The sequence below is a fragment of the Trichomycterus rosablanca genome, chromosome 15 (genome assembly GCF_030014385.1).
Source record: "Trichomycterus rosablanca isolate fTriRos1 chromosome 15, fTriRos1.hap1, whole genome shotgun sequence".
In the NCBI taxonomy this organism is placed as follows: domain Eukaryota; kingdom Metazoa; phylum Chordata; class Actinopteri; order Siluriformes; family Trichomycteridae; genus Trichomycterus; species Trichomycterus rosablanca.
Genome location: NC_086002.1, coordinates 34,167,911 through 34,239,503, shown reverse-complemented (window position 1 = coordinate 34,239,503; position 71,593 = coordinate 34,167,911). Strand labels below are relative to the sequence as shown.

Below are 71,593 nucleotides of genomic sequence, written 5' to 3'. Positions count from 1 at the left end.
GTATACCCAGGTATAGTAAAGTATACCCAGGTATAGTAAAGTATACCCAGGTATAGTAAAGTATACCAAGGTATAGTAAAGTATACCCAGGTATAGTAAAGTATACCCAGGTATAGTAAAGTATACCAAGGTATAGTAAAGTATACCCAGGTATAGTAAAGTCTACCCAGGTATAGTAAAGTCTACTCAGGTATAGTAAAGTATACCCAGGTATAGTAAAGTATACCCAGGTATAGTAAAGTCTACCCAGGTATAGTAAAGTATACCCAGGTATAGTAAAGTATACCAAGGTATAGTAAAGTATACCCAGGTATAGTAAAGTATACCAAGGTATAGTAAAGTATACCCAGGTATAGTAAAGTATACCCAGGTATAGTAAAGTATACCCAGGTATAGTAAAGTCTACCCAGGTATAGTAAAGTCTACCCAGGTATAGTAAAGTATACCCAGGTATAGTAAAGTATACCCAGGTATAGTAAAGTATACCAAGGTATAGTAAAGTATACCCAGGTATAGTAAATTATACCCAGGTATAGTAAAGTATACCCAGGTATAGTAAAGTCTACCCAGGTATAGTAAAGTCTACCCAGGTATAGTAAAGTATACCAAGGTATAGTAAAGTATACCCAGGTATAGTAAAGTATACCCAGGTATAGTAAAGTATACCCAGGTATAGTAAAGTATACCAAGGTATAGTAAAGTATACCCAGGTATAGTAAAGTATACCCAGGTATAGTAAAGTATACCAAGGTATAGTAAAGTATACCCAGGTATAGTAAAGTATACCAAGGTATAGTAAAGTCTACCCAGGTATAGTAAAGTCTACCCAGGTATAGTAAAGTCTACCCAGGTATAGTAAAGTATACCCAGGTATAGTAAAGTCTACCCAGGTATAGTAAAGTATACCCAGGTATAGTAAAGTATACCCAGGTATAGTAAAGTCTACCCAGGTATAGTAAAGTCTACCCAGGTATAGTAAAGTATACCCAGGTATAGTAAAGTATACCCAGGTATAGTAAAGTATACCCAGGTATAGTAAAGTCTACCCAGGTATAGTAAAGTATACCCAGGTATAGTAAAGTATACCCAGGTATAGTAAAGTCTACCCAGGTATAGTAAAGTCTACCCAGGTATAGTAAAGTATACCCAGGTATAGTAAAGTATACCCAGGTATAGTAAAGTATACCAAGGTATAGTAAAGTATACCCAGGTCCAGTAAAGTATACCAAGGTATAGTAAAGTCTACCCAGGTATAGTAAAGTCTACCCAGGTATAGTAAAGTCTACCCAGGTATAGTAAAGTATACCCAGGTATAGTAAAGTCTACCCAGGTATAGTAAAGTCTACCCAGGTATAGTAAAGTCTACAAAGGTCCAGTAAAGTCTACCAAGGTATAGTAAAGTCTACCAAGGTCCAGTAAGGTCTACCAAGGTCCAGTAAAGTCTACCAAGGTATAGTAAAGTCTACCAAGGTCCAGTAAAGTCTACCAAGGTCCAGTAAAGTCTACCAAGGTCCAGTAAAGTCTACCAAGGTATAGTAAAGTCTACCAAGGTATAGTAAAGTCTACCAAGGTATAGTAAAGTCTACCAAGGTCTAGTAAAGACTCCCAAGGTATAGTAAAGTCTACCAAGTTTTAGTAAAGTCTACCAAGGTCTAGTAAAGTCTACCAATGTCCAGTAAAGTCTTCCAAGGTCCAGCAAAGTCTACCAAGGTATAGTAAAGTCTACCAAGGTCCAGTAAAGTCTACCAAGGTCCAGTAAAGTCTACCAAGGTCCAGTAAAGTCTACCAAGGTCCAGTAAAGTCTACCAAGGTCCAAAAAAGTTTACCAAGGTATAGTAAAGTCTACCAAGGTATAGTAAAGTCTACCAAGATACAGTAAAGTCTACCAAGGTCCAGTAAAGTCTACCAAGCTCCAGTAAAGTCTACCAAGCTCCAGTAAAGTCTACCAAGGTATAGCAAAGTCTACAAGGGCCAGTAAAGTCTTCCAAGGTCCAGTAAAGTCTAATAAGGTCCAGTAAAGTCTAACAAGGTCCAGTAAAGTCTACCAAGGTCCAGTAAAGTCTACCAAGGTCCAGTAAGGTCTACCAAGGTCCAGTAAAGTCTAGCAAGGTCCAGTAAAGTCTACCAAGGTCCAGTAAAGTCTACCAAGGTCCAGTAAGGTCTACCAAGGTCCAGTAAAGTCTAGCAAGGTCCAGTAAAGTCTACCAAGGTCCAGTAAAGTCTACCAAGGTCCAGTAAAGTCTACCAAGGTCCAGTAAGGTCTACCAACGTCCAGTAAAGTCTAACAAGGTCCAGTAAAGTCTACCAAGGTCCAGTAAAGTCTACCAAGGTCCAGTAAGGTCTACCAAGGTCCAGTAAAGTCTACCAAGGTCCAGTAAAGTATACCAAGGTCCAGTAAAGTCTACCAAGATCCAGTAAAGTCTACCAAGTATAGTAAAGTCTACCAAGGTATAGTAAAGTCTACCAAGGTCCAGTAAAGTCTACCAAGGTCCAGTAAAGTCCACCAAGGTCCAGTAAAGTCTACCAAGATATAGTAAAGTCTACCAAGGTCCAGTAAAGTCTACCAATATATAGTAAAGTCTACCAGGGTATAGTAAAGTCTACCAAGGTAGAGTAAAGTCTACCAAGGTCCAGTAAAGTCTATCAAGGTCTAGTAAAGTCTATCAAGGGCCAGTAAAGTCTACCAAGGTATAGTTAAGTCTACCAAGGTCCAGTAAAGTCTACCAAGGTCCAGTAAAGTCCACCAAGGTCCAGTAAAGTCTACCAAGGTATAGTAAAGTCTACCAAAATCCAGTAAAGTCTACCAAGGTCCAGTAAAGTCTACCAAGGTCCAGTAAAGTCTACCAAGATATAGTAAAGTCTGCCAAGGTATAGTAAAGTCTACCAAGGTATAGTAAAGTCTACCAAGGTCCAGTAAAGTCTACCAAGGTCCAGTAAAGTCTATAAAGGTCCAGTAAAGTCTATCAAGGTCTAGTAAAGTCTTCCAAGGTATAGTAAAGTCTACCAAGGTCCAGTAAAGTCTATCAAGGTCCAGTAAAGTCTACCAAGGTATAGTAAAGTCTACCAAAATCCAGTAAAGTCTACCAAGGTCCAGTAAAGTCTACCAAGGTCCAGTAAAGTCTACCAAGGTATAGTAAAGTCTACCAAGGTCCAGTAAAGTCTCCCAAGGTATAGTAAAGTCTACCAAGGTCCAGTAAAGTCTACCAAGGTCTAGTAAAGTCTACCAATGTCAAGTAAAGTCTGCCAAGGTCCAGCAAAGTCTACCAAGGTATAGTAAAGTCTACCAAGGTCCAGTAAAGTCTACCAAGGTCCAGTAAGGTCTACCAAGGTCCAGTAAAGTCTACCAAGGTACAGTAAAGTCTACCAAGGTCCAGTAAAGTCTACCAAGGTCCAAATAAATTTACCTAGGTATAGTAAAGTCTACCAAGGTATAGTAAAGTCTACCAAGATACAGTAAAGTCTACCAAGGTCCAGTAAAGTCTACCAAGCTCCAGTAAAGTCTACCAAGGTATAGCAAAGTCTACCAAGGTCCAGTAAAGTCTTCCAAGGTCCAGTAAAGTCTAATAAGGTCCAGTAAAGTCTAACAAGGTCCAGTAAAGTCTACCAAGGTCCAGTAAGGTCTACCAAGGTCCAGTAAAGTCTAGCAAGGTCCAGTAAAGTCTACCAAGGTCCAGTAAAGTCTACCAAGGTCCAGTAAGGTCTACCAAGGTCCAGTAAAGTCTACCAAGGTACAGTAAAGTCTACCAAGGTCCAGTAAAGACTACCAAGGTCCAAAAAAGTTTACCAAGGTATAGTAAAGTCTACCAAGGTCCAGTAAGGTCTACCAAGGTCCAGTAAAGTCTACCAAGGTCCAGTAAAGTCTACCAAGGTACAGTAAAGTATACCCAGGTATAGTAAAGTCTACCAAGGTATAGTAAAGTCTACCAAGGTCCAGTAAAGTCTACCAAGGTCCAGTAAAGTCTACCAAGGTATAGTAAAGTCTACCAAGGTCCAGTAAAGTCTTCCAAGGTATAGTAAAGTCTACCAAGGTCCAGTAAAGTCTACCAAGGTCCAGTAAAGTCTACCAAGGTATAGTAAAGTCTACCAAAATCCAGTAAAGTCTACCAAGGTCCAGTAAAGACTACCAAGGTCCAAAAAAGTTTACCAAGGTATAGTAAAGTCTACCAAGGTCCAGTAAGGTCTACCAAGGTCCAGTAAAGTCTACCAAGGTCCAGTAAAGTCTACCAAGGTATAGTAAAGTATACCCAGGTATAGTAAAGTCTACCAAGGTATAGTAAAGTCTACCCAGGTATAGTAAAGTCTACCCAGGTCCAGGAAAGTATACCCAGGTATAGTAAAGTCTAGCAAGGTATAGTAAAGTATACCCAAGTATAGTAAAGTATACCAAGGTATAGTAAAGTCTAACCAGGTATAGTAAAGTCTACCCAGGTATAGTAAAGTATACCAAGGTATAGTAAAGTCTACCCAGGTCCTGGAAAGTATACCCAGGTATAGTAAAGTCTAGCAAGGTATAGTAAAGTATACCCAAGTATAGAAAAGTCTACCCAGGTATAGTAAAGTCTACCCAGGTATAGTAAAGTCTACCCAGGTATAGTAAAGTATACCAAGGTATAGTAAAGTATACCCAGGTATAGTAAAGTCTACCCAGATATAGTAAAGTCTACCCAGGTATAGTAAAGTATACCAAGGTATAGTAAAGTATACCCAGGTATAGTAAAGTATACCAAGGTATAGTAAAGTCTACCCAGGTATAGTAAAGTATACCCAGGTATAGTAAAGTCTACCAAGGTATAGTAAAGTATACCCAGGTATAGTAAAGTCTACCAAGGTATAGTAAAGTCTACCCAGGTATAGTAAAGTATACCCAGGTATAGTAAAGTATACCCAGGTATAGTAAAGTATACCAAGGTATAGTAAAGTATACCCAGGTATAGTAAAGTATACCCAGGTATAGTAAAGTATACCCAGGTATAGTAAAGTCTACCCAGGTATAGTAAAGTCTACCCAGGTATAGTAAAGTCTACCCAGGTATAGTAAAGTATACCAAGGTATAGTAAAGTATACCCAGGTATAGTAAAGTAAACCAAGGTATAGTAAAGTCTACCCAGGTATAGTAAAGTCTACCCAGGTATAGTAAAGTATACCCAGGTCCAGGAAAGTCTACCAAGGTCCAGTAAAGTCTACCCAGGTATAGTAAAGTATACCCAGGTCCAGTAAAGTCTACCCAGGTATAGTAAAGTCTACCCAGGTATAGTAAAGTCTACCCAGGTCCAGTAAATTCCACCCAGGTCCAGTAAAGTATACCAAGGTATAGTAAAGTCTACCCAGGTATAGTAAAGTCTACCCAGGTATAGTAAAGTCTACCCAGGTATAGTAAAGTCTACCCAGGTATAGTAAAGTCTACCAAGGTACAGTAAAGTCTACCCAGGAATAGTAAAGTATACCAAGGTATAGTAAAGTATACCCAGGTATAGTAAAGTATACCAAGGTACAGTAAAGTCTACCCAGGTATAGTAAAGTATACCCAGGTATAGTAAAGTATACGTAGGTATAGTAAAGTATACCAAGGTCCAGTAAAGTCTACCCAGGTCCAGTAAAGTCTACCCAGGTCCAGTAAAGTCTACCCAGGTATAGTAAAGTCTACCCAGGTATAGTAAAGTATACCCAGGTATAGTAAAGTATACCCAGGTATAGTAAAGTATACCAAGGTATAGTAAAGTATACCCAGGTATAGTAAAGTCTACCCAGGTATAGTAAAGTCTACCCAGGTATAGTAAAGTCTACCCAGGTATAGTAAAGTATACCAAGGTATAGTAAAATCTACCCAGGTATAGTAAAGTCTACCCAGGTATAGTAAAGTCTACCCAGGTATAGTAAAGTATACCCAGGTATAGTAAAGTATACTCAGGTATAGTAAAGTATACTCAGGTATAGTAAAGTATACCCAGGTATAGTAAAGTCTACCCAGGTATAGTAAAGTATACCCAGGTATAGTAAAGTATACTCAGGTATAGTAAAGTATACCCAGGTATAGTAAAGTATACCAAGGTATAGTAAAGTATACCCAGGTATATTAAAGTATACCAAGGTATAGTAAAGTCTACCCAGGTCCAGTAAAGTATACCAAGGTATAGTAAAGTCTACCAAGGTATAGTAAAGTCTACCCAGGTATAGTAAAGTCTACCCAGGTATAGTAAAGTATACCCAGGTATAGTAAAGTCTACCCAGGTATAGTAAAGTCTACCCAGGTATAGTAAAGTCTACAAAGGTCCAGTAAAGTCTACCAAGGTATAGTAAAGTCTACCAAGGTCCAGTAAGGTCTACCAAGGTCCAGTAAAGTCTACCAAGGTATAGTAAAGTCTACCAAGGTCCAGTAAAGTCTACCAAGGTCCAGTAAAGTCTACCAAGGTCCAGTAAAGTCTACCAAGGTATAGTAAAGTCTACCAAGGTATAGTAAAGTCTACCAAGGTATAGTAAAGTCTACCAAGGTCTAGTAAAGACTCCCAAGGTATAGTAAAGTCTACCAAGGTTTAGTAAAGTCTACCAAGGTCTAGTAAAGTCTACCAATGTCCAGTAAAGTCTTCCAAGGTCCAGCAAAGTCTACCAAGGTATAGTAAAGTCTACCAAGGTCCAGTAAAGTCTACCAAGGTCCAGTAAAGTCTACCAAGGTACAGTAAAGTCTACCAAGGTCCAGTAAAGTCTACCAAGGTCCAAAAAAGTTTACCAAGGTATAGTAAAGTCTACCAAGGTATAGTAAAGTCTACCAAGATACAGTAAAGTCTACCAAGGTCCAGTAAAGTCTACCAAGCTCCAGTAAAGTCTACCAAGGTATAGCAAAGTCTACCAAGGTCCAGTAAAGTCTTCCAAGGTCCAGTAAAGTCTAATAAGGTCCAGTAAAGTCTAACAAGGTCCAGTAAAGTCTACCAAGGTCCAGTAAAGTCTACCAAGGTCCAGTAAGGTCTACCAAGGTCCAGTAAAGTCTAGCAAGGTCCAGTAAAGTCTACCAAGGTCCAGTAAAGTCTACCAAGGTCCAGTAAAGTCTACCAAGGTCCAGTAGGGTCTACCAAGGTCCAGTAAAGTCTAACAAGGTCCAGTAAAGTCTACCAAGGTCCAGTAAAGTCTACCAAGGTCCAGTAAGGTCTACCAAGGTCCAGTAAAGTCTACCAAGGTCCAGTAAAGTCTACCAAGGTCCAGTAAAGTCTACCAAGGTATAGTAAAGTCTACCAAGGTCCAGTAAAGTCTACCAAGGTCCAGTAAAGTATACCAAGGTCCAGTAAAGTCTACCAAGGTCCAGTAAAGTCTACCAAGGTATAGTAAAGTCTACCAAGGTCCAGTAAAGTCTACCAAGGTCCAGTAAAGTATACCAAGGTCCAGTAAAGTCTACCAAGATCCAGTAAAGTCTACCAAGTATAGTAAAGTCTACCAAGGTATAGTAAAGTCTACCAAGGTCCAGAAAAGTCTACCAAGGTCCAGTAAAGTCCACCAAGGTCCAGTAAAGTCTACCAAGATATAGTAAAGTCTACCAAGGTCCAGTAAAGTCTACCAATATATAGTAAAGTCTACCAGGGTATAGTAAAGTCTACCAAGGTAGAGTAAAGTCTACCAAGGTCCAGTAAAGTCTATCAAGGTCTAGTAAAGTCTATCAAGGGCCAGTAAAGTCTACCAAGGTATAGTAAAGTCTACCAAGGTCCAGTAAAGTCTACCAAGGTCCAGTAAAGTCCACCAAGGTCCAGTAAAGTCTACCAAGGTATAGTAAAGTCTACCAAAATCCAGTAAAGTCTACCAAGGTCCAGTAAAGTCTACCAAGGTCCAGTAAAGTCTACCAAGATATAGTAAAGTCTGCCAAGGTATAGTAAAGTCTACCAAGGTATAGTAAAGTCTACCAAGGTCCAGTAAAGTCTACCAAGGTCCAGTAAAGTCTATAAAGGTCCAGTAAAGTCTATCAAGGTCCAGTAAAGTCTTCCAAGGTATAGTAAAGTCTACCAAGGTCCAGTAAAGTCTATCAAGGTCCAGTAAAGTCTACCAAGGTATAGTAAAGTCTACCAAAATCCAGTAAAGTCTACCAAGGTCCAGTAAAGTCTACCAAGGTCCAGTAAAGTCTACCAAGGTATAGTAAAGTCTACCAAGGTCCAGTAAAGTCTCCCAAGGTATAGTAAAGTCTACCAAGGTCCAGTAAAGTCTACCAAGGTCTAGTAAAGTCTACCAATGTCAAGTAAAGTCTGCCAAGGTCCAGCAAAGTCTACCAAGGTATAGTAAAGTCTACCAAGGTCCAGTAAAGTCTACCAAGGTCCAGTAAGGTCTACCAAGGTCCAGTAAAGTCTACCAAGGTACAGTAAAGTCTACCAAGGTCCAGTAAAGTCTACCAAGGTCCAAATAAATTTACCTAGGTATAGTAAAGTCTACCAAGGTATAGTAAAGTCTACCAAGATACAGTAAAGTCTACCAAGGTCCAGTAAAGTCTACCAAGCTCCAGTAAAGTCTACCAAGGTATAGCAAAGTCTACCAAGGTCCAGTAAAGTCTTCCAAGGTCCAGTAAAGTCTAATAAGGTCCAGTAAAGTCTAACAAGGTCCAGTAAAGTCTACCAAGGTCCAGTAAAGTCTACCAAGGTCCATTAAGGTCTACCAAGGTCCAGTAAAGTCTAGCAAGGTCCAGTAAAGTCTACCAAGGTCCAGTAAAGTCTACCAAGGTCCAGTAAAGTCTACCAAGGTCCAGTAAGGTCTACCAAGGTCCAGTAAAGTCTAACAAGGTCCAGTAAAGTCTACCAAGGTCCAGTAAAGTCTACCAAGGTCCAGTAAGGTCTACCAAGGTCCAGTAAAGTCTACCAAGGTCCAGTAAAGTCTACCAAGGTCCAGTAAAGTCTACCAAGGTATAGTAAAGTCTACCAAGGTCCAGTAAAGTCTACCAAGGTCCAGTAAAGTATACCAAGGTCCAGTAAAGTCTACCAAGATCCAGTAAAGTCTACCAAGTATAGTAAAGTCTACCAAGGTATAGTAAAGTCTACCAAGGTCCAGTAAAGTCTACCAAGGTCCAGTAAAGTCCACCAAGGTCCAGTAAAGTCTACCAAGATATAGTAAAGTCTACCAAGGTCCAGTAAAGTCTACCAATATATAGTAAAGTCTACCAGGGTATAGTAAAGTCTACCAAGGTAGAGTAAAGTCTACCAAGGTCCAGTAAAGTCTATCAAGGTCTAGTAAAGTCTATCAAGGTCCAGTAAAGTCTACCAAGGTATAGTAAAGTCTACCAAGGTCCAGTAAAGTCTACCAAGGTCCAGTAAAGTCCACCAAGGTCCATTAAAGTCTACCAAGGTATAGTAAAGTCTACCAAATCCAGTAAAGTCTACCAAGGTCCAGTAAAGTCTACCAAGGTCCAGTAAAGTCTACCAAGATATAGTTAAGTCTGCCAAGGTATAGTAAAGTCTACCAAGGTATAGTAAAGTCTACCAAGGTCCAGTAAAGTCTACCAAGGTCCAGTAAAGTCTATAAAGGTCCAGTAAAGTCTGTCAAGGTCCAGTAAAGTCTTCCAAGGTATAGTAAAGTCTACCAAGGTCCAGTAAAGTCTATCAAGGTCCAGTAAAGTCTACCAAGGTATAGTAAAGTCTACCAAAATCAAGTAAAGTCTACCAAGGTCCAGTAAAGTCTACCAAGGTCCAGTAAAGTCTACCAAGGTATAGTAAAGTCTACCAAGGTCCAGTAAAATCTCCCAAGGTATAGTAAAGTCTACCAAGGTCCAGTAAAGTCTACCAAGGTCTAGTAAAGTCTACCAATGTCAAGTAAAGTCTGCCAAGGTCCAGCAAAGTCTACCAAGGTATAGTAAAGTCTACCAAGGTCCAGTAAAGTCTACCAAGGTCCAGTAAGGTCTACCAAGGTCCAGTAAAGTCTACCAAGGTACAGTAAAGTCTACCAAGGTCCAGTAAAGACTGCCAAGGTCCAAAAAAGTTTACCAAGGTATAGTAAAGTCTACCAAGGTCCAGTAAGGTCTACCAAGGTCCAGTAAAGTCTACCAAGGTCCAGTAAAGTCTACCAAGGTACAGTAAAGTATACCCAGGTATAGTAAAGTCTACCAAGGTATAGTAAAGTCTACCAAGGTCCAGTAAAGTCTACCAAGGTCCAGTAAAGTCTACCAAGGTATAGTAAAGTCTACCAAGGTCCATTAAAGTCTTCCAAGGTATAGTAAAGTCTACCAAGGTCCAGTAAAGTCTACCAAGGTCCAGTAAAGTCTACCAAGGTATAGTAAAGTCTACCAAAATCCAGTAAAGTCTACCAAGGTCCAGTAAAGACTACCAAGGTCCAAAAAAGTTTACCAAGGTATAGTAAAGTCTACCAAGGTCCAGTAAGGTCTACCAAGGTCCAGTAAAGTCTACCAAGGTCCAGTAAAGTCTACCAAGGTATAGTAAAGTATACCCAGGTATAGTAAAGTCTACCAAGGTATAGTAAAGTCTACCCAGGTATAGTAAAGTCTACCCAGGTCCAGGAAAGTATACCCAGGTATAGTAAAGTCTAGCAAGGTATAGTAAAGTATACCCAAGTATAGTAAAGTATACCAAGGTATAGTAAAGTATACCAAGGTCCAGTAAAGTCTACCAAGGTCCAGTAAAGTCTACCAAGGTATAGTAAAGTCTACCAAAATCCAGTAAAGTCTACCAAGGTCCAGTAAAGACTACCAAGGTCCAAAAAAGTTTACCAAGGTATAGTAAAGTATACCAAGGTCCAGTAAAGTCTACCAAGGTCCAGTAAAGTCTACCAAGGTATAGTAAAGTCTACCAAAATCCAGTAAAGTCTACCAAGGTCCAGTAAAGACTACCAAGGTCCAAAAAAGTCTACCAAGGTCCAGTAAAGTCTACCAAGGTCCAGTAAAGTCTACCAAGATATAGTTAAGTCTGCCAAGGTATAGTAAAGTCTACCAAGGTATAGTAAAGTCTACCAAGGTCCAGTAAAGTCTACCAAGGTCCAGTAAAGTCTATAAAGGTCCAGTAAAGTCTGTCAAGGTCCAGTAAAGTCTTCCAAGGTATAGTAAAGTCTACCAAGGTCCAGTAAAGTCTATCAAGGTCCAGTAAAGTCTACCAAGGTATAGTAAAGTCTACCAAAATCAAGTAAAGTCTACCAAGGTATAGTAAAGTCTACCAAGGTCCAGTAAAGTCTCCCAAGGTATAGTAAAGTCTACCAAGGTCCAGTAAAGTCTACCAAGGTCTAGTAAAGTCTACCAATGTCAAGTAAAGTCTGCCAAGGTCCAGCAAAGTCTACCAAGGTATAGTAAAGTCTACCAAGGTCCAGTAAAGTCTACCAAGGTCCAGTAAGGTCTACCAAGGTCCAGTAAAGTCTACCAAGGTACAGTAAAGTCTACCAAGGTCCAGTAAAGTCTACCAAGGTCCAAATAAATTTACCTAGGTATAGTAAAGTCTACCAAGGTATAGTAAAGTCTACCAAGATACAGTAAAGTCTACCAAGGTCCAGTAAAGTCTACCAAGCTCCAGTAAAGTCTACCAAGGTATAGCAAAGTCTACCAAGGTCCAGTAAAGTCTTCCAAGGTCCAGTAAAGTCTAATAAGGTCCAGTAAAGTCTAACAAGGTCCAGTAAAGTCTACCAAGGTCCAGTAAAGTCTACCAAGGTCCATTAAGGTCTACCAAGGTCCAGTAAAGTCTAGCAAGGTCCAGTAAAGTCTACCAAGGTCCAGTAAAGTCTACCAAGGTCCAGTAAAGTCTACCAAGGTCCAGTAAGGTCTACCAAGGTCCAGTAAAGTCTAACAAGGTCCAGTAAAGTCTACCAAGGTCCAGTAAAGTCTACCAAGGTCCAGTAAGGTCTACCAAGGTCCAGTAAAGTCTACCAAGGTCCAGTAAAGTCTACCAAGGTCCAGTAAAGTCTACCAAGGTATAGTAAAGTCTACCAAGGTCCAGTAAAGTCTACCAAGGTCCAGTAAAGTATACCAAGGTCCAGTAAAGTCTACCAAGATCCAGTAAAGTCTACCAAGTATAGTAAAGTCTACCAAGGTATAGTAAAGTCTACCAAGGTCCAGTAAAGTCTACCAAGGTCCAGTAAAGTCCACCAAGGTCCAGTAAAGTCTACCAAGATATAGTAAAGTCTACCAAGGTCCAGTAAAGTCTACCAATATATAGTAAAGTCTACCAGGGTATAGTAAAGTCTACCAAGGTAGAGTAAAGTCTACCAAGGTCCAGTAAAGTCTATCAAGGTCTAGTAAAGTCTATCAAGGTCCAGTAAAGTCTACCAAGGTATAGTAAAGTCTACCAAGGTCCAGTAAAGTCTACCAAGGTCCAGTAAAGTCCACCAAGGTCCATTAAAGTCTACCAAGGTATAGTAAAGTCTACCAAATCCAGTAAAGTCTACCAAGGTCCAGTAAAGTCTACCAAGGTCCAGTAAAGTCTACCAAGATATAGTTAAGTCTGCCAAGGTATAGTAAAGTCTACCAAGGTATAGTAAAGTCTACCAAGGTCCAGTAAAGTCTACCAAGGTCCAGTAAAGTCTATAAAGGTCCAGTAAAGTCTGTCAAGGTCCAGTAAAGTCTTCCAAGGTATAGTAAAGTCTACCAAGGTCCAGTAAAGTCTATCAAGGTCCAGTAAAGTCTACCAAGGTATAGTAAAGTCTACCAAAATCAAGTAAAGTCTACCAAGGTCCAGTAAAGTCTACCAAGGTCCAGTAAAGTCTACCAAGGTATAGTAAAGTCTACCAAGGTCCAGTAAAATCTCCCAAGGTATAGTAAAGTCTACCAAGGTCCAGTAAAGTCTACCAAGGTCTAGTAAAGTCTACCAATGTCAAGTAAAGTCTGCCAAGGTCCAGCAAAGTCTACCAAGGTATAGTAAAGTCTACCAAGGTCCAGTAAAGTCTACCAAGGTCCAGTAAGGTCTACCAAGGTCCAGTAAAGTCTACCAAGGTACAGTAAAGTCTACCAAGGTCCAGTAAAGACTGCCAAGGTCCAAAAAAGTTTACCAAGGTATAGTAAAGTCTACCAAGGTCCAGTAAGGTCTACCAAGGTCCAGTAAAGTCTACCAAGGTCCAGTAAAGTCTACCAAGGTACAGTAAAGTATACCCAGGTATAGTAAAGTCTACCAAGGTATAGTAAAGTCTACCAAGGTCCAGTAAAGTCTACCAAGGTCCAGTAAAGTCTACCAAGGTATAGTAAAGTCTACCAAGGTCCATTAAAGTCTTCCAAGGTATAGTAAAGTCTACCAAGGTCCAGTAAAGTCTACCAAGGTCCAGTAAAGTCTACCAAGGTATAGTAAAGTCTACCAAAATCCAGTAAAGTCTACCAAGGTCCAGTAAAGACTACCAAGGTCCAAAAAAGTTTACCAAGGTATAGTAAAGTCTACCAAGGTCCAGTAAGGTCTACCAAGGTCCAGTAAAGTCTACCAAGGTCCAGTAAAGTCTACCAAGGTATAGTAAAGTATACCCAGGTATAGTAAAGTCTACCAAGGTATAGTAAAGTCTACCCAGGTATAGTAAAGTCTACCCAGGTCCAGGAAAGTATACCCAGGTATAGTAAAGTCTAGCAAGGTATAGTAAAGTATACCCAAGTATAGTAAAGTATACCAAGGTATAGTAAAGTATACCAAGGTCCAGTAAAGTCTACCAAGGTCCAGTAAAGTCTACCAAGGTATAGTAAAGTCTACCAAAATCCAGTAAAGTCTACCAAGGTCCAGTAAAGACTACCAAGGTCCAAAAAAGTTTACCAAGGTATAGTAAAGTATACCAAGGTCCAGTAAAGTCTACCAAGGTCCAGTAAAGTCTACCAAGGTATAGTAAAGTCTACCAAAATCCAGTAAAGTCTACCAAGGTCCAGTAAAGACTACCAAGGTCCAAAAAAGTCTACCAAGGTCCAGTAAAGTCTACCAAGGTCCAGTAAAGTCTACCAAGATATAGTTAAGTCTGCCAAGGTATAGTAAAGTCTACCAAGGTATAGTAAAGTCTACCAAGGTCCAGTAAAGTCTACCAAGGTCCAGTAAAGTCTATAAAGGTCCAGTAAAGTCTGTCAAGGTCCAGTAAAGTCTTCCAAGGTATAGTAAAGTCTACCAAGGTCCAGTAAAGTCTATCAAGGTCCAGTAAAGTCTACCAAGGTATAGTAAAGTCTACCAAAATCAAGTAAAGTCTACCAAGGTCCAGTAAAGTCTACCAAGGTCCAGTAAAGTCTACCAAGGTATAGTAAAGTCTACCAAGGTCCAGTAAAATCTCCCAAGGTATAGTAAAGTCTACCAAGGTCCAGTAAAGTCTACCAAGGTCTAGTAAAGTCTACCAATGTCAAGTAAAGTCTGCCAAGGTCCAGCAAAGTCTACCAAGGTATAGTAAAGTCTACCAAGGTCCAGTAAAGTCTACCAAGGTCCAGTAAGGTCTACCAAGGTCCAGTAAAGTCTACCAAGGTACAGTAAAGTCTACCAAGGTCCAGTAAAGACTGCCAAGGTCCAAAAAAGTTTACCAAGGTATAGTAAAGTCTACCAAGGTCCAGTAAGGTCTACCAAGGTCCAGTAAAGTCTACCAAGGTCCAGTAAAGTCTACCAAGGTACAGTAAAGTATACCCAGGTATAGTAAAGTCTACCAAGGTATAGTAAAGTCTACCAAGGTCCAGTAAAGTCTACCAAGGTCCAGTAAAGTCTACCAAGGTATAGTAAAGTCTACCAAGGTCCATTAAAGTCTTCCAAGGTATAGTAAAGTCTACCAAGGTCCAGTAAAGTCTACCAAGGTCCAGTAAAGTCTACCAAGGTATAGTAAAGTCTACCAAAATCCAGTAAAGTCTACCAAGGTCCAGTAAAGACTACCAAGGTCCAAAAAAGTTTACCAAGGTATAGTAAAGTCTACCAAGGTCCAGTAAGGTCTACCAAGGTCCAGTAAAGTCTACCAAGGTCCAGTAAAGTCTACCAAGGTATAGTAAAGTATACCCAGGTATAGTAAAGTCTACCAAGGTATAGTAAAGTCTACCCAGGTTCAGTAAATTCTACCCAGGTCCAGTAAAGTATACCCATGTATAGTAAAGTCTACCCAGGTATAGTAAAGTCTACCCAGGTATAGTAAAGTCTACCCAGGTATAGTAAAGTATACCAAGGTATAGTAAAGTATACCCAGGTATAGTAAAGTCTACCCAGATATAGTAAAGTCTACCCAGGTATAGTAAAGTATACCAAGGTATAGTAAAGTATACCCAGGTATAGTAAAGTATACCAAGGTATAGTAAAGTCTACCCAGGTATAGTAAAGTCTACCCAGGTATAGTAAAGTCTACCAAGGTATAGTAAAGTATACCCAGGTATAGTAAAGTCTACCAAGGTATAGTAAAGTCTACCCAGGTATAGTAAAGTATACCCAGGTATAGTAAAGTATACCCAGGTATAGTAAAGTATAACAAGGTATAGTAAAGTATACCCAGGTATAGTAAAGTATACCCAGGTATAGTAAAGTATACCCAGGTATAGTAAAGTCTACCCAGGTATAGTTAAGTCTACCCAGGTATAGTAAAGTCTACCCAGGTATAGTAAAGTATACCAAGGTATAGTAAAGTATACCCAGGTATAGTAAAGTATACCAAGGTATAATAAAGTATACCCAGGTATAGTAAAGTATACCAAGGTATAGTAAAGTATACCCAGGTATAGTAAAGTATACCCAGGTATAGTAAAGTCTACCCAGGTATAGTAAAGTCTACCCAGGAATAGTAAAGTATACCCAGGTATAGTAAAGTATACCAAGGTATAGTAAAGTATACCAAGGTATAGTAAAGTATACCCAGGTATAGTAAAGTATACCAAGGTATAGTAAAGTCTACCCAAGTATAGTAAAGTCTACCCAGGTATAGTAAAGTATACCCAGGTATAGTAAAGTATACCCAGGTATAGTAAAGTATACCCAGGTATAGTAAAGTATACCAAGGTATAGTAAAGTATACCCAGGTATAGTAAAGTAAACCAAGGTATAGTAAAGTCTACCCAGGTATAGTAAAGTCTACCCAGGTATAGTAAAGTATACCCAGGTCCAGGAAAGTCTACCAAGGTCCAGGAAAGTCTACCCAGGTCCAGTAAAGTCTACCAAGGTCCAGTAAAGTCTACCCAGGTCCAGTAAAGTCTACCCAGGTCCAGTAAAGTCTACCAAGGTCCAGTAAAGTCTACCAAGGTCCAGTAAAGTCTACCAAGGTATAGTAAAGTCTACCCAGGTCCAGTAAAGTCTACCCAGGTCCAGTAAAGTCTACCCAGGTCCAGTAAAGTCTACCAAGGTATAGTAAAGTCTACCAAGGTCCAGTAAAGTCTACCAAGGTATAATAAAGTCTAGCAAGGTATAGTAAAGTCTACCAAGGTCCAGTAAAGTCTACCCAGGTATAGTAAAGTCTACCAAGGTATAGTAAAGTCTAGCAAGGTATAGTCAAGTCTACCAAGGTCCAGTAAAGTCTAGCAAGGTATAGTAAAGTCTTCCCAGGTCCAGTAAATTCTACCAAGGTCCAGTAAAGTCTAACCAGGTATAGTAAAGTCTAGCCAGGTATAGTAAAGTCTACCCAGGTATAGTAAAGTCTACCCAGGTATAGTAAAGTATACCCAGGTCCAGGAAAGTCTACACAGGTCCAGTAAAGTCTACCAAGGTCCAGTAAAGTCTACCCAGGTCCAGTAAAGTCTACCCAGGTCCAGTAAAGTCTACCAAGGTCCAGTAAAGTCTACCAAGGTCCAGTAAAGTCTACCAAGGTATAGTAAAGTCTACCCAGGTCCAGTAAAGTCTACCCAGGTCCAGTAAAGTCTACCCAGGTCCAGTAAAGTCTACCAAGGTATAGTAAAGTCTACCAAGGTCCAGTAAAGTATACCAAGGTATAATAAAGTCTAGCAAGGTATAGTAAAGTCTACCAAGGTCCAGTAAAGTCTACCCAGGTATAGTAAAGTCTACCAAGGTATAGTAAAGTCTAGCAAGGTATAGTCAAGTCTACCAAGGTCCAGTAAAGTCTAGCAAGGTATAGTAAAGTCTTCCCAGGTCCAGTAAATTCTACCAAGGTCCAGTAAAGTCTACCCAGGTATAGTAAAGTCTAGCCAGGTATAGTAAAGTCTACCCAGGTATAGTTATACCAAGGTATAGTAAAGTATACCCAGGTATAGTAAAATCTACCCAGGTACAGTAAAGTCTACCCAGGTCCAGTAAAGTCTACCCAGGTCCAGTAAAGTCTACCCAGGTCCAGTAAAGTCTACCAAGGTCCAGTAAAGTCTACCAAGGTATAGTAAAGTCTACCAAGGTATAGTAAAGTCTACCAAGGTCCAGTAAAGTCTACCAAGGTATAATAAAGTCTAGCAAGGTATAGTAAAGTCTACCAAGGTCCAGTAAAGTCTACCAAGGTATAGTAAAGTCTAGCAAGGTATAGTAAAGTCTACCAAGGTCCAGTAAAGTCTACCCAGGTATAGTAAAGTCTACCAAGGTATAGTAAAGTCTAGCAAGGTATAGTAAAGTCTACCAAGGTCCAGTAAAGTCTAGCAAGGTATAGTAAAGTCTACCAAGGTATAGTAAAGTCTACCCAGGTCCAGTAAATTCTACCAAGGTCCAGTAAAGTCTACCCAGGTATAGTAAAGTCTACCCAGGTATAGTAAAGTCTACCCAGGTATAGTAAAGTCTACCCAGGTATAGTAAAGTCTACCCAGGTAAAGTAAAGTATACCCAGGTATAGTAAAGTATACCAAGGTATAGTAAAGTATACCCAGGTATAGTAAAGTCTACCAAGGTCCAGTAAAGTCTACCGAAGTATAATAAAGTATACCCAGGTATAGTAAAGTATACCCAGGTATAGTAAAGTATACCAAGGTATAGTAAAGTCTACCCAGGTATAGTAAAGTATACCCAGGTATAGTAAAGTCTACCAAAGTATAGTAAAGTCTAGCAAGGTATAGTAAAGTCTACCAAGGTCCAGTAAAGTCTAGCAAGGTATAGTAAAGTCTACCCAGGTCCAGTAAATTCTACCCAGGTCTAGTAAAGTCTACCCAGGTATAGTAAAGTCTACCCAGGTATAGTAAAGTCTACCCAGGTATAGTAAAGTCTACCAAGGTACAGTAAAGTATACCCAGGTCCAATAAAGTCTACCCAGGAATAGTAAAGTATACCAAGGTATAGTAAAGTTTCCCCAGGTATAGTAAAATCTACCCAGGTATAGTAAAGTCTACCCAGGTCCAGTAAAGTCTACCAAGGTCCAGTAAAGTCTACCCAGGTCCAGTAAAGTCTACCAAGGTCCAGTAAAGTCTACCAAGGTATAGTAAAGTCTAGCAAGGTATAGTAAAGTCTACCAAGGTCCAGTAAAGTCTACCAAGGCATAATAAAGTCTAGCAAGGTATAGTAAAGTCTACCAAGGTCCAGTAAAGTCTACCCAGGTATAGTAAAGTATACCCAGGTATAGTAAAGTCTACCCAGGTATAGAAAAGTATACCCAGGTATAGTAAAGTATACCCAGGTATAGTAAAGTCTACCAAGGTACAGTAAAGTATACCCAGGTCCAATAAAGTCTACCCAGGAATAGTAAAGTATACCAAGGTATAGTAAAGTATACCCAGGTACAGTAAAATTTACCCAGGTATAGTAAAGTCTACCCAGGTCCAGTAAAGTCTACCAAGGTCCAGTAAAGTCTACCCAGGTCCAGTAAAGTCTACCAAGGTCCAGTAAAGTCTACCAAGGTATAGTAAAGTCTACCAAGGTCCAGTAAAGTCTACCAAGGTATAATAAAGTCTAGCAAGGTATAGTAAAGTCTACCAAGGTCCAGCAAAGTCTACCCAGGTATAGTAAAGTATACCAAGGTATAGTAAAGTATACCCAGGTATAGTAAAATCTACCCAGGTATAGTAAAGTCTACCCAGGTCCAGTAAAGTCTACCAAGGTCCAGTAAAGTCTACCCAGGTCCAGTAAAGTCTACCAAGGTATAGTAAAGTCTAGCAAGGTATAGTAAAGTCTACCAAGGTCCAGTAAAGTCTACCAAGGTATAATAAAGTCTAGCAAGGTATAGTAAAGTCTACCAAGGTCCAGTAAAGTCTACCCAGGTATAGTAAAGTCTACCAAGGTATAGTAAAGTATACCAAGGTCCAGTAAAGTCTAGCAAGGTATAGTAAAGTCTACCAAGGTCCAGTAAAGTCTACCAAGGTATAGTAAAGTCTACCCAGGTCCAGTAAATTCTACCAAGGTCCAGTAAAGTCCACCCAGGTATAGTAAAGTATACCAAGGTATAGTAAAGTCTACCCAGGTATAGTAAAGTATACCCAGGTATAGTAAAGTATACCAAGGTATAGTAAAGTATACCAAGGTATAGTAAAGTCTACCCAGGTATAGTAAAGTATACCCAGGTATAGTAAAGTATACCCAGGTATAGTAAAGTATACCCAGGTATAGTAAAGTATACCAAGGTATAGTAAAGTATACCCAGGTATAGTAAAATCTACCCAGGTATAGTAAAGTCTACCCAGGTCCAGTAAAGTCTACCAAGGTCCAGTAAAGTCTACCCAGGTCCAGTAAAGTCTACCAAGGTATAGTAAAGTCTAGCAAGGTATAGTAAAGTCTACCAAGGTCCAGTAAAGTCTACCAAGGTATAATAAAGTCTAGCAAGGTATAGTAAAGTCTACCAAGGTCCAGTAAAGTCTACCCAGGTATAGTAAAGTCTACCAAGGTATAGTAAAGTCTAGCAAGGTATAGTAAAGTCTACCCAGGTATAGTAAAGTCTACCAAGGTATAGTAAAGTCTAGCAAGGTATAGTAAAGTCTACCAAGGTCCAGTAAAGTCTACCAAGGTATAGTAAAGTCTACCAAGGTCCAGTAAAGTCTACCCAGGTATAGTAAAGTCTACCAAGGTATAGTAAAGTCTAGCAAGGTATAGTAAAGTCTACCAAGGTCCAGTAAAGTCTAGCAAGGTATAGTAAAGTCTACCAAGGTCCAGTAAATTCTACCAAGGTCCAGTAAAGTCTACCAAGGTATAGTAAAGTCTAGCAAGGTATAGTAAAGTCTACCAAGGTCCAGTAAAGTCTAGCAAGGTATAGTAAAGTCTACCCAGGTCCAGTAAATTCTACCAAGGTCCTGTAAAGTCTACCCAGGTATAGTAAAGTCTACCCAGGTATAGTAAACTATACCCAGGTATAGTAAAGTATACCAAGGTATAGTAAAGTATACCCAGGTATAGTAAAGTCTACCCAGGTATAGTAAAGTATACCAAGGTATAGTAAAGTATACCCAGGTATAGTAAAGTCTACCCAGGTATAGTAAAGTATACCCAGGTATAGTAAAGTCTACCCAGGTATAGTAAAGTATACCAAGGTATAGTAAAGTCTACCCAGGTATAGTAAAGTATACCCAGGTATAGTAAAGTATACCCAGGTATAGTAAAGTCTACCCAGGTATAGTAAAGTCTACCCAGGTATAGTAAAGTCTACCCAGGTATAGTAAAGTATACCCAGGTATAGTAAAGTATACCAAGGTATAGTAAAGTTTACCCAGGTATAGTAAAGTATACCCAGGTATAGTAAAGTCTACCCAGGTCCAGTAAATTCTACCCAGGTCCAGTAAAGTATACCAAGGTATAGTAAAGTATACCCAGGTATAGTAAAGTATACCCAGGTATAGTAAAGTCTACCCAGGTATAGTAAAGTATACCCAGGTATAGTAAAGTCTACCCAGGTATAGTAAAGTGTACCCAGGTATAGTAAAGTATACCAAGGTATAGTAAAGTATACCAAGGTATAGTAAAGTATACCCAGGAATAGTAAAGTATACCCAGGTATAGTAAAGTATACCCAGGTATAGTAAAGTATACCAAGGTATAGTAAAGTATACCAAGGTATAGTAAAGTCTACCCAGGTATAGTAAAGTATACCAAGGTATAGTAAAGTCTACCCAGGTATAGTAAAGTATACCCAGGTATAGTAAAGTATACCCAGGTATAGTAAAGTATACCCAGGTATAGTAAAGTATACCAAGGTATAGTAAAGTATACCCAGGTATAGTAAAATCTACCCAGGTATAGTAAAGTCTACCCAGGTCCAGTAAAGTCTACCAAGGTCCAGTAAAGTCTACCCAGGTCCAGTAAAGTCTACCAAGGTATAGTAAAGTCTAGCAAGGTATAGTAAAGTCTACCAAGGTCCAGTAAAGTCTACCAAGGTATAATAAAGTCTAGCAAGGTATAGTAAAGTCTACCAAGGTCCAGTAAAGTCTACCCAGGTATAGTAAAGTCTACCAAGGTATAGTAAAGTCTAGCAAGGTATAGTAAAGTCTACCCAGGTATAGTAAAGTCTACCAAGGTATAGTAAAGTCTAGCAAGGTATAGTAAAGTCTACCAAGGTCCAGTAAAGTCTACCAAGGTATAGTAAAGTCTACCAAGGTCCAGTAAAGTCTACCCAGGTATAGTAAAGTCTACCAAGGTATAGTAAAGTCTAGCAAGGTATAGTAAAGTCTACCAAGGTCCAGTAAAGTCTAGCAAGGTATAGTAAAGTCTACCAAGGTCCAGTAAATTCTACCAAGGTCCAGTAAAGTCTACCAAGGTATAGTAAAGTCTAGCAAGGTATAGTAAAGTCTACCAAGGTCCAGTAAAGTCTAGCAAGGTATAGTAAAGTCTACCCAGGTCCAGTAAATTCTACCAAGGTCCTGTAAAGTCTACCCAGGTATAGTAAAGTCTACCCAGGTATAGTAAACTATACCCAGGTATAGTAAAGTATACCAAGGTATAGTAAAGTATACCCAGGTATAGTAAAGTCTACCCAGGTATAGTAAAGTATACCAAGGTATAGTAAAGTATACCCAGGTATAGTAAAGTCTACCCAGGTATAGTAAAGTATACCCAGGTATAGTAAAGTCTACCCAGGTATAGTAAAGTATACCAAGGTATAGTAAAGTCTACCCAGGTATAGTAAAGTATACCCAGGTATAGTAAAGTATACCCAGGTATAGTAAAGTCTACCCAGGTATAGTAAAGTCTACCCAGGTATAGTAAAGTCTACCCAGGTATAGTAAAGTATACCCAGGTATAGTAAAGTATACCAAGGTATAGTAAAGTTTACCCAGGTATAGTAAAGTATACCCAGGTATAGTAAAGTCTACCCAGGTCCAGTAAATTCTACCCAGGTCCAGTAAAGTATACCAAGGTATAGTAAAGTATACCCAGGTATAGTAAAGTATACCCAGGTATAGTAAAGTCTACCCAGGTATAGTAAAGTATACCCAGGTATAGTAAAGTCTACCCAGGTATAGTAAAGTGTACCCAGGTATAGTAAAGTATACCAAGGTATAGTAAAGTATACCAAGGTATAGTAAAGTATACCCAGGAATAGTAAAGTATACCCAGGTATAGTAAAGTATACCCAGGTATAGTAAAGTATACCAAGGTATAGTAAAGTATACCAAGGTATAGTAAAGTCTACCCAGGTATAGTAAAGTATACCCAGGTATAGTAAAGTATACCAAGGTATAGTAAAGTATACCAAGGTATGGTAAAGTATACCCAGGTATAGTAAAGTATACCCAGGTATAGTAAAGTATACCCAGGTATAGTAAAGTATACCAAGGTATAGTAAAGTATACCCCGGTATAGTAAAGTATACCAAGGTATAGTAAAGTCTACCCAGGTATAGTAAAGTATACCCAGGTATAGTAAAGTATACCAAGGTATAGTAAAGTATACCCAGGTATAGTAAAGTCTACCAAGGTACAGTAAAGTATACCCAGGTCCAATAAAGTCTACCCAGGAATAGTAAAGTATACCAAGGTATAGTAAGGTATACCCAGGTATAGTAAAATCTACCCAGGTATAGTAAAGTCTAACCAGGTCCAGTAAAGTCTACCAAGGTCCAGTAAAGTCTACCCAGGTCCAGTAAAGTCTACCAAGGTATAGTAAAGTCTACCAAGGTATAGTAAAGTCTCTCAAGGTCCAGTAAAGTCTACTCAGGTCCAGTAAAGTCTACTCAGGTCCAGTAAAGTCTACCAAGGTCCAGTAAAGTCTACCAAGGTATAATAAAGTCTAGCAAGGTATAGTAAAGTCTACCAAGGTCCAGTAAAGTCTACCCAGGTATAGTAAAGTCTACCAAGGTAGAGTAAAGTCTAGCAAGGTATAGTAAAGTCTACCAAGGTCCAGTAAAGTCTAGAAAGGTATAGTAAAGTCTACCCAGGTCCAGTAAATTCTACCAAGGTCCAGTAAAGTCTACCCAGGTATAATAAAGTATACCAAGGTATAGTAAAGTATACCCAGGTATAGTAAAGTCTACCCAGGTATAGTAAAGTCTACCCAGGTATAGTAAAGTATACCCAGGTATAGTAAAGTCTACCGAGGTATAGTAAAGTATACCCAGGTATAGTAAAGTATACCCAGGTATAGTAAAGTATACCCAGGTATAGTAAAGTATACCAAGGTATAGTAAAGTATACCAAGGTATAGTAAAGTATACTCAGGTATAGTAAAGTATACCCAGGTATAGTAAAGTATACCCAGGTATAGTAAAGTATACCCAGGTATAGTAAAGTATACCCAGGTACAGTAAAGTATACAGAGGTATAGTAAAGTATACCCAGGTATAGTAAAGTATACCAAGGTATAGTAAAGTCTACCCAGGTATAGTAAAGTATACCAAGGTATAGTAAAGTATACCCAGGTATAGTAAAGTCTACCAAGGTACAGTAAAGTATACCCAGGTCCAATAAAGTCTACCCAGGAATAGTAAAGTATACCAAGGTATAGTAAAGTATACCCAGGTATAGTAAAATCTACCCAGGTATAGTAAAGTCTACCCAGGTCCAGTAAAGTCTACCAAGGTCCAGTAAAGTCTACCCAGGTCCAGTAAAGTCTACCAAGGTACAGTAAAGTCTAGCAAGGTATAGTAAAGTCTACCAAGGTCCAGTAAAGTCTACCAAGGTATAGTAAAGTCTAGCAAGGTATAGTAAAGTCTACCAAGGTCCAGTAAAGTCTAGCAAGGTATAGTAAAGTCTACCAAGGTATAGTAAAGTCTACCCAGGTCCAGTAAATTCTACCAAGGTCCAGTAAAGTCTACCCAGGTATAGTAAAGTCTACCCAGGTATAGTAAAGTCTACCCAGGTATAGTAAAGTCTACCCAGGTTTAGTAAAGTATACCAAGGTATAGTAAAGTATACCCAGGTTTAGTAAAGTATACCAAGGTATAGTAAAGTCTACCCAGGTATAGTAAAGTAAACCCAGGTATAGTAAAGTATACCAAGGTATAGTAAAGTCTACCCAGGTATAGTAAAGTATACCAAGGTATAGTAAAGTCTACCCAGGTCCAGTAAATTCTACCAAGGTCCAGTAAAGTCTACCCAGGTATAGTAAAGTCTACCCAGGTATAGTAAAGTCTACCCAGGTATAGTAAAGTCTACCCACGTATAGTAAAGTCTACCCAGGTTTAGTAAAGTATACCAAGGTATAGTAAAGTATACCAAGGTATAGTAAAGTATACCCAGGTTTAGTAAAGTATACCAAGGTATAGTAAAGTCTACCCAGGTATAGTAAAGTAAACCCAGGTATAGTAAAGTATACCAAGGTATAGTAAAGTCTACCCAGGTATAGTAAAGTATACCAAGGTATAGTAAAGTATACCCAGGTATAGTAAAGTATACCCAGGTTTAGTAAAGTATACCAAGGTATAGTAAAGTATACCAAGGTATAGTAAAGTATACCCAGGTTTAGTAAAGTATACCAAGGTATAGTAAAGTCTACCCAGGTATAGTAAAGTAAACCCAGGTATAGTAAAGTATACCAAGGTATAGTAAAGTCTACCCAGGTATAGTAAAGTATACCAAGGTATAGTAAAGTATACCCAGGTATAGTAAAGTCTACCCAGGTTTAGTAAAGTATACCAAGGTATAGTAAAGTATACCAAGGTATAGTAAAGTATACCCAGGTTTAGTAAAGTATACCAAGGTATAGTAAAGTCTACCCAGGTATAGTAAAGTAAACCCAGGTATAGTAAAGTATACCCAGGTATAGTAAAGTCTACCAAGGTCCAGTAAAGTCTACCAAGGTACAGTAAAGTCTACCAAGGTCCAGTAAAGTCTACCAAGGTCCAAAAAAGTTTACCAAGGTATAGTAAAGTCTACCAAGGTATAGTAAAGTCTACCAAGATACAGTAAAGTCTACCAAGGTCCAGTAAAGTCTACCAAGCTCCAGTAAAGTCTACCAAGGTATAGCAAAGTCTACCAAGGTCCAGTAAAGTCTTCCAAGGTCCAGTAAAGTCTAATAAGGTCCAGTAAAGTCTAACAAGGTCCAGTAAAGTCTAACAAGGTCCAGTAAAGTCTACCAAGGTCCAGTAAAGTCTAATAAGGTCCAGTAAAGTCTAACAAGGTCCAGCATAGTCTACCAAGGTATAGCAAAGTCTACCAAGGTATAGCAATGTCTACCAAGGTCCAGCAAAGTCTACCAAGGTATAGCAAAGTCTACCAAGGTCCAGCAAAGTCTACCAAGGTATAGCAAAGTCTACCAAGGTATAGCAATGTCTACCAAGGTCCAGCAAAGTCTACCAAGGTGTAGCAAAGTCTACCAAGGTATAGCAAAGTCTACCAAGGTAAAGCAAAGTCTACCAAGGTATAGCAATGTCTACCAAGGTCCAGCAAAGTCTACCAAGGTATAGCAAAGTCTACCAAGGTCCAGCAAAGTCTACCAAGGTATAGCAAAGTCTACCAAGGTATAGCAAAGTCTACCAAGGTCCAGCAAAGTCTACCAAGGTATAGCACAGTCTACCAAAGTATAGCAAAGTCTAACAAGGTATAGCAAAGTCTACCAAGGTCCAGCAAAGTCTACCAAGGTCCAGCAAAGTCTACCAAGGTCCAGCAAAGTCTCCCAAGGTATAGCAAAGTCTACCAAGGTCCAGCAAAGTCAACCAAGGTATAGCAAAGTCTACCAAGGTATAGCAAAGTCTACCAAAAAAAAGCAAAGTCTACCAAGGTCCAGCAAAGTCTACCAAGGTCCAGCAAACTCTACCAATGTCCAGCAGAGTCTACCAAGGTATAGCAAAGTCTACCAAGGTATAGCAAGGTCTACCAAGGTCCAGCAAAGTCTACCAAGGTCCAGCAAAGTCTACCAATGTCCAGCAGAGTCTACCAAGGTATAGCAAAGTCTACCAAGGTATAGCAAGGTCTACCAAGGTCCAGCAAAGTCTACCAAGGTCCAGCAAAGTCTACCAAGGTATAGCAAAGTCTACCAAGGTATAGCAAAGTCTACCAAGGTCCAGCTAAGTCTACCAAGGTAGAGCAAAGTCTACCAAGGTATAGCAAAGTCTACCAAGGTCCAGCAAAGTCTACCAAGGTCCAGCAAAGTCTACCAATGTCCAGCAGAGTCTACCAAGGTATAGCAAAGTCTGCCAAGGTATAGCAAGGTCTACCAAGGTCCAGCAAAGTCTACCAATGTCCAGCAGAGTCTACCAAGGTATAGCAAAGTCTACCAAGGTATAGCAAAGTCTACCAAGGTCCAGCAAAGTCTATCAAGGTCCAGCAAAGTCTACCAAGGTATAGCAAAGTCTACCAAGGTATAGCAAAGTCTACCAAGGTCCAGCAAAGTCTACCAAGGGTCAGCAAAGTCTACCAAGGTATAGCAAAGTCTACCAAGGTATAGCAAAGTCTACCAAGGTCCAGCAAAATCTACCAAGGTATAGCAAAGTCTACCAAGGTCCAGCAAAGTCTACCAAGGTATAGCAAAGTCTACCAACGTATTGCAAAGTCTACCAAGGTATAGCAAAGTCTACCAAGGTCCAGCAAAGTCTACCAAGGTCCAGCAAAGTCTACCAAGGTATAGCAAAGTCTACCAAGGTATAGCAAAGTCTACCAAGGTCCAGCAAAGTCTACCAAGGTCCAGCAAAGTCTACCAAGGTATAGCAAAGTCTACCAAGGTCCAGCAAAGTCTACCAAGGTCCAGCAAAGTCTACCAAGGTATAGCAAAGTCTACCAAGGTCCAGCAAAATCTACCAAGGTATAGCAAAGTCTACCAAGGTCCAGTAAATTCTACCAAGGTCCAGTAAAGTCTACCAAGGTATAGTAAAGTCTAGCAAGGTATAGTAAAGTCTACCAAGGTCCAGTAAAGTCTAGCAAGGTATAGTAAAGTCTACCCAGGTCCAGTAAATTCTACCAAGGTCCAGTAAAGTCTACCCAGGTATAGTAAAGTCTACCCAGGTATAGTAAACTATACCCAGGTATAGTAAAGTATACCAAGGTATAGTAAAGTATACCCAGGTATAGTAAAGTCTACCCAGGTATAGTAAAGTATACCAAGGTATAGTAAAGTCTACCCAGGTATAGTAAAGTATACCCAGGTATAGTAAAGTCTACCCAGGTATAGTAAAGTATACCCAGGTATAGTAAAGTATACCCAGGTATAGTAAAGTCTACCCAGGTATAGTAAAGTCTACCCAGGTATAGTAAAGTCTACCCAGGTATAGTAAAGTATACCCAGGTATAGTAAAGTATACCCAGGTATAGTAAAGTATACCAAGGTATAGTAAAGTTTACCCAGGTATAGTAAAGTATACCCAGGTATAGTAAAGTCTACCCAGGTCCAGTAAATTCTACCCAGGTCCAGTAAAGTATACCAAGGTATAGTAAAGTATACCCAGGTATAGTAAAGTATACCCAGGTATAGTAAAGTCTACCCAGGTATAGTAAAGTATACCCAGGTATAGTAAAGTCTACCCAGGTATAGTAAAGTGTACCCAGGTATAGTAAAGTATACCAAGGTATAGTAAAGTATACCAAGGTATAGTAAAGTATACCCAGGAATAGTAAAGTATACCCAGGTATAGTAAAGTATACCCAGGTATAGTAAAGTATACCAAGGTATAGTAAAGTATACCAAGGTATAGTAAAGTCTACCCAGGTATAGTAAAGTATACCCAGGTATAGTAAAGTATACCAAGGTATAGTAAAGTATACCAAGGTATGGTAAAGTATACCCAGGTATAGTAAAGTATACCCAGGTATAGTAAAGTATACCCAGGTATAGTAAAGTATACCAAGGTATAGTAAAGTATACCCCGGTATAGTAAAGTATACCAAGGTATAGTAAAGTCTACCCAGGTATAGTAAAGTATACCCAGGTATAGTAAAGTATACCAAGGTATAGTAAAGTATACCCAGGTATAGTAAAGTCTACCAAGGTACAGTAAAGTATACCCAGGTCCAATAAAGTCTACCCAGGAATAGTAAAGTATACCAAGGTATAGTAAGGTATACCCAGGTATAGTAAAATCTACCCAGGTATAGTAAAGTCTAACCAGGTCCAGTAAAGTCTACCAAGGTCCAGTAAAGTCTACCCAGGTCCAGTAAAGTCTACCAAGGTATAGTAAAGTCTACCAAGGTATAGTAAAGTCTCTCAAGGTCCAGTAAAGTCTACTCAGGTCCAGTAAAGTCTACTCAGGTCCAGTAAAGTCTACCAAGGTCCAGTAAAGTCTACCAAGGTATAATAAAGTCTAGCAAGGTATAGTAAAGTCTACCAAGGTCCAGTAAAGTCTACCCAGGTAGAGTAAAGTCTAGCAAGGTATAGTAAAGTCTAACCAGGTCCAGTAAAGTCTACCAAGGTCCAGTAAAGTCTACCCAGGTCCAGTAAAGTCTACCAAGGTATAGTAAAGTCTACCAAGGTATAGTAAAGTCTCTCAAGGTCCAGTAAAGTCTACTCAGGTCCAGTAAAGTCTACTCAGGTCCAGTAAAGTCTACCAAGGTCCAGTAAAGTCTACCAAGGTATAATAAAGTCTAGCAAGGTATAGTAAAGTCTACCAAGGTCCAGTAAAGTCTACCAAGGTAGAGTAAAGTCTAGCAAGGTATAGTAAAGTCTACCAAGGTCCAGTAAAGTCTAGAAAGGTATAGTAAAGTCTACCCAGGTCCAGTAAATTCTACCAAGGTCCAGTAAAGTCTACCCAGGTATAGTAAAGTCTACCCAGGTATAGTAAAGTATACCCAGGTATAGTAAAGTATACCAAGGTATAGTAAAGTTTACCCAGGTATAGTAAAGTATACCCAGGTATAGTAAAGTCTACCCAGGTCCAGTAAATTCTACCCAGGTCCAGTAAAGTATACCAAGGTATAGTAAAGTATACCCAGGTATAGTAAAGTATACCCAGGTATAGTAAAGTCTACCCAGGTATAGTAAAGTATACCCAGGTATAGTAAAGTCTACCCAGGTATAGTAAAGTGTACCCAGGTATAGTAAAGTATACCAAGGTATAGTAAAGTATACCAAGGTATAGTAAAGTATACCCAGGAATAGTAAAGTATACCCAGGTATAGTAAAGTATACCCAGGTATAGTAAAGTATACCAAGGTATAGTAAAGTATACCAAGGTATAGTAAAGTCTACCCAGGTATAGTAAAGTATACCCAGGTATAGTAAAGTATACCAAGGTATAGTAAAGTATACCAAGGTATGGTAAAGTATACCCAGGTATAGTAAAGTATACCCAGGTATAGTAAAGTATACCCAGGTATAGTAAAGTATACCAAGGTATAGTAAAGTATACCCCGGTATAGTAAAGTATACCAAGGTATAGTAAAGTCTACCCAGGTATAGTAAAGTATACCCAGGTATAGTAAAGTATACCAAGGTATAGTAAAGTATACCCAGGTATAGTAAAGTCTACCAAGGTACAGTAAAGTATACCCAGGTCCAATAAAGTCTACCCAGGAATAGTAAAGTATACCAAGGTATAGTAAGGTATACCCAGGTATAGTAAAATCTACCCAGGTATAGTAAAGTCTAACCAGGTCCAGTAAAGTCTACCAAGGTCCAGTAAAGTCTACCCAGGTCCAGTAAAGTCTACCAAGGTATAGTAAAGTCTACCAAGGTATAGTAAAGTCTCTCAAGGTCCAGTAAAGTCTACTCAGGTCCAGTAAAGTCTACTCAGGTCCAGTAAAGTCTACCAAGGTCCAGTAAAGTCTACCAAGGTATAATAAAGTCTAGCAAGGTATAGTAAAGTCTACCAAGGTCCAGTAAAGTCTACCCAGGTAGAGTAAAGTCTAGCAAGGTATAGTAAAGTCTAACCAGGTCCAGTAAAGTCTACCAAGGTCCAGTAAAGTCTACCCAGGTCCAGTAAAGTCTACCAAGGTATAGTAAAGTCTACCAAGGTATAGTAAAGTCTCTCAAGGTCCAGTAAAGTCTACTCAGGTCCAGTAAAGTCTACTCAGGTCCAGTAAAGTCTACCAAGGTCCAGTAAAGTCTACCAAGGTATAATAAAGTCTAGCAAGGTATAGTAAAGTCTACCAAGGTCCAGTAAAGTCTACCAAGGTAGAGTAAAGTCTAGCAAGGTATAGTAAAGTCTACCAAGGTCCAGTAAAGTCTAGAAAGGTATAGTAAAGTCTACCCAGGTCCAGTAAATTCTACCAAGGTCCAGTAAAGTCTACCCAGGTATAATAAAGTATACCAAGGTATAGTAAAGTATACCCAGGTATAGTAAAGTCTACCCAGGTATAGTAAAGTATACCCAGGTATAGTAAAGTCTACCGAGGTATAGTAAAGTATACCCAGGTATAGTAAAGTATACCCAGGTATAGTAAAGTATACCCAGGTATAGTAAAGTATACCAAGGTATAGTAAAGTATACCAAGGTATAGTAAAGTATACTCAGGTATAGTAAAGTATACCCAGGTATAGTAAAGTATACCCAGGTATAGTAAAGTATACCCAGGTACAGTAAAGTATACAGAGGTATAGTAAAGTATACCCAGGTATAGTAAAGTATACCAAGGTATAGTAAAGTCTACCCAGGTATAGTAAAGTATACCAAGGTATAGTAAAGTATACCCAGGTATAGTAAAGTCTACCAAGGTACAGTAAAGTATACCCAGGTCCAATAAAGTCTACCCAGGAATAGTAAAGTATACCAAGGTATAGTAAAGTATACCCAGGTATAGTAAAATCTACCCAGGTATAGTAAAGTCTACCCAGGTCCAGTAAAGTCTACCAAGGTCCAGTAAAGTCTACCCAGGTCCAGTAAAGTCTACCAAGGTACAGTAAAGTCTAGCAAGGTATAGTAAAGTCTACCCAGGTCCAGTAAAGTCTACCAAGGTATAGTAAAGTCTAGCAAGGTATAGTAAAGTCTACCAAGGTCCAGTAAAGTCTAGCAAGGTATAGTAAAGTCTACCAAGGTATAGTAAAGTCTACCCAGGTCCAGTAAATTCTACCAAGGTCCAGTAAAGTCTACCCAGGTATAGTAAAGTCTACCCAGGTATAGTAAAGTCTACCCAGGTATAGTAAAGTCTACCCAGGTTTAGTAAAGTATACCAAGGTATAGTAAAGTATACCAAGGTATAGTAAAGTATACCCAGGTTTAGTAAAGTATACCAAGGTATAGTAAAGTCTACCCAGGTATAGTAAAGTAAACCCAGGTATAGTAAAGTATACCAAGGTATAGTAAAGTCTACCCAGGTATAGTAAAGTATACCAAGGTATAGTAAAGTCTACCCAGGTCCAGTAAATTCTACCAAGGTCCAGTAAAGTCTACCCAGGTATAGTAAAGTCTACCCAGGTATAGTAAAGTCTACCCAGGTATAGTAAAGTCTACCCACGTATAGTAAAGTCTACCCAGGTTTAGTAAAGTATACCAAGGTATAGTAAAGTATACCAAGGTATAGTAAAGTATACCCAGGTTTAGTAAAGTATACCAAGGTATAGTAAAGTCTACCCAGGTATAGTAAAGTAAACCCAGGTATAGTAAAGTATACCAAGGTATAGTAAAGTCTACCCAGGTATAGTAAAGTATACCAAGGTATAGTAAAGTATACCCAGGTATAGTAAAGTATACCCAGGTTTAGTAAAGTATACCAAGGTATAGTAAAGTATACCAAGGTATAGTAAAGTATACCCAGGTTTAGTAAAGTATACCAAGGTATAGTAAAGTCTACCCAGGTATAGTAAAGTAAACCCAGGTATAGTAAAGTATACCAAGGTATAGTAAAGTCTACCCAGGTATAGTAAAGTATACCAAGGTATAGTAAAGTATACCCAGGTATAGTAAAGTCTACCCAGGTTTAGTAAAGTATACCAAGGTATAGTAAAGTCTACCCAGGTATAGTAAAGTATACCAAGGTATAGTAAAGTCTACCCAGGTTTAGTAAAGTATACCAAGGTATAGTAAAGTCTACCCAGGTTTAGTAAAGTATACCAAGGTATAGTAAAGTATACCCAGGTTTAGTAAAGTATACCAAGGTATAGTAAAGTCTACCCAGGTATAGTAAAGTAAACCCAGGTATAGTAAAGTATACCCAGGTATAGTAAAGTCTACCAAGGTCCAGTAAAGTCTACCAAGGTACAGTAAAGTCTACCAAGGTCCAGTAAAGTCTACCAAGGTCCAAAAAAGTTTACCAAGGTATAGTAAAGTCTACCAAGGTATAGTAAAGTCTACCAAGATACAGTAAAGTCTACCAAGGTCCAGTAAAGTCTACCAAGCTCCAGTAAAGTCTACCAAGGTATAGCAAAGTCTACCAAGGTCCAGTAAAGTCTTCCAAGGTCCAGTAAAGTCTAATAAGGTCCAGTAAAGTCTAACAAGGTCCAGTAAAGTCTAACAAGGTCCAGTAAAGTCTACCAAGGTCCAGTAAAGTCTAATAAGGTCCAGTAAAGTCTAACAAGGTCCAGCATAGTCTACCAAGGTATAGCAAAGTCTACCAAGGTATAGCAATGTCTACCAAGGTCCAGCAAAGTCTACCAAGGTATAGCAAAGTCTACCAAGGTCCAGCAAAGTCTACCAAGGTATAGCAAAGTCTACCAAGGTATAGCAATGTCTACCAAGGTCCAGCAAAGTCTACCAAGGTGTAGCAAAGTCTACCAAGGTATAGCAAAGTCTACCAAGGTAAAGCAAAGTCTACCAAGGTATAGCAATGTCTACCAAGGTCCAGCAAAGTCTACCAAGGTATAGCAAAGTCTACCAAGGTCCAGCAAAGTCTACCAAGGTATAGCAAAGTCTACCAAGGTCCAGCAAAGTCTACCAAGGTATAGCACAGTCTACCAAAGTATAGCAAAGTCTAACAAGGTATAGCAAAGTCTACCAAGGTCCAGCAAAGTCTACCAAGGTCCAGCAAAGTCTACCAAGGTCCAGCAAAGTCTCCCAAGGTATAGCAAAGTCTACCAAGGTCCAGCAAAGTCAACCAAGGTATAGCAAAGTCTACCAAGGTATAGCAAAGTCTACCAAAAAAAAGCAAAGTCTACCAAGGTCCAGCAAAGTCTACCAAGGTCCAGCAAACTCTACCAATGTCCAGCAGAGTCTACCAAGGTATAGCAAAGTCTACCAAGGTATAGCAAGGTCTACCAAGGTCCAGCAAAGTCTACCAAGGTCCAGCAAAGTCTACCAATGTCCAGCAGAGTCTACCAAGGTATAGCAAAGTCTACCAAGGTATAGCAAGGTCTACCAAGGTCCAGCAAAGTCTACCAAGGTCCAGCAAAGTCTACCAAGGTATAGCAAAGTCTACCAAGGTATAGCAAAGTCTACCAAGGTCCAGCTAAGTCTACCAAGGTAGAGCAAAGTCTACCAAGGTATAGCAAAGTCTACCAAGGTCCAGCAAAGTCTACCAAGGTCCAGCAAAGTCTACCAATGTCCAGCAGAGTCTACCAAGGTATAGCAAAGTCTACCAAGGTATAGCAAGGTCTACCAAGGTCCAGCAAAGTCTACCAATGTCCAGCAGAGTCTACCAAGGTATAGCAAAGTCTACCAAGGTATAGCAAAGTCTACCAAGGTCCAGCAAAGTCTATCAAGGTCCAGCAAAGTCTACCAAGGTATAGCAAAGTCTACCAAGGTATAGCAAAGTCTACCAAGGTCCAGCAAAGTCTACCAAGGGTCAGCAAAGTCTACCAAGGTATAGCAAAGTCTACCAAGGTATAGCAAAGTCTACCAAGGTCCAGCAAAATCTACCAAGGTATAGCAAAGTCTACCAAGGTCCAGCAAAGTCTACCAAGGTATAGCAAAGTCTACCAACGTATTGCAAAGTCTACCAAGGTATAGCAAAGTCTACCAAGGTCCAGCAAAGTCTACCAAGGTCCAGCAAAGTCTACCAAGGTATAGCAAAGTCTACCAAGGTATAGCAAAGTCTACCAAGGTCCAGCAAAGTCTACCAAGGTCCAGCAAAGTCTACCAAGGTCCAGCAAAGTCTACCAAGGTATAGCAAAGTCTACCAAGGTATAGCAAAGTCTACCAAGGTCCAGCAAAATCTACCAAGGTATAGCAAAGTCTACCAAGGTCCAGCAAAGTCTACCAAGGTCCAGCAAAGTCTACCAAGGTATAGCAAAGTCTACCAAGGTATAGCAAAGTCTACCAAGGTCCAGCAAAGTCTACCAAGGTCCAGCAAAGTCTACCAAGGTATAGCAAAGTCTACCAAGGTATAGTAAAGTATACCCAGGTATAGTAAAGTATACCAAGGTATAGTAAAGTCTACCCAGGTATAGTAAAGTATACCCAGGTATAGTAAAGTACACCAAGGTATAGTAAAGTCTATTAAGGTATAGTAAAGTATACCCAGGTATAGTAAAGTCTACCCAGGTATAGTAAAGTCTACACAGGTATAGTAAAGTATACCCAGGTATAGTAAAGTATACCCAGGTATAGTAAAGTCTACCCAGGTATAGTAAAGTATACCAAGGTATAGTAAAGTATACCCAGGTATAGTAAAGTCTACCCAGGTATAGTAAAGTATACCCAGGTATAGTAAAGTATACCAAGGTATAGTAAAGTATACCCAGGTATAGTAAAGTATACCAAGGTATAGTAAAGTCTACCCAGGTATAGTAAAGTATACCCAGGTATAGTAAAGTACACCAAGGTATAGTAAAGTATACCCAGGTATAGTAAAGTCTACCAAGATACAGTAAAGTCTACCAAGGTCCAGTAAAGTCTACCAAGCTCCAGTAAAGTCTACCAAGGTATAGCAAAGTCTACCAAGGTCCAGTAAAGTCTTCCAAGGTCCAGTAAAGTCTAATAAGGTCCAGTAAAGTCTAACAAGGTCCAGTAAAGTCTAACAAGGTCCAGTAAAGTCTACCAAGGTCCAGTAAAGTCTAATAAGGTCCAGTAAAGTCTAACAAGGTCCAGCATAGTCTACCAAGGTATAGCAAAGTCTACCAAGGTATAGCAATGTCTACCAAGGTCCAGCAAAGTCTACCAAGGTATAGCAAAGTCTACCAAGGTCCAGCAAAGTCTACCAAGGTATAGCAAAGTCTACCAAGGTATAGCAATGTCTACCAAGGTCCAGCAAAGTCTACCAAGGTGTAGCAAAGTCTACCAAGGTATAGCAAAGTCTACCAAGGTAAAGCAAAGTCTACCAAGGTATAGCAATGTCTACCAAGGTCCAGCAAAGTCTACCAAGGTATAGCAAAGTCTACCAAGGTCCAGCAAAGTCTACCAAGGTATAGCAAAGTCTACCAAGGTATAGCAAAGTCTACCAAGGTCCAGCAAAGTCTACCAAGGTATAGCACAGTCTACCAAAGTATAGCAAAGTCTAACAAGGTATAGCAAAGTCTACCAAGGTCCAGCAAAGTCTACCAAGGTCCAGCAAAGTCTACCAAGGTCCAGCAAAGTCTCCCAAGGTATAGCAAAGTCTACCAAGGTCCAGCAAAGTCAACCAAGGTATAGCAAAGTCTACCAAGGTATAGCAAAGTCTACCAAAAAAAAGCAAAGTCTACCAAGGTCCAGCAAAGTCTACCAAGGTCCAGCAAACTCTACCAATGTCCAGCAGAGTCTACCAAGGTATAGCAAAGTCTACCAAGGTATAGCAAGGTCTACCAAGGTCCAGCAAAGTCTACCAAGGTCCAGCAAAGTCTACCAATGTCCAGCAGAGTCTACCAAGGTATAGCAAAGTCTACCAAGGTATAGCAAGGTCTACCAAGGTCCAGCAAAGTCTACCAAGGTCCAGCAAAGTCTACCAAGGTATAGCAAAGTCTACCAAGGTATAGCAAAGTCTACCAAGGTCCAGCTAAGTCTACCAAGGTAGAGCAAAGTCTACCAAGGTATAGCAAAGTCTACCAAGGTCCAGCAAAGTCTACCAAGGTCCAGCAAAGTCTACCAATGTCCAGCAGAGTCTACCAAGGTATAGCAAAGTCTACCAAGGTATAGCAAGGTCTACCAAGGTCCAGCAAAGTCTACCAATGTCCAGCAGAGTCTACCAAGGTATAGCAAAGTCTACCAAGGTATAGCAAAGTCTACCAAGGTCCAGCAAAGTCTATCAAGGTCCAGCAAAGTCTACCAAGGTATAGCAAAGTCTACCAAGGTATAGCAAAGTCTACCAAGGTCCAGCAAAGTCTACCAAGGGTCAGCAAAGTCTACCAAGGTATAGCAAAGTCTACCAAGGTATAGCAAAGTCTACCAAGGTCCAGCAAAATCTACCAAGGTATAGCAAAGTCTACCAAGGTCCAGCAAAGTCTACCAAGGTATAGCAAAGTCTACCAACGTATTGCAAAGTCTACCAAGGTATAGCAAAGTCTACCAAGGTCCAGCAAAGTCTACCAAGGTCCAGCAAAGTCTACCAAGGTATAGCAAAGTCTACCAAGGTATAGCAAAGTCTACCAAGGTCCAGCAAAGTCTACCAAGGTCCAGCAAAGTCTACCAAGGTCCAGCAAAGTCTACCAAGGTATAGCAAAGTCTACCAAGGTATAGCAAAGTCTACCAAGGTCCAGCAAAATCTACCAAGGTATAGCAAAGTCTACCAAGGTCCAGCAAAGTCTACCAAGGTCCAGCAAAGTCTACCAAGGTATAGCAAAGTCTACCAAGGTATAGCAAAGTCTACCAAGGTCCAGCAAAGTCTACCAAGGTCCAGCAAAGTCTACCAAGGTATAGCAAAGTCTACCAAGGTATAGTAAAGTATACCCAGGTATAGTAAAGTATACCAAGGTATAGTAAAGTCTACCCAGGTATAGTAAAGTATACCCAGGTATAGTAAAGTACACCAAGGTATAGTAAAGTCTATTAAGGTATAGTAAAGTATACCCAGGTATAGTAAAGTCTACCCAGGTATAGTAAAGTCTACACAGGTATAGTAAAGTATACCCAGGTATAGTAAAGTCTACCCAGGTATAGTAAAGTATACCAAGGTATAGTAAAGTATACCCAGGTATAGTAAAGTCTACCCAGGTATAGTAAAGTATACCCAGGTATAGTAAAGTATACCAAGGTATAGTAAAGTATACCCAGGTATAGTAAAGTATACCAAGGTATAGTAAAGTCTACCCAGGTATAGTAAAGTATACCCAGGTATAGTAAAGTACACCAAGGTATAGTAAAGTATACCCAGGTATAGTAAAGTCTACCAATGTCCAGCAGAGTCTACCAAGGTATAGCAAAGTCTACCAAGGTATAGCAAAGTCTATCAAGGTCCAGCAAAGTCTACCAAGGTATAGCAAAGTCTACCAAGGTATAGCAAAGTCTACCAAGGTCCAGCAAAGTCTACCAAGGTCCAGCAAAGTCTACCAAGGTATAGCAAAGTCTACCAAGGTATAGCAAAGTCTACCAAGGTCCAGCAAAATCTACCAAGGTATAGCAAAGTCTACCAAGGTCCAGCAAAGTCTACCAAGGTATAGCAAAGTCTACCAACGTATTGCAAAGTCTACCAAGGTATAGCAAAGTCTACCAAGGTCCAGCAAAGTCTACCAAGGTCCAGCAAAGTCTACCAAGGTATAGCAAAGTCTACCAAGGTATAGCAAAGTCTACCAAGGTCCAGCAAAGTCTACCAAGGTCCAGCAAAGTCTAACAAGGTATAGCAAAGTCTACCAAGGTCCAGCAAAGTCTACCAAGGTCCAGCAAAGTCTACCAAGGTATAGCAAAGTCTACCAAGGTATAGCAAAGTCTACCAAGGTCCAGCAAAATCTACCAAGGTATAGCAAAGTCTACCAAGGTCCAGCAAAGTCTACCAAGGTCCAGCAAAGTCTACCAAGGTATAGCAAAGTCTACCAAGGTATAGCAAAGTCTACCAAGGTCCAGCAAAATCTACCAAGGTATAGCAAAGTCTACCAAGGTCCAGCAAAGTCTACCAAGGTCCAGCAAAGTCTACCAAGGTCCAGCAAAGTCTACCAAGGTATAGCAAAGTCTACCAAGGTATAGTAAAGTATACCCAGGTATAGTAAAGTATACCAAGGTATAGTAAAGTCTACCCAGGTATAGTAAAGTATACCCAGGTATAGTAAAGTACACCAAGGTATAGTAAAGTCTATTAAGGTATAGTAAAGTATACCCAGGTATAGTAAAGTCTACCCAGGTATAGTAAAGTCTACACAGGTATAGTAAAGTATACCCAGGTATAGTAAAGTATACCCAGGTATAGTAAAGTCTACCCAGGTATAGTAAAGTATACCAAGGTATAGTAAAGTATACCCAGGTATAGTAAAGTCTACCCAGGTATAGTAAAGTATACCCAGGTATAGTAAAGTATACCAAGGTATAGTAAAGTATACCCAGGTATAGTAAAGTATACCAAGGTATAGTAAAGTCTACCCAGGTATAGTAAAGTATACCCAGGTATAGTAAAGTACACCAAGGTATAGTAAAGTATACCCAGGTATAGTAAAGTATACCCAGGTATAGTAAAGTCTACCCAGGTCCAGTAAATTCTACCCAGGTCCAGTAAAGTATACCAAGGTATAGTAAAGTATACCCAGGTATAGTAAAGTATACCCAGGTATAGTAAAGTCTACCCAGGTATAGTAAAGTCTACCCAGGTATGGTAAAGTATACCCAGGTATAGTAAAGTATACCCAGGTATAGTAAAGTATACCCAGGTATAGTAAAGTATACCAAGGTATAGTAAAGTATACCAAGGTATAGTAAAGTATACCCAGGTATAGTAAAGTAAACCCAGGTATAGTAAAGTATACCCAGGTATAGTAAAGTATACCCAGGTATGGTAAAGTATACCCAGGTATAGTAAAGTATACCAAGGTATAGTAAAGTATACCCAGGTATAGTAAAGTATACCAAGGTATAGTAAAGTATACCAAGGTATAGTAAAGTATACCCAGGTATAGTAAAGTAAACCTAGGTATAGTAAAGTATACCCAGGTATAGTAAAGTATACCCAGGTATAGTAAAGTATACCAAGGTATAGTAAAGTATACCCAGGTATGGTAAAGTATACCCAGGTATAGTAAAGTATACCAAGGTATAGTAAAGTCTACCCAGGTATAGTAAAGTATACCCAGGTATAGTAAAGTATACCAAGGTATAGTAAAGTATACCCAGGAATAGTAAAGTATACCAAGGTATAGTAAAGTATACCCAGGTATAGTAAAATCTATCCAGGTATAGTAAAGTCTACCCAGGTCCAGTAAAGTCTACCAAGGTCCAGTAAAGTCTACCCAGGTCCAGTAAAGTCTACCAAGGTATAGTAAAGTCTAGCAAGGTATAGTAAAGTCTACCAAGGTCCAGTAAAGTCTAGCAAGGTCCAGTAAAGTCTACCAAGGTCCAGTAAAGTCTACCCAGGTCCAGTAAAGTCTACCAAGGTATAGTAAAGTCTACCAAGGTATAGTAAAGTCTACCAAGGTCCAGTAAAGTCTAGCAAGGTATAGTAAAGTCTACCCAGGTCCAGTAAATTCTACCAAGGTCCAGTAAAGTCTACCCAGGTATAGTAAAGTCTACCCAGGTATAGTAAAGTCTACCCAGGTATAGTAAAGTATACCAAGGTATAGTAAAGTATACCCAGGTATAGTAAAGTCTACCCAGGTCCAGTAAAGTCTACCAAGGTATAGTAAAGTCTAGCAAGGTATAGTAAAGTCTACCAAGGTCCAGTAAAGTCTAGCAAGGTCCAGTAAAGTCTACCAAGGTCCAGTAAAGTCAACCCAGGTATAGTAAAGTCTACCAAGGTATAGTAAAGTCTACCAAGGTCCAGTAAAGTCTACCAAGGTATAGTAAAGTCTACCCAGGTCCAGTAAATTCTACCAAGGTCCAGTAAAGTCAACCCAGGTATAGTAAAGTCTACCAAGGTATAGTAAAGTCTACCAAGGTCCAGTAAAGTATACCCAGGTATAGTAAAGTCTACCCAGGTATAGTAAAGTCTACCCAGGTATAGTAAAGTATACCAAGGTATAGTAAAGTATACCCAGGTATAGTAAAGTATACCAAGGTATAGTAAAGTATACCCAGGTATAGTAAAGTATACCAAGGTATAGTAAAGTATACCAAGGTTTATTAAAGTATACCCAGGTATAGTAAAGTATACCCAGGTATAGTAAAGTATACCCAGGTATAGTAAAGTATACCCAGGTATAGTAAAGTATACCAAGGTATAGTAAAGTATACCCAGGTATAGTAAAGTATACCCAGGTATAGTAAAGTATACCAAGGTATAGTAAAGTATACCCAGGTATAGTAAAGTCTACCCAGGTATAGTAAAGTATACCCAGGTATAGTAAAGTATACCCAGGTATAGTAAAGTATACCCAGGTATAGTAAAGTCTACCCAGGTATAGTAAAGTATACCCAGGTATAGTAAAGTATACCAAGGTATAGTAAAGTATACCCAGGTATAGTAAAGTCTTCCCAGGTATAGTAAAGTCTACCCAGGTCCAGTAAAGTATACCAAGGTATAGTAAAGTATACCCAGGTATAGTAAAGTATACCCAGGTATAGTAAAGTATACCAAGGTATAGTAAAGTCTACCCAGGTATAGTAAAGTATACCCAGGTATAGTAAAGTCTACCCAGGTATAGTAAAGTCTACCCAGGTATAGTAAAGTCTACCCAGGTCCAGTAAAGTCTACCAAGGTATAGTAAAGTCTACCAAGGTCCAGTAAGGTCTACCAAGGTCCAGTAAAGTCTACCAAGGTATAGTAAAGTCTACCAAGGTCCAGTAAAGTCTACCAAGGTCCAGTAAAGTCTACCAAGGTCCAGTAAAGTCTACCAAGGTATAGTAAAGTCTACCAAGGTATAGTAAAGTCTACCAAGGTATAGTAAAGTCTACCAAGGTCTAGTAAAGACTCCCAAGGTATAGTAAAGTCTACCAAGGTCCAGTAAAGTCTACCAAGGTCTAGTAAAGTCTACCAATGTCCAGTAAAGTCTTCCAAGGTCCAGCAAAGTCTACCAAGGTATAGTAAAGTCTACCAAGGTCCAGTAAAGTCTACCAAGGTCCAGTAAAGTCTACCAAGGTCCAGTAAAGTCTACCAAGGTACAGTAAAGTCTACCAAGGTCCAGTAAAGTCTACCAAGGTCCAAAAAAGTTTACCAAGGTATAGTAAAGTCTACCAAGGTATAGTAAAGTCTACCAAGATACAGTAAAGTCTGCCAAGGTCCAGTAAAGTCTACCAAGCTCCAGTAAAGTCTACCAAGGTATAGCAAAGTCTACCAACGTCCAGTAAAGTCTTCCAAGGTCCAGTAAAGTCTAATAAGGTCCAGTAAAGTCTAACAAGGTCCAGTAAAGTCTACCAAGGTCCAGTAAAGTCTACCAAGGTCCAGTAAGGTCTACCAAGGTCCAGTAAAGTCTAGCAAGGTCCAGTAAAGTCTACCAAGGTCCAGTAAAGTCTACCAAGGTCCAGTAAAGTCTACCAAGGTCCAGTAAGGTTTACCAAGGTCCAGTAAAGTCTAACAAGGTCCAGTAAAGTCTACCAAGGTCCAGTAAAGTCTACCAAGGTCCAGTAAGGTCTACCAAGGTCCAGTAAAGTCTACCAAGGTCCAGTAAAGTCTACCAAGGTCCAGTAAAGTCTACCAAGGTATAGTAAAGTCTACCAAGGTCCAGTAAAGTCTACCAAGGTCCAGTAAAGTATACCAAGGTCCAGTAAAGTCTACCAAGATCCAGTAAAGTCTACCAAGTATAGTAAAGTCTACCAAGGTATAGTAAAGTCTACCAAGGTCCAGTAAAGTCTACCAAGGTCCAGTAAAGTCCACCAAGGTCCAGTAAAGTCTACCAAGATATAGTAAAGTCTACCAAGGTCCAGTAAAGTCTACCAATATATAGTAAAGTCTACCAAGTTAGAGTAAAGTCTACCAAGGTCCAGTAAAGTCTATCAAGGTCTAGTAAAGTCTATCAAGGTCCAGTAAAGTCTACCAAGGTATAGTAAAGTCTACCAAGGTCCAGTAAAGTCTACCAAGGTCCAGTAAAGTCCACCAAGGTCCAGTAAAGTCTACCAAGGTATAGTAAAGTCTACCAAAATCCAGTAAAGTCTACCAAGGTCCAGTAAAGTCTACCAAGGTCCAGTAAAGTCTACCAAGATATAGTAAAGTCTGCCAAGGTATAGTAAAGTCTACCAAGGTATAGTAAAGTCTACCAAGGTCCAGTAAAGTCTACCAAGGTCCAGTAAAGTCTATAAAGGTCCAGTAAAGTCTATCAAGGTATAGTAAAGTCTACCAAAATCCAGTAAAGTCTACCAAGGTCCAGTAAAGTCTACCAAGGTCCAGTAAAGTCTACCAAGGTATAGTAAAGTCTACCAAGGTACAGTAAAGTCTACCAAGGTCCAGTAAAGTCTACCAAAGTCCAGTAAATTCTACCAAGGTCCAATTAGTTCTACCAAGGTATAGTAAAGTCTACCCAGGTATAGTAAAGTCTACCCAGGTATAGTAAAGTCTACCCAGGTATAGTAAAGTCTACCCAGGTCCAGTAAAGTCTACCAAGGTATAGTAAAGTCTACCAAGGTCCAGTAAGGTCTACCAAGGTCCAGTAAAGTCTACCAAGGTATAGTAAAGTCTACCAAGGTCCAGTAAAGTCTACCAAGGTCCAGTAAAGTCTACCAAGGTATAGTAAAGTCTACCAAGGTATAGTAAAGTCTACCAAGGTCTAGTAAAGACTCCCAAGGTATAGTAAAGTCTACCAAGGTCCAGTAAAGTCTACCAAGGTCTAGTAAAGTCTACCAATGTCCAGTAAAGTCTTCCAAGGTCCAGCAAAGTCTACCAAGGTATAGTAAAGTCTACCAAGGTCCAGTAAAGTCTACCAAGGTCCAGTAAAGTCTACCAAGGTCCAGTAAAGTCTACCAAGGTACAGTAAAGTCTACCAAGGTCCAGTAAAGTCTACCAAGGTCCAAAAAAGTTTACCAAGGTATAGTAAAGTCTACCAAGGTATAGTAAAGTCTACCAAGATACAGTAAAGTCTGCCAAGGTCCAGTAAAGTCTACCAAGCTCCAGTAAAGTCTACCAAGGTATAGCAAAGTCTACCAACGTCCAGTAAAGTCTTCCAAGGTCCAGTAAAGTCTAATAAGGTCCAGTAAAGTCTACCAAGGTCCAGTAAAGTCTACCAAGGTCCAGTAAAGTCTACCAAGGTCCAGTAAGGTCTACCAAGGTCCAGTAAAGTCTAGCAAGGTCCAGTAAAGTCTACCAAGGTCCAGTAAAGTCTACCAAGGTCCAGTAAAGTCTACCAAGGTCCAGTAAGGTTTACCAAGGTCCAGTAAAGTCTAACAAGGTCCAGTAAAGTCTACCAAGGTCCAGTAAAGTCTACCAAGGTCCAGTAAGGTCTACCAAGGTCCAGTAAAGTCTACCAAGGTCCAGTAAAGTCTACCAAGGTCCAGTAAAGTCTACCAAGGTATAGTAAAGTCTACCAAGGTCCAGTAAAGTCTACCAAGGTCCAGTAAAGTATACCAAGGTCCAGTAAAGTCTACCAAGATCCAGTAAAGTCTACCAAGTATAGTAAAGTCTACCAAGGTATAGTAAAGTCTACCAAGGTCCAGTAAAGTCTACCAAGGTCCAGTAAAGTCCACCAAGGTCCAGTAAAGTCTACCAAGATATAGTAAAGTCTACCAAGGTCCAGTAAAGTCTACCAATATATAGTAAAGTCTACCAAGGTAGAGTAAAGTCTACCAAGGTCCAGTAAAGTCTATCAAGGTCTAGTAAAGTCTATCAAGGTCCAGTAAAGTCTACCAAGGTATAGTAAAGTCTACCAAGGTCCAGTAAAGTCTACCAAGGTCCAGTAAAGTCCACCAAGGTCCAGTAAAGTCTACCAAGGTATAGTAAAGTCTACCAAAATCCAGTAAAGTCTACCAAGGTCCAGTAAAGTCTACCAAGGTCCAGTAAAGTCTACCAAGATATAGTAAAGTCTGCCAAGGTATAGTAAAGTCTACCAAGGTATAGTACAGTCTACCAAGGTCCAGTAAAGTCTACCAAGGTCCAGTAAAGTCTATAAAGGTCCAGTAAAGTCTATCAAGGTATAGTAAAGTCTACCAAAATCCAGTAAAGTCTACCAAGGTCCAGTAAAGTCTACCAAGGTCCAGTAAAATCTACCAAGGTATAGTAAAGTCTACCAAGGTCCAGTAAAGTCTCCCAAGGTATAGTAAAGTCTACCAAGGTCCAGTAAAGTCTACCAAGGTCTAGTAAAGTCTACCAATGTCAAGTAAAGTCTGCCAAGGTCCAGCAAAGTCTACCAAGGTATAGTAAAGTCTACCAAGGTCCAGTAAAGTCTACCAAGGTCCAGTAAGGTCTACCAAGGTCCAGTAAAGTCTACCAAGGTACAGTAAAGTCTACCAAGGTCCAGTAAAGACTACCAAGGTCCAAAAAAGTTTACCATGGTATAGTAAAGTCTACCAAGGTCCAGTAAGGTCTACCCACGTCCAGTAAAGTCTACCAAGGTCCAGTAAAGTCTACCAAGGTACAGTAAAGTATACCCAGGTATAGTAAAGTCTACCAAGGTATAGTAAAGTCTACCAAGGTCCAGTAAAGTCTACCAAGGTCCAGTAAAGTCTACCAAGGTATAGTAAAGTCTACCAAGGTCCAGTAAAGTCTTCCAAGGTATAGTAAAGTCTACCAAGGTCCAGTAAAGTCTATCAAGGTCCAGTAAAGTCTACCAAGGTATAGTAAAGTCTACCAAAATCCAGTAAAGTCTACCAAGGTCCAGTAAAGTCTACCAAGGTCCAGTAAAGTCTACCAAGGTATAGTAAAGTCTACCAAGGTCCAGTAAAGTCTCCCAAGGTATAGTAAAGTCTACCAAGGTCCAGTAAAGTCTACCAAGGTCTAGTAAAGTCTACCAATGTCAAGTAAAGTCTGCCAAGGTCCAGCAAAGTCTACCAAGGTATAGTAAAGTCTACCAAGGTCCAGTAAAGTCTACCAAGGTCCAGTAAGGTCTACCAAGGTCCAGTAAAGTCTACCAAGGTCCAGTAAAGTCTACCAAGGTCCAGTAAAGACTACCAAGGTCCAAAAAAGTTTACCAAGGTATAGTAAAGTCTACCAAGGTATAGTAAAGTCTACCAAGATCCAGTTAGGTCTACCAAGGTCCAGTAAATTCTACCAAGGTACAGTTAGGTCTACCAAGGTCCAGTAAAGTCTACCAAGGTACAGTTAGGTCTACCAAGATCCAGTAAAGTCTACCAAGGTCCAGTAAAGACTACCAAGGTCCAAAAAAGTTTACCAAGGTATAGTAAAGTCTACCAAGGTATAGTAAAGTCTACCAAGATCCAGTTAGGTCTACCAAGGTACAGTAAATTCTACCAAGGTCCAGTTAGGTCTACCAAGGTCCAGTAAAGTCTACCAAGGTCCAGTAAAGTCTACCAAGGTCCAGTAAAGTCTACCAAGGTACAGTAAAGTCTACCATGGTCAAGTTAGGTCTACCAAGGTCCAGTAAAATCTAGGGTTAGGGTTAGGGTTAGGTCAGGGAATATTGGATTTATATTCAGTCTTTGACTTTTCATGGGCACTGGCTCACTGATTAGAAGGAATCTCTTAATAAAACTGGTCCCTCTTAACAGGTAAGTATTCTTCTTTTCTTCGGATATTACCGTTTAGGAATTCTTATCTTTTCCTCCTAATTAAGGAAGAAAGTATATGTTGTACTTGTCCTCTTTCCATTTGTATGTGCATTGTGAGTGCACCCTCATCCATCCAATGATACGTGTTAATAAAAGGTAAGTATTTGTTTTAATTTATTCTTATTGTTATAAACTACTTTAATAGTTGTATGTTTTAATTATTTATTAATTTATGTATTTCTTTCTATTTCTACAGGTTACCACCGAAATCTAATGTATATTGTAACTCTAACCCCATCTCCATCTCATGGTAAGTATTGATAAAAGGTAAGTATTTGTTCTAATTTACTATTGTTCTTATAAACTATTTGCTCACGGGGAGAGTATCCCCCTCAAGAAAAACCAAAGAAAAACAACGCCCCTTATGATAAGGTTAGGATTAGATTTTCAAGTTATGATTTGGATTGTGGTTGAGATTAGGGTTAGGGTTGGGGTTAAGGTAAAGTTTTACTTATTTTGTGTTAGGTTTGAATAGGGAATTTGTATATCCAATCATGGAAAATCCCTGCCATACACCCCGAGAGTCAAGTGCTGAATTAAATAAATACTAACAAACACCACTTCAAACCACTCTATATGTATACCCATTCAAAACCACAAAAGGCTCTAAGTGCATTGCTTTGGATGCTCAACGAGGTTATGACGTCGTTGGAAGTTGTTCCATGTTCACCCATGAAACCTGACCTCTTCCATTCTTGTTATCCCAAGTTACCGACATAGAGATTGTGACCCAACATCAGAGTACGATGTGGATCCCAAACGGTTATCCCAAGGATGAGTTCATCTGGAAGATGGATAACAAAGAGGTAAGTCCATATACATATATACTACTTTATAATGTTCTTATACTTGTATTAATTATGGAAAGGATTGACCAAAAATGGAGAATTATATAAGTGCCATCTTAAACGTTATGTAATCACCACAAACCATGCTTAGAGAATTTCAATTGTAATCAATCCCTTTACATCAAACAAAAAACCACCATTTAGTTCAATCCTTTGTTAAAATAATCAAGTTCATGTCCCTATAAGTGCTTTTAGTTTGTGGACTCCTCTACTTTATCTCTAATATCTTGTTTTCATGTTAAATCCCATCGGATATAAAGAATTCAGTTCCCTAATCCAGAATCTTTCTCTTTTTCTCCTTTGGTCTGTTGTCCAAGAAAAGTCAGTTTCGATCCCCATCATGCTCAAACGGGACAGTCCCACCTCCCCAAAATGTTTGATCAAATGGGTATCTATTCTTTGTCTTTTAATGTTATTTACATGTTGTTTTAATCTGGTCAGTATCGAGTGTTTAGTCTCCCCTATATATTTGTTATTTCAATGTGTGCATGAAATCATATATACAACATTTTGTGTGTCCAAACTGAAGTCCGAATCAATTGAGTAGGTTTTATAATTGTGTCTGATCTTTTTGACTTGTTTGAAGAGTTTCCTCCAATTGGAATGATTTGGTTTGGGACATGATTTTAGTTTAGATCTGACCAGTAGGTCTTTAAGGTTTTTATTCCTTTTATACGCCGAAAGAATCCGATACTTTTGGAGAGGTAGCAAACGACTTTGAGTGAGGCCAAAACCTTGCTTTAGGGTTCTATTAAGTTCTATTGCCCGTTCAGAGAAGGTGGTTACGAGTGGAATTACATCGCTGGAGTCTTCTTGTACCACAGATTCCCCTAGTCGTAGTTCTCGTAGAGTTTTAGATTTAATGTTCCTGAGGAATCGTTTTGAATATCCTCTAGGTCGAAGCGCTTTGAAAAGTGTCCTAGTTGCTTCCTGAAAATGTTCCTCCAGGGAACAAATACGGTGGAACCTTATTAATTGTGACTTGGGTTAGGGTTAGGGTTAGGGTTAACTTTAAACCCTTAGGTCATTACACAAACCACCTGACAGAAACAAAAATAAAAACAACTTGTAATAATAAAACTCTTTTTTTTATACAAATATAAGCTGATTAAAAACCTCAACAATCAGAGCTCAGTACATTGTTCATCAATTATACAACAACTATACTAATTACAAACCTCACTGTGCAAATTACATATGTTTAAAATAAAAATAGAAAGACAAATACAAATATAAAACTCTAAATCAGAAACATTTGGTACAGAATGGAAATAGTACAAACACTATTTTTGAACCTGTAACAGGATGAATGGCTTCTGACGTTACTATTGGAATTACAAAGCGTTTTCTTATTATTTTAACTACTATTTACTTTTAAACTTCTTGTGTGCTCAGGTTATATCAGCATTACAACAATGTGAAAATTCTCTAGTTTCCACAAAACAATTTACACACTATTGAGCATGCATCAACAAATTTACACACACACACACACATCCTGAATCATTTATAATTCTAAATGGTGTATATTATAAAATATGTTTTGTTGTCATATATTTTTGGTAAACTAAACTAAATTAATTTAACAGAATCAGCTTTTTTCAGCTTTAAGGGCAGCATTTCCTTTATTTCAGTATCTTTCATTCTATTAATTGTTTCAGTACACATCTTTTATGATAATATAAAAAGGCCTTTATTTAGAAATGATACATCAGAATGTCTTGATATTAACTGAGTGTAAACTGCAGATGGTGTGAGTTTCTCACTCTGGAGATTCAGTGTCTGAGATCATATTCAAACCTTCTACATCTGAAGCTGTGCACCATCCCAAACCAATCATCCCTACTGATTATTAATATTATTATAATAAATGGGGTCATGATAAAAAGCTAACCCTTTAACCCCTTGATGTATAGTTTCCAGTTTCCACATTCTTTTATAGTTTTATTTCCTCTTAAGATTCCACACTATTGGGAGTGGAGACTTTTGAGGGTTTGGAATATACCTCTCCACCTATACACTGCTCCAGAATATACTGCCACACTTATATACCACACATGTACATACTACATACATCAAATATATAGTAAATACAGTTAGTAATAAACATTGTTAGGTGGTATAAGCAGATGCTTTACCATAGGTACACTTTTAAACATATTGGAATGTCTGGTTTCTCTCCAGTGAAAATGACGGAATAAAGAATCTCAATACTGATTAATAATCGAGAGACTTTATTAATGATACAGAACAGATTGAATAACAAAGAGAAAGCAATGCAATTCAGGGGCGGAGCATGCACTCACCAGCCAATCACAGCTCTCCTTTACTTTCATGAAATAAGGAGGAGAAACGACTCAGGGTTCAGAAGACAAAGATGACGTCCTCGGTTCTAAACGTAGCCAGAATGCTAATAGCTCTAACTCTAATATACACTCTGATTATGGTCAGATCTGTACATCAGTATTACTACAGGAACCTCACTGCCATAGTGGGCGTGGTCCGTCCGACACTGTGGTTCACTGATGCTTAGATTCACCGTACATAATAAAAGGCACAAACATTCACGACCTGCACACTGAAGCTTCGTTACGTATTCATTCAATGATTTATTCACGGCGTGTTGATATTTACTCAACAGAGCCGTACTGGGGGGGTCAAAGTTTCATCTAATCTAAACCGGGAGTAAAGTCTGGATTCTTTTTAGCAGAACTTTGTAAAGTTAATAAACTAACAGCAAACCCTCCACACTGAGCTCGGTATGGACCTGTTCTAAATCACATTCCATTCAACACTCTAGTGAACTACAGCTGGATTCAGGACGGTTCCCATGGTGTTTAGTAATTACATAATGAAACCCGAGTCGTTAACAGTACAGCAGAGAATTGTGGGTAATTGTATAGGAATGGTTCAGGGTTGCTATGTGGAGGTGGGCGGGGTTACTGAGCATTTTCTGTCTCTGTCTTCACTTCCTCATATGGAGGCTCCTCCTCCTCCTCCTCCTCCTCCTCCTCCTTGTCTTTATCTCCATCAGCGTCTGTTCGGGAGTTCGGGACCCACAATCCTGAATCGATACAGCGTTTCATCTGGTGCTTCGCTTCCTGTATACACACACACACACACACACACACACACACACACAAACACACACACACACACACACACACACACAAACACACACACACACACACAAACACACACACAAACATACACACACACACAAACACACACACACAAACACACACACACACACAAACACACACACACACACACACACACAAACACACACACACACACACAAACACACACACAAACATACACACACACACAAACACACACACACAAACACACACACACACACAAACACACACACACACAAACACACACACACACAAACACACAAACACACACACACACACACAAACACACACACAAACATACACACACACACAAACACACACACACAAACACACACACACACACAAACACACACACACACAAACACACACACACACAAACACACACACACACACACACAAACACACACACAAACACACACACACACACACACACACACACACACAAACACACACACACACACACACACACAAACACACACACACACACACACACACACACACACACACAAACACACACACACACACACAAACATACACACACAAACATACACACACACACAAACAAACACACACACACACACACACACACACACACACACAAACACACACAAACACACACACACACACACACACACACACACACACACACACACACACAAACATACACACACACACACAAACACACACACACACACACACACACACACACACACACACACACAAACACACACACACAAACACACACACACACACACACACACACAAACACACACACAAACACACACACACACACACACAAACACACACACACACACACACACACAAACACACACACACACAAACACACACACACACACACACACACAAACACACACACACACACACACAAACATACACACACACACAAACACACACACACACACACACACACACACACAAACACAAACACACACACACATACACACACACACACACACACACACACAAACACACACACACACACGAGCTAGTGTATAGGACATGATCAGGACCAGTGGCTCGTCTCTACAGATCGACACTCCGACATCCTACTGCGTCTGTAGTGCTTCTGTATCGTATCTGTACTAAACAGGCATCATGCACCACCGTCTGTAGTGCGTCTGTACTGCACACACTTACCGTAGGGTCCATTTTGCTGATGGCGTCCTGTAACATCTGGATGTCTTTGTCATCGAAACATTTCTGCAGTTCCTGTTTCAGAGACACAAAAACACTCAGTGATTATAAGAACTGTGACAGCAGTTGGGTTTAGGGTAGGGACGTCCCGATCCGATCTCAAAGATGGAAATGGGCCTGATCAAGGCATTTTTTTAACTGATCGGTATCGGCTTTACTGAGCCCGATCCTTCGTTTTACGTCAGCGGTCAAGCAGGTGTCGTAAACGGAGAGTCCAGCACTGAAGTGTAACGTCTGCAGTGTGAGCGTTTCACCAGGCGGTGGGAGCAGAGCTGCGTTCATTACTGTAGAATTTTACTGTTTATATGGTGTGTGAGTCGAGGATCACTCCAGGTTACAAAACAATCACTTTTAATCCCAGTATAACAACTTCAGAACCATAACATACAGCTTTACCATGTTACAGGTAGGGGTGGATTTTTCGATTCGAATCGATCTTTATTTGAACGATCCGATATGGATTCATATAAACGCGAGATCGATCTTTTAAATACGCCCATTTTTACGGTGCACACGGAGATCTGTTACCCCCTTTAATCTCGCGTGACCAGCCACTGTTTTTTCATGTAACGAGATCTGACCTGCACATCAGTCCAGCATGGCAGAAGCTCAGGTTATGACCACTACACAACTTTCTGCACTGATTTTCGTCGGTGCTGGATTCGGGAGGAACTCGGTGTTCGCTCTGCGATCAGAACTCGGCTCTCGATCGATGTGAGGAACAGCGAGGGGAAACACGGGGGCGAGGATGTAAACAGGTGGAGCGCAATATAGTTTCTATCAGAATACATCAGCACACACACGAGTTTTACAGTATTTCTGACCTGATCGTTCTCTACAAAACAAAATATTTATTAACCTCCAACTCACTATAGAACAAGCCATGCTGCTCGTGTTGCCAAATCCACTCAGATTCATTTATTTCATCGGCGCACAAACTCTCATCTCTGGCTGCTTGTTGATGTGCATGTTTGGACGTGGTATCATTAAACCTTTCATCACTTCTCACGTGTGTTTTCGTGACAGAACGTAGTTTTGGAGAGCAGAGAAGCTCACCTGTGATTCCCCCTGGTGATAGATGGTGTAGATGTAAAACCCCCCATCACCCATCAGTGGTGTAGTGTGAACATTACAGTGACCCGGTGTTAATCAGAGTGTCGTGTCGTGTAAACTTGGCATAAGCTGTTCGACAGCCAGGTGTATGTTTACATTTACACTGTTGCAGCGTGTCAGACATATAAAATAATAATAAAAAATGAATGTTACTGTTTTCTGTTTTGGATTCATTATTTATGTAAACAAAATACACAAATATTTGTAATAATGAGCGTTCTTTGTACAATTATCACATTCGTTCTCTGAACATCTGTACATACAGACCCATTCCAAAAAATTAGAATATCATAGAAAAGTTGATTTATTTCCATAATTCTATTCCAAGAGTTAAACTTTCATAGATTATAGATTCAGGGCCCACAATTTAAACGATTTCAAGTATTTATTTGTTTATTTTTACATAATTTGGGCTTCCAGCTCATAAAACCCACGAAAACAGGATTTCAAAAAATTAGAATACTGTGGAGAAATCAGCCCAAATTTTGCAGGGCATGAATGTTTTAAACTGAGTGTGACACACTAATCACCTACTAAACTCAAAGCACCTGCACAGGTTTCCCCAGGTGTCATTAAATTGTCTCAGTTCGGTTCAATATGGGGAAGACTGCAGACCTAACAACCGGCCAGAAGACCATCATTGATACCCTCCATAGGATGGGTAAGCCACAAAAGTTCATAGCTAAGGAGGCTGGCTGTTCACAGAGTGCTGTGTCCAAGCATATCAATGGAAAGTCTAGTGGAAGGACAGAATGTGGCAGGAGAAGATGCACCAGCAAAAGAGACGACCGTGGGCTTCAGCGGATTATCACAAAGAGAAGATTCAAGAATCTGGCAGAGATCCAGAAAGAGTGGAATGAGGCAGGAGTCACAGCTTCAAAAACCACCACATTCAGACGCATCCGGGAGATGGGCTACAACTGTCGGGTTCCTCGGGTCAAGCCACTTCTGAACCTGAGCCAATGTAGGAAGCGTCTCAACTGGGCCAAGGAGAAGAAGGGCTGGATCGTTGGCCATTGGTCCAAGGTCCTCTTTTCCGATGAAAGTAAAGTGTGCCTTTCATTCGGGAATCAAGGTCCAAGGGTTTGGAGGAAGACGGGTGAGGAACAGAACCCAAACTGCTTGAGGTCCAGTGTGAAATATCCACAGTCAGTCATGATTTGGGGTGCAATGTCTGGTGCAGGTGTTGGTAAACTCTGCTTTCTTAAATCCAAGGTCACCGCAACAGTCTACCAGAATGTTTTAGAGGACTTCATGATTCCTTCTGCTGAGGATCTGTATGGAGATGCAGATTTCATCTTCCAGCAGGACCTGGCCCCTGCCCATGCCGCCAGAAGCACCAAAGCCTGGTTTGATGCCCATGCCATCACAGTGGTCGACTGGCCAGCCAACTCGCCGGACCTAAACCCCATTGAGAATCTATGGGGTATTCTCAAGAGGAAAATGAGGGCCACCAGACCCAACAACAAAGAAGAGCTGAAAGCAAGCATCAGGGAAATCTGGGCTTCCATAACTCCCAGACAATGCCACAGGCTGATTGCCTCAATGCCACGTCGCATCGAGGCAGTGATTTAAGCAAAGGGATTCCCAACCAACTATTGAAGATTGACATATCGTTTTGAAAGTACCATATTTTGATTGATTTGATCCTAATTTCTTTTTTTTTCTGCTAAAACTGAGAAGTAGTTTGGGCTGATTTCTCCACAGTATTCTAATTTTTTGAAATCCTGTTTTCGTGGGTTTTATGAGCTGGAAGCCCAAATTATGTAAAAAAATAAACAAATAAATACTTGAAATCGTTTAAATTGTGGGCCCTGAATCTATAATCTATGAAAGTTTAACTCTTGGAATGGAATTATGGAAATGAATCAACTTTTCCATGATATTCTAATTTTTGGGAATGGGTCTGTATTTAAACTAAACCTGTTAATGTAACTCAAATATGCCTAACTGTGTTGAATCCAAATCGAATCGAAAATCAAATCGAAGATCGAATCGAATCGGGATCCAGGAAATGAGTGGCGATACCCGGCCCTGGTTACAAGACTGAACGACATCTCAGTATCAAGCCCTCTAAATGGCTTAGTTACAAACACGCCTACAAGTACGGTGGCTCATAAACAAACCAAATATCATTTAACCAATCGATCTACCAATTTAATACGGCACCTGAAAACAAATAAACACTCGGCCGAATACAGCGAGTTTATTATTATGTGATGAGAGGAGGAACCGGCCGTCCGCTAACACGCCGCAGATGCTGATTTTCCTCAGATAAAACCTTCACTTCATGTTGAGTGTTCTAGTGTTACTGCTACGATGCTGCACTACGTTTGTTAACTTTTATCTTGTAATAATAAAAGAACATTAAGCAATAGCTTGGGTGCAGGCAGATTTTTCCTACAGCACTGCAGAGCTATTCAGGTGTTAAACATGTACACTGGATTAATTTGAATAAGTGTACAGTATTATCTAGTTCTTATCTAGACAATATCTAGAAAATACAAGTATCGTTTTTTTTGAGATTCGGTATCGGATCGGGATCAAAATTAATGATCGGGACCAAAAAACGTGATCGGGACATCCCTAGTTTAGGGTGTATAAACTTTAGGAACATTAGGAATCCCATTGTGCTGATATAAACCCTTTATCTAACTCAAATAAAGAAGTAAACATTTCCTTCTGTGTCCTGACTGTTTAACATGACTGTAGATGTACAGGAGGTCAAAATGAAGCGACGTACGGCGGGTAAACTGTCGTAAACATCCACAGGGTCCAGACCTCCAGGGCCGAGTCGTTTCTGCTTCTCCTCCTCCTCGTACTCCTTCATGGCTTTTTCAATTCGGATCTTAGCCCGGCCGCGCACCCTCTCCTTAAACGACTCCAACTCGTCATCAAACGCATCCTGGTACTGCTTATCTGCTGTCTGTACACACACACACACACACACACACACACACACACAGCTCTTCACCGTGACTGTGGGTGTAGATATAAACATGACGTCTCTCTCTCTCTCTCTCTCTCTCTCTCTCTCTCGGAGACTCAGGTGTACACACGTACACACACACACACACACACACACACACACACACACACACACACACACACAGGTGAGGTTACCTTTATTTTGGAGAAGAACTGGCGGAAGCAGCCGCGTGGATCCACCTTCAGACTCTTAGCGAGTTCCAGGATGAACTGCATCACGATGGTCTGGTGAGCGACCTGCTCCATCAGAGCGTGTTTCTGTAGGACGTACACGCAACACACATCACTGTTATACACACACGTTATACACACAGTATATATAGATACATTATACACACGTTATACACACACATTATCTGTGTGTGTGTGTGTGTGTGTGTGTGTGTGTGTGTGTGTTGGTACCTCCTCCACCTCCAGGTCAATACTCATGATGACCAGGTAGTTTGCAGTTTCTTCACAGACCAGGTGAGGATTATCAGATAAATACTTCTGACTGTCATCCCACCTCCTCAACATTCCTGTACACACACACACACACACACACACACCCGTTACACACACACATCATACACACATCACACGCCACACATCACACGCCACACATCACACACACATCACACACACATCACACACACATCACACACACATCACACACACATCACACACACATCACACACACATCATACACACATCACACACACATCATACACACATCACACACACATCACACACACATCACACACACATCACACACACATCATACACACATCACACACACATCATACACACATCACACGCCACACATCACACGCCACACATCACACACACATCACACACACATCACACACACATCACACACACATCACACACACATCACACACACATCACACACACATCACACACACATCATACACACATCACACACACATCACACACACATCACACACACATCATACACACATCACACACACATCACACACACATCACACACACATCATACACACATCATACACACATCACACACACATCACACACACATCATACACACATCACACACACATCACACACACATCATACACACATCACACACACATCACACACACATCACACACACATCATACACACATCACACACACATCACACACACATCATACACACATCACACACACATCACACACACATCACACACACATCACACACACATCACACACACATCACACACACATCACACACACATCATACACACATCACACACACATCACACACACATCACACACACATCACACACACATCACACACACATCATACACACACATCACACACACATCACACACACATCACACACACATCATACACACATCACACACACATCACACACACATCACACACACATCACACACACATCACACACACATCACACACACATCACACACACATCACACACACATCATACACACATCACACACACATATCATACACACATCATACACACATCACACACACATCACACACACATCACACACACATCATACACACATCACACACACATCACACACACATCATACACAAATCACACACACATCACACACACATCACACACACATCACACATCATACACACATCATACACACATCACACACACATCATACACACATCACACACACATCACACACACATCACACACACATCATACACACATCATACACACATCACACACACATCACACACACATCACACACACATCACACACACATCATACACACATCACACACACATCATACACACATCACATACACATCACACACACATCACACACACATCATACACACATCACACACACATCACACACACATCATACACACATCACACACACATCATACACACATCATACACACATCACACACACATCATACACACATCACACACACATCACACACACATCACACACACATCATACACACATCACACACACATCACACACACATATCATACACACATCATACACACATCACACACACATCACACACACATCACACACACATCATACACACATCACACACACATCACACACACATCACACACACATCACACACACATCACACACACATCACACACACATCATACACACATCACACACACATCACACACACATCACACACACATCATACACACATCATACACACATCACACACACATCACACACACATCATACACACACATCACACACACATCACACACACATCATACACACATCATACACACATCACACACACATCACACACACATCATACACACATCATACACACATCACACACACATCACACACACATCACACACACATCATACACACATCACACACACATCATACACACATCACATACACATCACACACACATCACACACACATCACACACACATCATACACACATCACACACACATCACACACACATCACACACACATCATACACACATCACACACACATCACACACACATCACACACACATCACACACACATCATACACACATCATACACACATCACACACACATCACACACACATCATACACACATCACACACACATCACACACACATCACACACACATCATACACACATCACACACACATCACACACACATCATACACACATCACACACACATCACACACACATCACACACACATCATACACACATCATACACACATCACATACAAAAAAAAATCATTTTTATTTTCAAAATGTTTCAAAGATGTACACTTTATTTATGTGACTGGTGAGCTCAGACCTGATTACTGATTCTGATCATCAGTACATTTTTATTATTAGAATCAGTGAGTTTGGAGTGCAGTGGTTTTTGATCATTATAAATTATTACTAACCAAAGTGTTTGATCTGTTTCTCATATTTCTCCACAAACGTTTTATGTTTCTGTTCTTTTTGCTCCTCCGTCTCCTGCGTCACATCCGGCTTAACGTTCACCACGCTCTGTAACACACACACACACACACACACACACACACACACACACACACACACACACACACACACACACAGTAGAACAGGGGTTCATGGATGGGTTTAAGATGAGTGTTAAGAGTAACATCTCTGCACTGATGAAGCTGTGTTATCTTTTCATTACATTTGTGTGTCCATATATAAATAAATAAAAATAAAAACTCTGGAATTTTAGCTTGATTTGATTTTGCTTTGTCTGATGAAACATGATGTGATTAATAATGGGATGAAGGATGGATACACACAGATCTGTTCTAACCCTGATCATTCAGTATGTGGTGATGAGAAGATAAACGCTGCAGTGGATCAGACAGTGCTGGACCATCAACCATGAGCTGCATCGGGTGTTTAGGGTGTAGTGTGTAGTGTATTTAGAACATTTTTAGGGTGTGGTGTATTTAGAGTATGGTGTGTGTATTTAGGAAGTAGATTGTAATGTATTTAGGGTATTTCATGTGTGGTATGTTTAAGGTGTTGGGTATTTAGGGTGCTGTGTGTTTAGGGTGTTGGGTATTTAGGGTGTTGTGTATTTAGGGTGTTGGGTATTTAGGGTGTTGGGTATTTAGAGTATGGTGTGTGTATTTAGGAAGTAGATTGTAATGTATTTAGGGTATTTCATGTGTGGTATGTTTAAGGTGTTGGGTATTTAGGGTGTTGGGTATTTAGGGTGTTGGGTATTTAGGGTGTTGGGTATTTAGGGTGCTGTGTGTTTAGGGTGTTGGGTATTTAGGGTGCTGTGTGTTTAGGGTGCTGTGTGTTTAGGGTGTTGGGTATTTAGGGTGTTGGGTATTTAGGGTGTTGGGTATTTAGGGTGTTGGGAATTTAGGGTGTTGGGAATTTAGGGTGTTGGGTATTTAGGGTGTTGGGTATTTAGGGTGTTGTGTTTAGGATGTTTTAGGGTGTGGTGTGTGAACACCTTGCTAAATCCTTCCTTGCTGAGCGTGTCCACGTTCCATGGCTGTTTCTTCTCCTCATGAAGATGTTCCTCCAGCTTCTTCTCACATTTCCTCTCCTCTTTCCTGAGATGTTTCTCCTGGTTCTTCAGTTCCTCCAGTTCCTTCTTGGTTTGTTCTGAACCCTCAGCACTCTTCTCCACATCCTTTATCCGACGCTGGATCTCCACAACCTTCCTCTTAGCTTCTGAGACACTTTTCTCCATCTCTGCTCCCTTCTGATGAAAAGCCTCCATGCGTTCCACCCGAGCCTGAGAGACAGGGTTCAGGTAGAGGATACATTTCCAGATAACAGGAACCTTCTACATCACTTCATCTAAACATAAATAGATCTCGATATTGTATATACACAGATACATGCTAACCCTACACGTATAGAAGAGCGTATATTGACCTGGTGTCTCCACCTGAACAGACTCGGTGTATCGATATTTGGGTGAGTATCGTCCTCATCGTCTGAAACTTCGATATGATCCCACACACTGTAATCAATAGTGGTCATTATTACTGAGAATTTATTAAATCCAGCTGTAAATGCGAACTCCTACAAACTAATCCGGATCACTAACACTGTGTATGTTAATAATAAATCGGTTTTTCTTTGTTAATTCATGTAAATAAATCGCGGTTGTGATTAATCGGCTTTATGCTGCACCGCTTCTTCTGGAAAACTCCAGCCTTTCCGCTCTGCGCATGCGTACTACCGCAAAGGGTGATGGCGGCAGAGTGACGTCGGGTTGTGTCCTAAATACCACCTTCTGCCCTACCCCTAAGCCCTAATATCTGCACCCTACATTCATGATCATTTAAATCACGCCGCTTCCTTCAGTTATTTGTTATTCCTTTTCCGCTTTCTGAGTCTATTATTTAATCAAAATAAGAATGAGTTTACATTAATCAGATTTTTTACACTTTTTTCTTTAGCTTTATTTTTATATCATTAAAGAAAGTTAATTAAATCTGTTTACTCTGACCTACCAAACAGGTGATGATAAACACGGAGTTTTTAATTCAGTGAACATGAAATCATTCCCAGAGTTAATGATAAATAACAGAAATGTTATAATGAGTTCACAAGTTCAATTCTAGTTTAATAATCAGATTGGATGTAATGTCTAATGTCCTCATACACACCGTACCTGTAAAACACACTCAGGAGAAATCAGATCACAATCTTTTATATTTATATCATTATATTGTTTGTCTTTTCTGAAACCAGTTATGAGTCTACATCTAAAACTCTACTAATAAACATAACAAGGAAAATAATAAAAATAATTATAATAACTAAAATAGTAATAATAATAATAACAGATCCATAAATAATCATTCAGATCGTTTTTATTAATTGTTTAATAAATGAAAATAAATTCTTTTTTACTGAAGCTTCATTTAGTCTCTGATTAATGTATCAGAAATAAATGTCACTACTTCAGTACATAAAACTGCGAACAATAGCGAGTCTTTCACAATGATGATTTTCTATCAGATATTTATTAACATTAGGTGAAGAAATTATAAGTTGAAATTAGTCATCAAAATTATGTTAGCATTAGCAGAAGCTACACACAGACCACAGCTTTAACTACAGACAGCTAGCATTAGCACTAGCCACCAGTGGTAGCTATTACTGGATTGTTATAGCACCAACACTTTAGCTCTAACTCCCCGGAGCGCTGGGGTCCTGGCGGGTGGGGTGTTGGTGGTACCGTAGTGTTGTCAATAAGTAGGTTCCTATGCGAGTTTGTCTGTAATGTATCCAAAACACACAGATTAGCACGGCTAACAGTATCACCACGGCAACAGCGGCGCAGATCAGGACGACGGGTACGTGCTTCTCTAGTAAAAACAACAGCGAACACAGAAGCTCATCAGTATCTCACATATCACTGTATATACACCACATCAGCAAAAGTATGTGAACACCCACCACTAACACACCTCACTCCCTCCACTGTAACGTCAGGGATTCACTTTTATTTAAATACAGGCTAAAAGTCGCCATCAGTGAGGTCACAGTGATGTAACCTGTGGTAACCACAACTAACTCAGAAAGTAATCAAGGGTTAGGGTTAAGGTCAGGGTTAGGGTCAGGGGTTAGGGTTAAGGTTCAAGCTGACCTGTTACAATAATGTCCACGGTGACGGATGTAGAACCCAGATCGTTGGAGGCGGTGCAGGTGTAGGAACCCTGGTCCTGTAGACGAGCTCTGCTGATGGTGATAGATGAATTTTTGATGTAATCATTATCTGATAAACTCCAACTATATCCTGAAGGTGGGTTTGAATCTGCCAGGCAGCGCAACACCAACATTTCACCCTCAGTTACTGACAAATTACCACCAACAGGTTCAACAATCACCGGTTTATCTGTACGAGAGAGAGAGAGAGAGAGACTTCAATTCTATAAAATACAAGGTGGTGATGTGAGTTAGGGTGTGGTGGGTGTGATGGTGGTGATGTGTACAGGTGGGTTAGGGTGTGATGGTGGTGATGTGATACAGTGTGATGGTTGTGATGGTGTTGATGTGATACAGTGTGATGGGTGTGATGGTGATGTGATACAGTGTACAGTGTGATGGTGTTGATGTGATACAGTGTGATGGGTGTGATGGTGTTGATGTGATACAGTGTACAGTGTGATGGGTGTGATGGTGTTGATGTGATACAGTGTGATGGGTGTGATGGTGGTGATGTGATACAGTGTACAGTGTGATGGTTGTGATGGTGTTGATGTGATACAGTGTGATGGGTGTGATGGTGTTGATGTGATACAGTGTACAGTGTGATGGTTGTGATGGTGTTGATGTGATACAGTGTGATGGGTGTGATGGTGATGTGATACAGTGTACAGTGTGATGGTGTTGATGTGATACAGTGTGATGGGTGTGATGGTGTTGATGTGATACAGTGTACAGTGTGATGGGTGTGATGGTGTTGATGTGATACAGTGTGATGGGTGTGATGGTGATGTGATACAGTGTACAGTGTGATGGGTGTGATGGTGTTGATGTGATACAGTGTGATGGGTGTGATGGTGTTGATGTGATACAGTGTACAGTGTGATGGTTGTGATGGTGTTGATGTGATACAGTGTGATGGGTGTGATGGTGATGTGATACAGTGTACAGTGTGATGGTGTTGATGTGATACAGTGTGATGGGTGTGATGGTGTTGATGTGATACAGTGTACAGTGTGATGGGTGTGATGGTGTTGATGTGATACAGTGTGATGGGTGTGATGGTGGTGATGTGTACAGGTGGGTTAGGGTGTGATGGTGGTGATGTGATACAGTGTGATGGTGTTGATGTGATACAGTGTGATGGTTGTGATGGTGTTGATGTGATACAGTGTGATGGGTGTGATGGTGGTGATGTGTACAGGTGGGTTAGGGTGTGATGGTGTTGATGTGATACAGTGTGATGGGTGTGATGGTGGTGATGTGTACAGGTGGGTTAGGGTGTGATGGTGGTGATGTGATACAGTGTGATGGGTGTGATGGTGTTGATGTGATACAGTGTGATGGTTGTGATGGTGTTGATGTGATACAGTGTGATGGGTGTGATGGTGTTGATGTGATACAGTGTGATGGGTGTGATGGTGGTGATGTGTACAGGTGGGTTAGGGTGTGATGGTGGTGATGTGATACAGTGTGATGGTTGTGATGGTGTTGATGTGATACAGTGTGATGGGTGTGATGGTGTTGATGTGATACAGTGTACAGTGTAATGGGTGTGATGGTGTTGATGTGATACAGTGTGATGGGTGTGATGGTGGTGATGTGTACAGGTGGGTTAGGGTGTGATGGTGTTGATGTGATACAGTGTGATGGGTGTGATGGTGTTGATGTGATACAGTGTACAGTGTGATGGGTGTGATGGTGTTGATGTGATACAGTGTGATGGGTGTGATGGTGGTGATGTGTACAGGTGGGTTAGGGTGTGATGGTGGTGATGTGATACAGTGTGATGGTTGTGATGGTGTTGATGTGATACAGTGTGATGGGTGTGATGGTGTTGATGTGATACAGTGTACAGTGTGATGGGTGTGATGGTGGTGATGTGATACAGTGTGATGGTTGTGATGGTGTTGATGTGATACAGTGTGATGGGTGTGATGGTGTTGATGTGATACAGTGTACAGTGTGATGGGTGTGATGGTGTTGATGTGATACAGTGTGATTGGTGTGATGGTGGTGATGTGTACAGGTGGGTTAGGGTGTGATGGTGGTGATGTGATACAGTGTGATGGTTGTGATGGTGTTGATGTGATACAGTGTGATGGGTGTGATGGTGTTGATGTGATACAGTGTACAGTGTGATGGGTGTGATGGTGTTGATGTGATACAGTGTGATGGGTGTGATGGTGGTGATGTGTACAGGTGGGTTAGGGTGTGATGGTGGTGATGTGATACAGTGTACAGGGTGATGGGTGTGATGGTGGTGATGTGTACAGGTGGGTTAGGGTGTGATGGTGGTGATGTGATACTCACAGTGTACGGTGATGTTAATGGGTTGTGATTGATAAACTTGACGTTGTTGGAGGTTCAGTACAGCTGCACAGCTGTACTGCGCTCCGTTATCTTTACGATGTGGAATCACCGTCAGATGATTTCTCTCAGTAACGTTTTTTTTGCTCTCGTGGTTCAGTTCAGTGACGTTCTGATGACCAGGGTCTCTGATCCAGAGAACACTGAGCTTATGTCCAGGACCCACATTTGTAATCTCACACTGGAGCTTCGTCTCATTTCCCTCCATCCAGACATCAGCTTCAGGAATCAGTTTAACACCGTCAGGGCTTTCTGTAACCAACACACACATACACCCACACACACACACACACGATCAGATGGTTTGATAAGATGCCTCCTTCCTGCAGGTGTGTTGATGATATTATTGTTGTATTGATAGTGGTATTGATTGTGGTGACAGTAGTTTTGGTGAAGGGACGTGATGATGTATCAGTGGTGGTAGTTGTGGTGTTAACAGTAGTGTTGACAGTAATTTTGGTGAAGGGACGTGATGATGGTGGTAGTTGTGGTGTTGACAGTAATTTTGATGGTGATTAATGGTATTGCTCACTGTTGTATTGATGGTGGTGTTTGTGATGTCATTAAATACTGATTGGGTTAAAGGTGAAATTGATGGTGATCTTAATGGTTTTGCTTATGGTTGTAATAATGATGTTACTGGTACTAGTAATGGTACTGAGTGGTACTGGTGGTACTGGTTGTACTTACTGTAGATGGTGAGGTTCAAACGTGTGCAAAATTGAGTTTCATTTTTTGCTGAAAGAAAACAACTGATCCCGTCCACTTCCTCCCATTCTGTCAGACTGGTTACCCTCCACATCACACTGTTCCCAGTCACCTGCACCGGGTTTGTTTTAGCTTCCCAGCCCAGTAAGCCCACTTCTTCAGGTCTGATTGGTACAGAACAGTTCACTTCAGCTGAGTGACCAAACTCAACCGTCAGGGAAGGTGGAGTCAGGACTGGACACACTGTTCATCCAGGAAGACAATCAATAACAACAGGTATTATTATTATATATTAAGTCATCACTGTAACTGTTACTGTCATCACTGTTAGTAATAAAAGTAATCACTGTTACTGTTAATATAATTACCATTACTTTTACTGTCATTCCTGCCTGTGTGTGTAGTGTGTGTGTGTGTGTGTGTGTGTGTGTGTTAGGGTTGGGGGGGGGGGGGGGGGGGTGCGCTTCCTCTCTAAACATTCCACTGATTCTCAATGTTTAAAGGAAAGTGATAATTATCAGACAGGAAACCAGTACAGTATTCTCACACACACACACACACAGAGTATTCATATATTACACACACACACACACACACACACACAAACACACACTTACCTTGACAATCGTTACAAAGTAAGTCTGAATGTGAAGTGTGAAGTCCAGCCATTAGCACGACCAACAGTGGATAAAAAACACACACTGTCATTTCAAACACTCATACACCTGAACACACACAGTACAGAAAGGTAACACACACACACACAGCAGAACACAGACTGGTACAGAACCGAACAACACTGCTCTCTGAGGCAAGTGAAAGCAAAAGCAACCACTAACTGACCACTACTCACCCCCCCCCCCCCCCCCCCCCCACACACACACTCTCACCCCCCGCATTTCTCAGCTGGCAGTACAGTGGCGTCTCGGTTATGAAATCTAGCGTTTCCTCTTGGCTCCCTTTAGGAAGCGTTTACACTTTATAATCTGCTGAATAAAACGCCCTCCAGAACAGGGGATTGTGGGAGAAGACCGTCAGGATTGGTGTCCTGTTTGGAGAGAGAAAGATCTCAACAACACCAAACCCACAGTGAAGTATGGTGGTGGGAGCAGCATCATAACATCCTTTCTGCAAACGCTAGAAAAGATTTTGATGGATTTTAACACGAGTGTTTATTAAACTCTTACCTGTACAGTTACAGCAGCCCAACTGTGGTGGGGCTCGAACCAGTGACCTTACGATCAATAGTCCAGGACCTTAACCTGACCCGTGTTAGTACCAAAAATATTGGGACTTATTGTAGAAGAATTTAATCTCATAACTCAAGAAACTAAATCAGAACGTTTTAACATCAAGACTCTAAACACTCAGGACCGGTTTGTAAAGAGGAACACTCGGAATCCTGGGAAATAAAAGCTGAACCACAATGCTGCACAAGCACCACATCACCTGAACCTACAGCAGACTGATGAGAATAATTACAGGTATCTAAATACTTCAGCTTCTGATTATAATGAAATAATTTTAATTACAAAAACATTAACAGGATCAGGCTGTAAAAGATCCTTTGTGGTTTCTTCTTTTGATCTTTATGATCACAATAACAATAAAACAATAATAATAATAAAGAATGCTGAGGTAGCAGCTGAGTCTTCTCCTATAATACTTAATCAGACTGAAGAACACATGACGATAAATCTGGATCCATTAATCCATACAGAATCTTCCAGATCCCTCAGACTCTGAGCTCCTAGGTTCTCCAGCATCCTTAAGGGTTCAGTGGGGTTCAAGCTGGGTTTTGTGTTCGTCCTACTGGAGGATCCAACCGTGCCCAGTTTAGGTTCCTGGGAGAGGCAGTGAGGAAATGTTTTCTCATCCACCAGCGCGCTTCACAGTGGGGTCGAAGTTCTATTCTGCCAAAAAGCTCCGTGTTGGTCTCATGGAACCACAGAAGATGGTTCCACTAAGAGTTCCGGTACCGACTGGAGAACTGCAGACGTTCTTCTCTCAGCACTATAAACACTTCCTGTTGGTGTAGGTGGGGTCAGAGTGACTGTAGTTCAGACGTTCTGACCTCAGGATCTCATTTCTCATGTCCACCCCGTCCTGACTGTGACCCTTAAAGGTTCGTCAGCCACTCAAACCTCCTCACTGTGTGTGTGTGTGTGTGTGTGTGTGTGTGTGTGGTCAGTATGATGGACGAATAAGAGAGTCACCTCATATTTATACCCCAGTGAAACAAGTTATTTTATAAAAGATTTTTATTGTGAAATTCAGAGTTCAGAGTTCAGGAGCTTCTGTAACCGCAAACAAACCTCGTCTTCACCCAGAGTCACCATGATCTCACCTACAGCCGGACCCTGCTGCACGCACACACACGCGCACACACACACACACACACACACACACACACACACACACACACTTTTATTATAAATTCATGTATATGATGGTAAAGGCGTTTTATTCATTTAAACCCTCTAAGTCCCCAAAGATAGGATTCATGTCATACAGTCCACGTTATGTGTGTGTGTATGTTGAGGTATGTGTGTGTGTGTGTGTGTGTGTGTGTGTGTGTTACCTGGTGGCCGGTCAGTACGAGTCTCAGTAGTTTCATGACTGAACTGTATTTCGTTTTTTTCAGCTGTTTGACGACGAGCTTCAATTCTGACGTGAGAAACTCAGTCGAAAATTTACCACCACACCCTCGAATACACCTACACACACACACACACACACACACACACACACACACACACACACACACACACACAGATACACAAAGACGAGATACACTACATATGATTCTGAAGAGTCGATTCTCTGAACAGGAGTTTGATTCTTTAGTTTGATTCAGGAGGAACGCTTCTACTACACTGTTACTATATACATGAGCTTTTAACTTCGGGGTAACAGTTTAGGGAATACTCTTTCCTGTTTAAGCATGGTAGTACTAAACATCATACAGAAATAGTCTGGTGAGTCCCTGCAGTCATGTTCCAGAATCCAGTGGAAACTTAACAGAAAAGCGTCTTACTGCATAACTAGTGTGATGATGTCATGTGATTCTGAGCTTGTCTCCTCCAGCTGTTGCCTGGATACGGTTGGGCGGAGCCACAGGTAGGAGTACGCAGGTGAGAGCAGGTCCTTCACTGATGTGATGTGACCCTACACACACACACACACAAAAAGGGTTGGGGGGGGGGGGGGGTTCAATATTAAAGTCCTTACTTAATCAGACTGAAGAACACATGACGATAAATCTGGATCCATTCATCTTTGAGGAAATGTTTTCTCATCCACCAGCGCGCTTCACAGTGGGGTCGAGGTTCTATTCTGCCAAAAAGCTCCGTGTTGGTTTTAGAGAAGACAGTTCCAATGAGTAAAAAAAAAAGTGTGTAAACCCATTACATTACTGCATACAGACCTGCTCATCTAAATGTAGTGCCTGACCTAACTCCAAAGCATGTTATAGGGGGGGGGGGGGGGGGGGGTATTAAAGTCCTTGTATGGAATGTGATCTCATGTAAAGGAGTGTGTGTGTGTGTGTGTGTGTGTGTGTATACCTTTCTCATGTGCAGAACTCTCTGGATGTAGTCGCGCTGCAGAACCTCCTGATCCTCGATCTGATCTCCCAGGGTTTGTGTGATGAGATTCTTTAACTCCTCCACCAGGAGGCGACACTGAGACTCATCCTCGATACGCTGCTGAAGGTGAATCCTACACACACACACACACACACACACACACGTCTAACTGAAACACTGCATCACACCGACTCACTGAATCACTAAAACACACTGATTCTCTGGTGTAAACGCAGGGTGAAACACTCAGTGATTTAACAGTGTGTGTGTGTGTGTGTGTGTGTGTGTGTGAGTGTGTTGTGTCTGACCTGTTGAATTCTGGGAGTTTGTTGAGAGCGAGTACAGCAGAGTGTGTTACGATCTTCGACACATTAAATTCACCGATCAGTTCGTCTTGCTTTCGGCCCATACGATTACCTTAAACACACACACAAACGCGCGCACACACACACACACACACACACAAACACACACACACACACACACACACACACACACACACAAACACACACACAAACACACACACACACACACACACACACACACACACTGGCTAAAGAGGAAATCATAATTTACATAATTCACTGAATCACTAACTGAATCACTGACTCACACACTGACTGAATCAGTTATATAAACTGACTGAATCACTGACTCACTGTTGAATCACTGACTCACATACTGACTCACTGACTTAATCACTGACTGACTGAATCACTGACTCACTGTTGAATCACTGACTCACTGACTTAATCACTGACTGACTAAATCACTGACTGAATCACTGACTCACTGTTGAATCGCTGACTCACTGACTGAATCACTGACTCACTGTTGAATCACTGACTCACTGACTTAATCACTGACTGACTGAATCACTGACTCACTGACTGACTGAATCACTGTTGAATCACTGACTCAATCACTGACTGACTGAATCACTGACTCACTGACTGAATCACTGACTGACTGAATCACTGTTGAATCACTGACTCACTGACTTAATCACTGACTGACTAAATCACTGACTCACTGACTGAATCACTGACTCACTGTTGAATCACTGACTCACTGACTGAATCACTGACTCACATACTGAATCACTGACTCACTGACTGACTGAATCACTGACTCACTGTTGAATCCCGAGCCGCAGTGCGTGATGAGGTCGAGCAGCGCCTCTGGCAGCACCCCCTGCTGTCTGTAGTGAGAAATGTAGACGTCTCCCTGCCGTTTAGACAGTTTAGTTCCGTCGGGGTTCAGCAGGAGGGGTAGGTGGGCGAAGGTGGGCGGGGTCAGACGCAGGGCGCGGTACAGCTGTAGGTGTTTACCAGTAGAAGTGAGCCACTCTGCACCGCGCAGCACGTGACTCACGCGCATGTGGGCGTCGTCCACCACGTTGGCCAGGTGATAGGTGGGAAATCCGTCGTTCTTCAGAATCACAGGGTCGCCCTCCACCTCGCCCACGGCGTGCCCCGTCCAACCGAAAACCAGGTCCTCAAACGGCTCCGCCCCCTGGTGCAGCCGGAAACGGACAGTGTAGGGTTCACCCCGGCCTAGCTTCTCCTGCACCTGATTAGCATGCAGGTGTCTACACCTGTTATCATACCTGTAACACACACACACACACACCTGTTATCATACCTGTAACACACACACACACACCTATTATCTTACCTGTAACACACACACACACCTGTTATCATACCTGTAACACACACACACCTGTTATCATACCTGTAACACACACACCTGTTATCATACCTGTAACACACACACACACACCTGTTATCATACCTGTAACACACACACACACACCTATTATCTTACCTGTAACACACACACACACCTGTTATCATACCTGTAACACACACACACACACACCTATTATCTTACCTGTAACACACACACACACCTGTTATCATACCTGTAACACACACACACCTGTTATCATACCTGTAACACACACACCTGTTATCATACCTGTAACACACACACACACACACACACCTATTATCTTACCTGTAACACACACACACACTTGTTATCATACCTGTAACACACACACACACACACCTGTTATCATACCCGTAACACACACACACACACACACACCTGTTATCATACCTGTAACACACACACGTTAGCATAACGTTTCATAACAGGTGTGTGTGTGTTTCAGGTAGGATAGCAGGTGTGTGTGTGTGTGTGTGTATGTTACAGGTATGATAACGTGTGTGTGTATGTTGTTACAGGTATGATAACAGGTGTGTGTGTGTGGGGGTGTTACAGGTATGATAACAGGTGTGTGTGTGTGTGTGTGTGTGTGTGTGTTACAGGTATGATAACAGGTGTGTGTGTGTGTGTGTGTTACAGGTATGATAACAGGTGTGTGTGTTACAGGTATGATAACAGGTGTGTGTGTGGGGGTGTTACAGGTATGATAACAGGTGTGTGTGTGTGTGTGTGTGTTACAGGTATGATAACAGGTGTGTGTGTGTGTGTGTGTTACAGGTATGATAACAGGTGTGTGTGTGTGTGTGTGTGTGTGTGTTACAGGTATGATAACAGGTGTGTGTGTGGGGGTGTTACAGGTATGATAACAGGTGTGTGTGTGGGGGTGTTACAGGTATGATAACAGGTGTGTGTGTGGGGGTGTTACAGGTATGATAACAGGTGTGTGTGTGTGTGTGTGTGTGTTACAGGTATGATAACAGGTGTGTGTGTGGGGGTGTTACAGGTATGATAACAGGTGTGTGTGTGGGGGTGTTACAGGTATGATAACAGGTGTGTGTGTGGGGGTGTTACAGGTATGATAACAGGTGTGTGTGTGTGTGTGTGTGTGTTACAGGTATGATAACAGGTGTGTGTGTGGGGGTGTTACAGGTATGATAACAGGTGTGTGTGTGTGTGTGTGTTACAGGTATGATAACAGGTGTGTGTGTGGGGGTGTTACAGGTATGATAACAGGTGTGTGTGTGTGTGTGTGTGTTACAGGTATGATAACAGGTGTGTGTGTGGGGGTGTTACAGGTATGATAACAGGTGTGTGTGTGTGTGTGTGTGTGTTACAGGTATGATAACAGGTGTGTGTGTGGGGGTGTTACAGGTATGATAACAGGTGCGTGTGTGGGGGTGTTACAGGTATGATAACAGGTGTGTGTGTGGGGGTGTTACAGGTATGATAACAGGTGTGTGTGTGTGGGGGTGTTACAGGTATGATAACAGGTGCGTGTGTGCAGGTGTTACAGGTATGATAACAGGTGCGTGTGTGGGGGTGTTACAGGTATGATAACAGGTGCGTGTGTGGGGGTGTTACAGGTATGATAACAGGTGTGTGTGTGGGGGTGTTACAGGTATGATAACAGGTGTGTGTGTGGGGGTGTTACAGGTATGATAACAGGTGCGTGTGTGGGGGTGTTACAGGTATGATAACAGGTGCGTGTGTGGGGGTGTTACAGGTATGATAACAGGTGCGTGTGTGGGGGTGTTACAGGTATGATAACAGGTGTGTGTGTGTTACAGGTATGATAACAGGTGCGTGTGTGGGGGTGTTACAGGTATGATAACAGGTGCGTGTGTGGGGGTGTTACAGGTATGATAACAGGTGTGTGTGTGGGGGTGTTACAGGTATGATAACAGGTGCGTGTGTGGGGGTGTTACAGGTATGATAACAGGTGCGTGTGTGGGGGTGTTACAGGTATGATAACAGGTGTGTGTGTGTTACAGGTATGATAACAGGTGTGTGTGTGTGTGTGTTACAGGTATGATAACAGGTGTGTGTGTGTGTGTGTGTTACAGGTATGATAACAGGTGTGTGTGTGTGGGGGTGTTACAGGTATGATAACAGGTGTGTGTGTGTGTGTGTGTTACAGGTATGATAACAGGTGTGTGTGTGTTACAGGTATG

General features: G+C 40.7%; 3 protein-coding genes across 5 annotated transcripts in view; all 3 read right to left on the bottom strand.

Annotated features, from left to right (window-relative positions):
• Positions 1-48,635: 48,635 nt before the first annotated feature.
• cdc37 (cell division cycle 37 homolog (S. cerevisiae)) lies at positions 48,636-59,521 on the bottom strand. Its single transcript, XM_063009844.1, has 8 exons — positions 59,236-59,521; positions 58,805-59,092; positions 57,753-57,858; positions 55,277-55,392; positions 55,010-55,132; positions 54,630-54,812; positions 50,717-50,788; positions 48,636-49,519 (listed from the first exon to the last, which is right to left on the bottom strand). Exons 1-8 carry the CDS (start codon positions 59,341-59,343, stop codon positions 49,358-49,360), a joined length of 1,158 nt encoding a protein of 385 aa, XP_062865914.1. The 5' UTR covers positions 59,344-59,521; the 3' UTR covers positions 48,636-49,357.
• Positions 59,522-60,316: 795 nt separating this feature from the next.
• LOC134329405 (sialic acid-binding Ig-like lectin 5) lies at positions 60,317-64,151 on the bottom strand. Of its 2 annotated transcripts, none has more exons than XM_063010659.1 (4): positions 64,081-64,151; positions 63,334-63,642; positions 60,962-61,210; positions 60,317-60,680 (listed from the first exon to the last, which is right to left on the bottom strand). In XM_063010659.1, exons 2-4 carry the CDS (start codon positions 63,596-63,598, stop codon positions 60,502-60,504), a joined length of 693 nt encoding a protein of 230 aa, XP_062866729.1. In that variant the 5' UTR covers positions 63,599-63,642; positions 64,081-64,151; the 3' UTR covers positions 60,317-60,501. The 2 variants fall into 2 exon arrangements, with proteins under 2 accessions (XP_062866729.1, XP_062866730.1); XM_063010660.1 differs by having other exon boundaries at positions 60,317-60,589.
• A 2,190-nt stretch (positions 64,152-66,341) lies between these two features.
• ears2 (glutamyl-tRNA synthetase 2, mitochondrial) overlaps positions 66,342-71,593 on the bottom strand; it is an 11,479-nt gene continuing 6,227 nt past the window's right edge. Inside the window, exons 4-9 of one of the 2 annotated variants that reach the window (XM_063009764.1) lie at positions 68,822-69,294; positions 67,994-68,102; positions 67,665-67,818; positions 67,136-67,266; positions 66,680-66,815; positions 66,342-66,458 (exon numbers count right to left, since the gene is read on the bottom strand). In XM_063009764.1, the coding sequence (XP_062865834.1) occupies positions 66,372-66,458; positions 66,680-66,815; positions 67,136-67,266; positions 67,665-67,818; positions 67,994-68,102; positions 68,822-69,294 (1,090 nt within the window). In that variant the 3' untranslated portion in view covers positions 66,342-66,371. Of the gene's footprint in view, positions 66,462-66,679; positions 66,816-67,135; positions 67,267-67,664; positions 67,819-67,993; positions 68,103-68,821; positions 69,295-71,593 lie in introns of both variants that reach the window. The other variant, XM_063009763.1, reaches the window with a different exon arrangement.

Excerpts from the sequence above, each read along its gene's own strand:
- cdc37 (XM_063009844.1), bottom strand. The coding sequence starts at position 59,343 with ATGACCACTATTGATTACAGTGTGTGGGATCATATCGAAGTTTCAGAC. Across the intron at positions 59,093-59,235 it reads TGTTCAGGTGGAGACACCAG|GCTCGGGTGGAACGCATGGA; the intron begins GTCAATATACGC and ends CCTGTCTCTCAG. Across the intron at positions 50,789-54,629 it reads TTTACGACAGTTTACCCGCC|GAACTGCAGAAATGTTTCGA; the intron begins GTACGTCGCTTC and ends TCTCTGAAACAG.
- LOC134329405 (XM_063010659.1), bottom strand. The coding sequence starts at position 63,598 with ATGGAGGGAAATGAGACGAAGCTCCAGTGTGAGATTACAAATGTGGGT. Across the intron at positions 61,211-63,333 it reads CATTAACATCACCGTACACT|ATAAACCGGTGATTGTTGAA; the intron begins GTGAGTATCACA and ends TCTCTCGTACAG. Across the intron at positions 60,681-60,961 it reads CGTGGACATTATTGTAACAG|AGAAGCACGTACCCGTCGTC; the intron begins GTCAGCTTGAAC and ends TGTTTTTACTAG.